Genomic DNA, 72,089 nt, shown 5'->3' on the forward strand with positions numbered 1-72,089 from the left:
TTTGTTGATGAAGTGAGTTGAATCTTTGATGTAAGAAGTGGTTTTTCCAATGTGGTCCTGTAGGAGGGTGGTCAAATATTTAGCTAATTCATATGTTGGGGAACCAATGGCACTCACGATGGGTCGGAGTGGAACAGAATCCTTATGAATTTTAGGTAGTCCATATAATCGTGGTGGTTGTGCTTCAGTCTTGCATAGTTTTCTGTGTGTGTCGGGATGAAGAGTGGAATTCTTGATCAGAATGCTAGTTTTCCTGGTAATTTTGCAAGTTGGATCTCGTTTTAGTTTTTTGTATGTGGCAGGGTCCAGAAGTTCCTCAATCTTCTTTTTGTATTCTTCTGTTTTCATGATCACTGTGGCATTGCCTTTGTCAGCTGGTAGAATAATGATTTCTGGATCTGCATTGAGGGTCTTGATGGCGTTTCTCTCCTTGCGTGTTATATTGCTAGAAGGGGGCTTTGCTTTTCGTAGAATTCTTGCTGTCTCTCCTCTTATTTCCTCAGCATCTTCTTCAGGTAGATTACGAATGGCAGATTCTACATTTGCAATGATGTCTTCCACTGGAATTTGGGTGGGAGTGACTGCAAAGTTTCCTCCCTTAGCTAAGATGGAAGTTTCTTCAGGTGAGAGTTGTCGGTCTGTCAGATTGAAGATAATCCGTTTGTTGTCAAGTTTTGGACTGTTCTGTCTTCTTTCCTGTAATTTGTTAAACTTTTGCTTCTGTCTGGAAGTATGGCTGGTTAACCCCTGTTCCATTTTTCTGTAGGTGAGATTATCAATCTTGTCCCAATCATGGCTTCTCATTTTGTGGCTAGTATTGATATGTAAGGAAAACAACTCCTTGTCTGTGGCAGCAAGTTCTCTGCGGGTAGTGTGAATTCTCTCTCGTAAGAGAGCCCGTTCTAGATGGTCATAAATGCGGTTAGCTCGTGAAGTTTTAAAGATTCTTTTACTTGTGAGAAAAGATGGAATGGTTCCAGTGTCTCTGCATCGCAGTAGAAAAGTTAAAGAACAAAGTAGATGTGCTTTCTTGTTCCGAAGTGTTTCCAATCTCCGGGTCTGTTGAAATATTTCCTCCCCGTAGAGGCGTTCAAAATATTGTCGAAGGCTTTCACGGTCAGAGTTCATTGGTTCTTGTAGGTTATCCGGGCTGTGTAACCGTGGTCTTGGAATTTTCTTTCCTGACGTTTCGCCAGCAACTGTGGCAGGCATCTTCAGAGTAGTAACACTGAAGGACAGTGTCTCTCAGTGTCAAGGGTGTAGGAAGAGTAATATATAGTCAGAAAGGGTTGGGTTTGAGCTGAGTATTGTCCTGCAAAAGTATTGTCCTGTAAGTATCAAGATAATGTGCTAATGAGGGTATGGTATGTTAATATGGAACCATTGTATCCTGAAGTGATCTGTTAATGTGTGTAATCCAAAGCTAATCTGTATGGCTATTGTTGAATGTTGTCTTTGTCTGGAGGTTTTTCAGGGCAGGAAGCCAAGCCTTATTCATTCTTAAACTCTCCTCTTTTCTGTTAAAGTTGTGCTGATGTTTATGAATTTCAATGGCTTCTCTGTGCAATCTGACAAAATAGTTGGTAGAATTGTCCAGTCTTTCAGTGTCTTGGAATAAGACCCTGTGTCCTGTTTGTGTCAGTCCATGTTCAGCCACTGCTGATTTCTCAGGTTGGCCAAGTCTGCAGTATCTTTCATGTTCTTTTATCCTTGTTTGTATGCTGCGTTTTGTGGTCCCGATGTAAACTTCTCCACAGCTGCAAGGTATACGATATACTCCTGCAGAGGTGAGGGGGTCTCTTTTGTCTTTTGCTGATCGTAGCATTTGTTGTATTTTCTTGGTGGGTTTAAACACTGTTTGTAGGTTATGTTTTTTCAAAAGTTTCTCCATCCTATCAGTGACTCCTTTAATAAATGGCAAGAATACCTTTCCTATGGGAGACTGTTTTTCTTGAGTTTTCTGATTTTTGTTTGGTTTAATGGCCCTTCTGATTTCATTCTTGGAGTAGCCGTTTGCTAGCAGTGCGTGATTTAGATGATTAGTTTCTTCCTTGAGAAACTGTGGTTCACAGATCCGTCTTGCACGGTCCATTAATGTTTTGACTGACACAAACAGGACACAGGGTCTTATTCCAAGACACTGAAAGACTGGACAATTCTACCAACTATTTTGTCAGATTGCACAGAGAAGCCATTGAAATTCATAAACATCAGCACAACTTTAACAGAAAAGAGGAGAGTTTAAGAATGAATAAGGCTTGGCTTCCTGCCCTGAAAAACCTCCAGACAAAGACAACATTCAACAATAGCCATACAGATTAGCTTTGGATTACACACATTAACAGATCACTTCAGGATACAATGGTTCCATATTAACATACCATACCCTCATTAGCACATTATCTTGATACTTACAGGACAATACTTTTGCAGGACAATACTCAGCTCAAACCCAACCCTTTCTGACTATATATTACTCTTCCTACACCCTTGACACTGAGAGACACTGTCCTTCAGTGTTACTACTCTGAAGATGCCTGCCACAGTTGCTGGCGAAACGTCAGGAAAGAAAATTCCAAGACCACGGTTACACAGCCCGGATAACCTACAAGAACCAATGAACTCTGACCGTGAAAGCCTTCGACAATATCATAGTGTTAGTTAAGGAATAGCTTTTATTAAACTACCTAGTGTTCCAAGTGCAGTGGGCAACCTTTTGAATTACACAGACTTCCTCAGGCTAAATGATTCAAAACCATTAAAATATTTCTGCGAATGTGTGTTGTGTTCAGCCCAATTTATACTTCTTTAAGATTTTTTTTCAGTCAACTTGGAACAGTATACTCCAAATGGTATACTGTTGTATACTCCAAATGGAATACTTCAAATGGAAACATTGTATACTCCAAATGGAAACATCTTTATTTCATCAGTTCCATTTATTTCAGTGGGGCTTGCTTCCAAGTAGTTGCACATAGGTTTTCAGCCTTAATTAGGGGAATGCTAGGCCACATATTGAAGTTGCCTGGGACAAGGAAGTAATGAAGTATGCTGTCTTTGAAAATATAAACCAGTTGCAAGTCTCTGTTTAGGATTTGCAGATCTCTTGGAAAGCAAAGAGAGGAGAAAAATATAATTGTTCCTTTTTCAGCAAAGCTGAAGATCAGTTTTGAAAAGCATGCTGTGTACAAAGTCAACAGGAGCCAAGGAGGAACTCTTGAGAATGTATGTTTGGAACTTATTCTCTAAGGATTAAATCCATCTCCCACTAGAGGGCAGCCATAGCCCTTTTAAAATTCAGTCATCCAGTTTTGTAACCATGTGGTGTTAAGCAATGAACACTCAACATACTGTCCGTTAAGCTCAGACAGTATACTGTATAGGGCCAACTCACACTTTAAAAAGTCCATGTGGTGGACACATGGATTGTCAACAGACATAGTCTGGGAGATCTGTGTAGGGAACCTAATTGGATCAGGTCCATCCATTTTTTCCTGGCTTTAAACAGCCATAGGAAGCTGTTTGGCCCATGGGGTAACTTAAATGTACAGAGGACTACCGTATATGCAAGATTCCTCAGGGGTTCAAATAGCACCCCCCTCCACGGCTATTTCATGACAGGGAAATGGTGGGTGGAGGTTTAAAGTCCCCTTTCCTCATGTGCCATGGCCCCAGTCCAAATCAGGCCTGTGCGTGCCTAGAAGTTAAGTTCCCAGCACATGTCTAGTTGACAGTCAATGTGTCTACTACATGGAGTTTCACAAATTTCATTTGAAGTGCCCAAGCAGTCCCACTCCCACTGGTTTGCTTTTAACTGCCCCGGCAGACACGGGGGCTGTTAGTGGAACAGCATGGGAGCACAGAAGCCGCAATATTTTTGCAGCAGTAAAATTGACATGGCCTGGAGACACAGCGCAGTTGGTTGGAGACATGCCCAGAGTACAAATCTGACTGTAAAGTTTCCCTATCTAAAAAATGTCTGATGGGTTTTATATCACTAAGAACTCTGGAGCACCAAGAAATACATTTTGAATATGCTTTCATTTTTTGGGGTGATATTTCCAAACTCTAGACTGTGCGGGATTTTTGATGGAAAGTACCATCAAGTTGCAGCCGGCTTATGGCAACCCCATAGGGTTTCAGTGCAAGAAACATTTAGAGGTGGTTTGCCACTGCCCGCCCCTGTGTAGCGATCCTGAACTTCCTTGGTGGCTCCCATCCATCGGGTCCAAACTGCTTAGCCTCTGACAAGATAAGTTCCTTTGACTATAAATGCTGAGAGCAGACCCTGATGAAAGAGGACAACCTTGGTGGTACTTGCTGTCATTAACACCAACTACAGACAGGTTCAGAGGGGTAGCTATGATAGTCTGTTGCTGCAAAAACTTAACGAAATTTATTCCAGCATATGCTTTTCATGTCAGAGCTCAGTTCATCGGATGCAGGGGTGTGATGTACTCTTCAGTGTGAGTTCTGACTCATGAAAGCTTGTGCTGGAATAAAACTTATTAATCTTTCAGGTGCCATTGGACTTCTGAATTATAAACAGGACTCTCATGGCACCTTAAAGACAAATAAGCTTTTATTCCAGCATTAGGCTTCATAGACTAGAGTAGTCATCAGACCCATCTGATATAGGCCCTACTTATGTTGTAGTGAAAATGTTTTGGTCTTTACATTGCCATGTGATTCCTGTTTTTCTTCTTGCTGCAACAGGCAAAACACAACTATTTTTGTACTTTTAGCCACTTTGGGTCCCCATGGGGGAAAATGCAATATACAAACAAAATGACAATTAGAATCCCCACTGTATTCCTGAGTGTGCGTTTAATGAGCTGAAAAACCAGGTCTTTGTGTGACTTCAGAGTGAAAATCTTAAGGGGTAAGTCATCTTCTGGAGGATGAGGCATCAAGGATGAAGATGATTTCTCATAGTAGGGGGTGCTAAATTTAATTTTTAAAAAAGCATATTCCCATGTGTTACCTCTCAGATTCATCTGGTGATCTGACCCCACTCAGACCAGGTGATCTCATATACTTTAATGATATTGTTCATATGGCCAATTTGACCCTGAACAATGTCAGTGATCTCATATAATGTGTCGATAGTCAAGGCTGAGCCCTGACCTGGATGTCCCAGGTTAGCCCAATCTTATCGGAGGCTAAGCTGGGTCAGGCCTGGTTAGTACTTGGATGGGAGACCACCAAGGAAGTCCCGGGTTGCTTTGCAGAAGCACCTGGTAATGGCAAACCACCTCTGAATGTCCCTTGTTTTGAAAACCCTGTGGACTGTCAACTGTAACTTGATGGCGGAAAAAAAAAGTCAAGGTTGCAACCTTACACTTGTGAATAAACCATTGTTGCCATTTCTCAAACGTGTATGTGATTTTGCCAACAAATCACAGCTGATTTATGATGACCCTTTAGGGTTTTCAAGGCAAGAGATGTTCAGAGGTGGTTTTGCCATTGCCTGCCTCTGCATGAGCTGAGAGTTTGGAGAGAACTGTGACTGGCCCAAGGTCACCCAGCAGGCTTCATGTGGAGGAGTCAGGAATTGAACCCAGTTCTCCAGATTAGAATCCACCACTCTTAACCACTACACCACATTGGCTCATACTTATCAATGACCAAGTCATTAAACTTCTGTGGGGCCTCTAGAAATGACTACAATGCTTACCGTATGTTAGCAGAGGGAAATGCTGACTTAACCACAAACAGTTAATAACGCATGGAACCGCTTGAAAAGATTGAGGGGGTGGGGGATAAACATATGTACCGTGGATCTATTGCACAGCTTTCAAGTCGCTCCGAAAAACTGCACATCAAATGTTCAAACAAGGTTCCTGGCATGTCTTTTCGACAAAGTTCTTTAGAACTGGGTCCTCTGGAAGTCACTTGAGTTTATGAGTTGACCCTGTACTGCCTGTATTTTTCCACTGGTTTCCTCGTTGCTTTGGGTGGGTTGTCTCCGGCTGCCAGAACTCTCACCCAGACTCCTTCCCCACCCACCTGCTAGAGTCCCCTGAGTCACTTCCTCTTTCCAGACTCGCTCTCTATTCAGCTGTCTGAAAAGCAATTAAGAGGGCTGTATTTGGAGAAACCATGACTCATTTGCACCTGGATGGAAGCTCTAATGCTAGGCCTTGCAGCCCCGACACAGGGGGGTTGGCTGATGTGTTGTGTCAGTGTCTATGCCAGGCATCTGTGGGGAGCTCCCCAGGAACTGGGCTGACCCTGGGTTATTTATACCCCCTTTTGTCTGAAGAACCTTCCAGTTTCACTGTAAGGGTGGTTTTTGTCTTTGCATTACAGTTGACACCTGCCTGACTAAACCAGACCTAAGGTCTTCAGACAACCTGAAAACTGCTTCACACATTACTGGTTATTTGTGTTAAAAGGACGCATGCAAGCCGCATTATTGTGTGTGACAACTGCATATGAATTTTATTTTTGCAGTGTGCACACATGCTATGAAGTTGTACTGGACTGCGCCTCCCCCACCGCATGCCTGTGCCACAAAGTAGGTCCGTGTATATGATAATCACACACATGCGCCATGTGCAGTTTGTTTTCTCTGTAGGCCATGCGTAATGTTTGAAACTGCCTCAGGCTATTTGAAACTTGCATGTAATACAATGAATTTACACGAGAGGTTCAGAAGGTAGTTTTTTACAAGTTTGGAACTGCAGCAAGGAAAATAATCGGTGGTTTTTGGAATGGCACAAATAGTTGCTTTGCACTGAATCAGACCATTGGTTTATCAAGGCCAGTACTATCTACTCGGACTGGTAGCAGCACTTTGGTAGAAGGAGGTCTTTCACATCAGCCATTTTTTGGTCCTTTTCAGCTGGAGATGCAGGGGATAGAACTTGGGACTGTGCAAAGCAGATGCACTACCATTAATTCAGCCTTTTCATTTTAGCTGGACGTCTATGAACCCGAGTCCTCTGAACATTAAATTGAGAATGAACAGCATAAATACTATGAAAAACACAGCTAAAACAGTTACACATTTTTTTTCGTTATTCTAATGCGACCTTGTACATTGTTTTTCTATCCCCCACCCCGGATGAATTGCTGCATTCTACTGTACATTTCCTCGTCCACCTTAAGAACCCCCGTTTCGGTATTGCAACATATGCCAAGGAGATGCTACAATCAGGTTCATACAAATGATTTTCAACATCTGAGATGAAGAAGTTGCGGCTCCTCCCACCTGTTCCCTCCCACTCCCCCTCCAGTTTTCTGTGGGAAGCAAAACTTTATCCTTGTTGCACAGCTGAAAGAGAAGGAAGCGAACAACCAGATCAGGAAAGAACATGGAGGAGGAATCAGAAATGCTTTGTCTCCCAGGGGCTTTGTAGGTGGCTGGACGGTGTATGGCCGAAGATGGCAACCCTATGACCAAGAAGAGTTTGCGTGACTTCATATGCTCCCGTGGGGTGTTCACTGTCAGTATTAAATAACAATAGGATTTTGTTGTAAAGTGAGAGCTGGATGTGATGATAGATGGTTCAGCAGCGATGGCATCAGTTTCACACATTGAGGCTACTAATGGAAGTATTAGTGAATAGCGAAGGGCACTGTCACACAGCCCAAATAATACACTTTCAATGCACCTTTTGCAAGTGGATTTTGCCAGGTCACATAATGCGTGGATTGAAAGTGCATTATATGGGCTGTGTGAAAGTGCCCTAAGGGTCTAACTATATGACAGTCATCTGGTCTGGCTCTGTGCTAAGGCATGGAACTCAGTCCGCATGCACGAGGGCCCAATTCAGATTGCAAATGCAGCAAAGGAGAAGAGGCTTAAGCATTCCCCCCTGCACCCTTTCCCCAACCCAAAATGACCCTGAAAGAGTACAGTTTGTCCCACTGGAGAAACCACCCCATCAGTGGAGCACCCACTGGGACAAATAGTCCCAAGGGCTGCTTCTGAGCAGTAAAATGATAATGGAGGGGGGAGGCTGAACCCTTTTCTCCTGGAGTGCTATGGTCCCAATCTAAATAGCGTCCCATGCACCTGGTGAATTCTCAGTGGGGAACTTGCACGCACGTTTGGATTGTGTGGACCTGGGGGGGATCCAGGGGAAAATGTAACACACAGGCCTTAACATGTAAAAGTCACTTTGTTTAGACCCTTTTCTGCACCCACTGTTGGGATTCCCCCCACCCATTACGTTTCTGCCTTCCAGGAGCAGTTCCCATGCATGCTTTGCTCCTATTTGTTTGTCTTATGCATTAAGAGTAGAAGAGCTATGATACTGTCTTACACAGAGCTGGACTGTTGGTCCATCTGGTACGTCATCATGTATTCCAACTAGCAGCAGCCCCCAAGGTCTCAGGCAGAGAACTTTCTTTCCTAACACCTGCTATCCTGAGGTTCCCTTAAACTAGAGCTGCCAGGGATTGAACCTGGGACTTCCAGTATGCAAGACATGATGCGCCCTGCCTCTGAGCCATGCCCACTCCTGTTACATGATATCATGGGTGAATATCAGAGTGACCTCAGCTGTGTCTAGAGATCCAAACTGGTGTTAGATACACAAACACACTCACAAAACTCTCAGACCGTTGCTCCAACTAATCCAGTAATGTCTACTCTGACTGGTAGTGGATCTGCAAAGTCATAAGCAGAGGTATTTTCTAGCCCTAGTACTTGAGATCTTTTTGGCTGGCAGTGCCTGGAATCATGCCTGGAACCTTATGCAACCTACCCCTGCGCTATGCAATTCCTGAAAATATGTGGATTTGACATTCCTCAATTGGTGCTGTGCGTTTATCAATGTTCAGGGATAAGAATACTTAGCATTGAGTGTCCAAAGCAACTTGCATACATTGCCTTAGTAATCCGTACAGCATACCTGTAAGTTGGGTCTGCAGAAGAGGGAGGCTGAAGCCAAGAGGGCGGTGGCTTGCCTACAGGCACCTTGTGAGTTCAACTGAACCAGGGACTTTCTGACACTCAGCTCGGTGTTTGTGTCTTTACACCAAGAGACTCTGTTCAGTCACTTAAAAGGTGGCCATTAAAGGTTCAGTTCTTTTGCTTACAAGGTATGAAGTCTAAACCAAGGTTAAGCAACTCTTGAGACCCAGTAAGCTGAATATCATATTGACATATTAGAGCCTTTTTGAGCTCTAATATGTGAATATGAGCTGAATATCATATTCACATATTAGAGCCTTTTCAAGAAGCTTGAGATGACCTACCTGTTTTGGATCCTCTTACAGATGCCCCAAACAGATACAGTTTGCAAGCCCTTGGTGCGGTATCATGCACAGCCAGTGGACTGCATTCACACGAACACATGAAGCTGCCTTATACTGAGTCAGGCACTTGATCCATCGAGGTCAGCATTGTCTACGGAGACAGGCTCCCGCTCTTCGGGGTCTCAGTTCGAGGTCTTTCACGTTATCTACTGATCCCTTTCGACTGGAGATGCCAAGGTGTTGAACCTGGGACCTCATGCATGCCAAACAGATGCCCTACCACTGAGCCACCACCCCTCTGTAATTCAGCTTAGTGGGTGACAAGTTCTGTACGCCTGTCGCAGAAAGATTTCTGATTACAGCCACATCCATTTCCTGAAGCCCAATTTCTTCTTGTGGGCTGCAGCTTCTTGCATTCCAACACATATGTGGAAATACAACATTTGTTGGAAAATCCCAGCCCTGTTGCCAGTAAGGCTTAGTCTTTTTATAGTTCAGCCACTGGCTCGTCATCGTTACTACCCAGAATGCTTCACTGGCCCTTTCCCAATAACACGCGTCATCCCTGTTATTTATTTGAAAGGAATATAATTTCGACTGTTTTATAGTTAAACATTTAGTGTGTGTGTGTGTACTGAGATTAAGGAGACAGCGAATGCTGCATACACCAAGGCCTTGCCTGATATAACTGTGGTTAGTGCCACAAGTAACTCAGGGCGAAGTGAAGCAGGAACGTTAGCAGAAGAAGCCTGAAGAATTAGTTTCTGAAGTTCTACAGCACCCTCACACCTCACCCCAGTTCCCCATCAGCTCCCTTGCTGACCATCTTCCAGGAGGAAGGGCTCTCCGAGTACAATGACTGGCGTGGAGCACCTCTGTGGGGTTTACTCCATGGGAGTCCAAGAGCCAGCCAGTAAAGTCCCTTCATCATCTCATGCTGGAAGGGCCCATGCGGCAGGGTGGATGTGGAGCAAGGCAAACCCACCTCCCCACGCTAACTTCTGGCCTCCTCCTCCTCTTTGGGGCTGTCTTGCTGGAGCTCTTCTTCATCAGACTGCACCACGGGCGTCTCAGGCCCTTCGTCGCTGGTGTCCAGGCTGTTCAGGTCTGTGGAGGCAGAAGAGGTGGACGAGATCCGGGATTTGATCTCGGCTGCGTTGGGCACTTGCAGAGAGATTTCTTCTTGGTAGTCGTTGGAATCTGACCAAAGGGGGGGAAAGAGAAAATGGAACAAGCAGCTGATGAGATGGGATTTGATTGCCCTTACCCCACCCCGTGCTCTGATGGCCCTATCAAGATTTTTGGACAGGTAAACTTGGCTATTCCCTCCCAACATATATACATATGAAACTCCTTCAACGGAGGGCATTTATGCTTGCCAGGCTTAATGCCCTCCCTTTGGAGGTACTAAATGGCAGGTTTAAAAATATCCCCTTTGAGAAAAGACTATGTGTATGTGGCTTGAGTCAACATGATACGCTATAGCATATAATCATAAATTGTCTTCTGCACGACGGCCCTCGTAAGAAAACAATTGTACCCTTGATGGATAAAATGAAATCTAGCCCAGAATCCTCCGTATGGCGGTTTTTAATGAATGGTTCTATTCCTGAAGTCACATTAAAGGTGGCGGAATTTCTGATGGAAGTTGTCAAGACGGACTAAAGTTTAAATTATATTTAAATAAAAAATGTATGGACAGAGAATTTTTGTGCACTGCTTATGCTATGTTTCTGAGTATATGCATATAAAGGTCGATTGATTGATATACATATGAACACAAACAAACACACTACTCTCTACCAGTTGGTTATAATAGGCATAGTTGGTTACGACAACAGAAACACATGTATGTAGCTTTCTTTCAGACAGTCAGACGGACAATTATATTCCTAAATTGTCTGCATGCAACAGACTGAAAACATTTTGTGCAGCTAATTCTAGGCTTTATAATTAAAGCAACAGAAGACAGGTCAGGAGGCAGCAGAGAGAAATTACAAGGCCAATGTAAAGCAAGAACCAATAAAAAAAGTAACCAGTCCATTACCAACTGCTGATAGACAGTGTATGATAAAGTACAATTGAGTCAGGTGCTATGGGTGGACATTTATTGCATCTGACAAAGTGAGCTCTGACTCACAAAATCTTATGATGGAATAAGTTGTTGGAAGATAGAATAGATAGAATCATAGAGTTGGAAGGGACCACCAGGGTCATCTAGTCCAACCCCTTGAACAATGCAGGAAATTCACAACTACCTCCCCCCCCACACCCCCAGTGACCAGAAGATGGCCAAGATGCCCTCCCTCTCTGTTTTAATTTTTAAAGTGCCACTAGAGTTGTGGTTTAATTTTGCTACAGCAGATTATTATGGTTACCCCTCTGGAAGTACATTACAAAGATGCAGGTTGTTGGCAATTTTTGATAGTTGCATTGCACAGAGTTTTGGAAAACAAAAACAAACAGCAAAATGGAAGGATGCTGCCCTGAGAAGGCCTCTGTTCTTCTAATGTGCAGCTGGCCAGGGAGGGGGGGCTCTACCCTTTTCATACGGCAGGGGAGCAGCAGGCTTTCAATTGTAAGGCCCTGTCAAATTAATAATGCCCAGCAGATTGCCTTGTGGTCTTTGTACAGTGGAGTCGGTAGCAGTTGTCTGGGCGCAGGAAAAATAAGGCAAGGGCAGTATTATTCTGTATGGACATATTCTGCATGCCTGTGGGACTGCTGCACAAGCACAGAACCTGGTATCTGTTGCAGAATTCTGGTGCAAGATGAATGGGAGAGGAAACAAGCATCTAGACCAGGGAGTCAAACATGCTGCAGAATTCTGGTGCAAGATGAATGGGAGAGGAAACAAGCATCTAGACCAGGGAGTCAAACATACCGCCCGGGGGCCGGATCCACCCCTTTGAGAGCTCTTATCTGGCCTGCGAGCTAGCTGAGGCAGCCCCCACACACACACACACACACACACTCATCCTGGGCTGGCGAGGCATGGCCCGGCCCAACCAAGTAACATTTATGTCATATCCAGCCTTCATAACAAGTTTGACATCTCTGATCTAGACCTTATGAATGTCCAGAAAAACGTGTGGAAGGTGTTTGGTGAAAATGCAGACACTGGAGCACAGAATCATAGAGTTGGAAGGGACCACCAGGGTCATCCAGTCCAACCCCCTGCACAATACAGGAATTTCTCAACTACCTCCCCACCACACCCAGTGGCCCTTACTCCATGCCCAGAAGATGGCCTGACCGAGCACTGACTGAGCAATCCAGAAATCCGTCTACAATGTCTTTTTTTTTGTTTGCCATCAAGTCACAGCTGACTTATGGTGACCCCATGGGGTTTGCAAGGCAAGAGGCATTCAGAGATGGTTTGCCACTGTCTGACTTCAGTGTCAAGACCCTGGTATTTGTTGGTGGTCTCCCTTCCAAATACTGACCAAGGCCGACCCTGCTTAGCTTCCTAGATCAGATGAGATTGAGCTAGCCCAGGCTATCCAGGTCAAGGCCTACAATAGCTAGCACAACATTTTAACCTTCTTCCAGTGGTTACTATGCCCCATGCCTACCTGCACTCAGACAGCACAAATCCCAGTTCCCTTCCTCGCCAAGAAAAAACAAACACACTTCATTTGAAAGCTTGCATTCTAGACATAGGTCGAATTCTGCAGCATAATATGTGGAACTTTATTTAATGTATTCTGAACCCTGAAGAAGGATTAACTTGGTATACTGGTTGGTTCCCCTGGGGTGTCTGATGGTTCAAGGGCTTCAGTGGCTGTTCATTATTGTTGTGATCCAGCCTGCTAATGAATGACTTTGGGGGAGAGGGAACCCACAGCTGAACCCCTGACACAGTGACCCACTGACAGCGGGGCAGGTTGAGCCAATGACCTTGTAACCCTTCCCTCAAGAGCTTGGCTGCCAATCTTTCATGAATCCCCGGCCTTGTCATTCTAGGTTCACCCGCCTTGCATTCTTTCTCCATGTTTGGCAACAGGAGCTTTTGTTCTCGGCCTGTGAATAACGCAACTTGGAGACCTCATCAGAGAGCCCATTTAACTGGAACGCAGGAGGGTTTGCTGGTAAAATGTTTGAGTCACCCTCGGGATGAATCACTGCAGAATAGCAGGGGCTCGTCTCCTTTCTCTGTGCCTCCTTCTGTACAAAGCCTGAGAGTAAATACAAGGGAGGGGAGGGAGGGATGTGATGGGGGTGAACGGCTTGGAGCTTCTTCCAGGTTTTTTTTAAATCCCACAATCATCACAAACCCAATCCAGTCTGTGTTTGGCTATCTCTGCATATAGTCTGTCATCTTTTTCTTTTTGGGGAAAAAAGAGATGAGCACTGATTTACAGATTAATAAACATTGTTTAGACTTTGGGTGTAGGGGGTTAGAAGAAGAAGTGTTGCTTTTTATATGCCGACTTTCTCTGCCACTTAAGGGAGAATCAAACCGGCTTACAACCACCTTCCCCTCCCCACAACAGACACCCTGTGAGGTAGGTGGGGCTGCGTGTGACTAGCCCAAGGTCACCCAGCTGGCTTCGTGTGTAGAAGTGGGGAAACAAATCCAGTTCACCAGATTAATGTCCGCCACTCATGTGGAGGAGTGGGGAATCAAACCCGGTTCTCTAGATCAGAGTCCACCTCTCCAAACCATCACTCTTAACCACTACACCACGCTGGCTCTCTTACTTCTACAGACAAGGATTTTCTGTGTTTCTGTCATTGCCATTGTGAATTCAGGGGCGTTTTCAGTGGCCACAGATGGCCAAACCTCACGATATGTTTTGACATGTGATGAGTCGGGGCACCCCACACCAGGGAAAAAAGCGTTTCAGGTAGCTGGCTCAAGGTTGACTCAACCTTCCCTCCTTCCGAGGTCAGTAAAACGAGTACCCAGCTTGCTGGGAGTAAAGGGAAATGACTGGGGAAGGCACTGGCAAACCACCCCATAAACAAAGTCTGCCTAGAATATGTCGGGATGTGACATCACCCCATGAGTCAAGAATGACCCGGTGCTTGCACAGGGGACCTTTACCTTTTTAAACAGTGCTGAAGGAAAGGCTGGAGCCCCACCGCCCCCAGCATGAGAATCAGGCCCTGCAGCGCTTGGGTAATTTGACATTTGGCCAAATGTATTGGGTAATTTAGCCCGGAGTGGCCACACAACCGTTTCCCCTGTACTTTCTTTACCTGGGTGCTCCACAGATGCCATTCCCCCTTTCCCACCCCTGAAGGGATTTTTTGGGGGTGGGGGAAATTTTATTAAGAAGCATCAGCTGTGTCTCTAGTTTGCCACAGTGATATAGCAATTACAATTTTTAAAGGCTGAAAAAAGCCTTCCAGTAGTGCCTAGCGGGGAAGGGGAGGATGGCCACAGGGGGCTGAGATAAAGAAAATGGCACAAAGGTAGGTGTGACCTGTAAAATGTGCACCTTCCTGTCCGTAAGGCATGCTAACACACTTTGACTGAGATCTTTCCCAAAAGATTATATCAAACCAGATTTGGGAAAGAACACAGTGCAGCTGGAGAAAACCTTTGGAAATGGATGATTAGGGGATGATTTTGTGTAGATGCCCTGGAAAAACCTGCTCTAGTTGGGTTGCCAAACCGGAGCAATCTCTCTACATGGAAGCAACCTTCATTGTTCAAATAATGCTTTCATTCTATGGGGTAAGATATCCTTCCTTTGGCTTTGTGGGTGTGTGGTCTCTCACTTCAAAGGGTGGGAGCTTTTAGAGGCTGAACAGCCGGCAGCTTTTCCGTGCCATCCTCTCAACGTTTAGCCCAAATTTATGCCACATTCCTGTACTCTGTTGCAGGTACGTATAGCAGAAATGACAGGATGGTGGATAGAAGACATGGTTTGTGTGGCCTGCTTGTCATCACAGAACAAGATTGACCCGAGAGAGTCAGAACTGTCATTCATAAATCTAGAAGACTCGGCAAAGGACAGATTGCACCGAGTGCAAGAATTTTTAGACTTTGCAACCAGGGTTGCCAATTATCCAGAAAAAAAGCCCTCTGCCCATCTCCTGTAGCTTTAACGGCAGCTTGATCTGCAGAAATCAAGAGGGATGCTTTTCAAAGTGCAGAGATTAGAATTATCACCTACTAATTTAGAAGATTACGTTACTGTTAACGGCATGGGATCAGGGAAAAGAAACCATTTGCAACCCTGCTTGCTGTATACCCAGTACAATGACCAGGTTGTTCTGCAATTCTCTACTGGCAAGGGAAACCATCAGAGATGACAATGGGCCATTGTCTGCCTTTCCAAAAGCCCAGGCATTGCTATTTATTTTAAGGGTGGTTGGTGGATTAGTAATAGGGAGAAGGAATGGTCCAGGACTCACAAAACAAGGCCTGGATGTTTGTTTGTGTGCAAAAAACAGCAGGAAGAAAGGAAGGAAACAACAGTTTGTGCAAATAGCTGAGCATGGGGTGGATCATGGGATGGTTCCTGAGTTAAATGGTGGCACGTCATGTGATCTCAGTTGTTTGGATTTCTCAAGCAAAGGGGTGGGAATATATGCACCAAAGAGAAATCAATTAAAATTTCTGGCACACTACTGAACAAGTTTCAGTCTGTTCCTTTGAGTGTCTGATAAGCTGCCTTCGAAATGGAATGATTTTGCCTTTTAGCAAAACCCACCCTACTAAAAATCCATAACTATCTCATTTCAGAGGAAAATGCCTATAAATAGAATATATGTTGTTAAACCTAGTGTGCACCATAATGGAAATTCCTTTGGGGGAGGGTTGGGTACAAATACATATAGCAAAAAGGAAGCCTTTAGCATTCATTGTGACACAGAATATGTATTTTGTGCAGATCTGAAAAGAGACAAGCATTAGACTCCAAATAGGTAAGTGGAAAAACTCTTGGTGTATGCGTTTCCACTAGTGCTTTGGGGACTGCCCCAAGAGAGCACTCCTGCATACCTGAAATCACTCCAAAAAACAAGACCAAGCATATTTGTGAATCTATTCAATACATAGTTAGAGTTCCTAAGGCTGAAGTATTGGATACTGGCAACTAATCAGCAAGTTTTTTGGTTAGTGCTCCAAGGTGATCTGGAAGCTAGGTGAACGTGGGTGGTGGCAGCTTCTGCTCTGAGGTGGAAAGTCTCTGCCCCCCATTCCTAGAAAACATCATTTCCATGTCAGCTTGCACGAGAGTGGCTCACAAAGGACTTCTGGAGACCCTTGTTTGAGAAACGTTGGCCTAGCTCAATCTGTCCCTATAAGAGCGGTTCCTCGGTGAAACAGGCTTCCTCAGGAGGTGGTGGGCTCTCCTTCTTTGGAGGTTTCTAAGCAGAGGCTAGAAGGCCATATGTCAGCAATGCTGGTTCGCTGACCTTAGGCAGATCATGAGAGGAAGGGCAGGAAGGTTTGCATCAGTGTTTGGCTCTCATGACCCTTTCTTGCATGTCCAGGGTAGTGCCAATCACCACTTTAGGGTCAGGAAGCAATTTTCCTCCAGGCCAGCTTAGCCAGAGATACTGGAGGTGTTTTTTTTTGGGGGGGGGGCATCTTCTGGGCATCGAGTAGGGGTCACTGGGAGTGTGGGGGCGGTAGTTGTGAATTTCCTGCATTGTGCAGAGGGTTGGACTAGATGACCCTGGTGGTCCCTTCCAACTCTATGATTCTAAGACCTTTGATTCTCCACCAAACTGTTGCCCAGCAACAAGCTGACATCCATGTGACTACACTATACCCTGTCATGTCAAGCCGTAGCCTAAGGGATGTATGCACCTATCCAGTCGCTGAAGTCATAATTAGAGGCCATACTCTGTTTATCCCCACTCTCAGAGGTGGGACAGGTAGCCTCCCAACCAGAGGCTTTCTCTGTGGTGGTGCCTGGCCTGGAGAATTATCTTCCTACTTCCATTTGACTGACTGCGTTCAGAGTTTTAGCATGTTTGTCATTTTGCATTATCCATTTAATAACATTTTTGTATTCGCAAATTATATAGAGCCTTGTGCTGTTTTTTCTTGCTAAGTACCTGGAGGTTGGCAACCCTACTTAAACTGCATCAGACCATCGGTCTATCAAGGACATTACTGTCTACTGCGACTGGCAGCAGTTCTCCAGGGACTCCAGCTAAGGTGATTTCTGCTGCTTCCCCTTTTCCTACTGTGATTTCTGCTGATTCCCCTTTCCCTACTTTGGCCTTTGAAACAAAATTCTACATGGGCTGCAGCAGGAGGGGAGAATCAGTGGAAATGACCACCCTTAACTAAAAAGTTCCTTTAAGTCTTTGGAACTTTAAGTCTTTGGAGAGGGGCCGTGGCTCAGTGGCAGAGCATCTGCTTGGCATGCAGAAGGTCCCGGGTTCAATCCCCGGCATCTCCAGTTAAAGGGACCAGGCAGGTAGGTGATGTGAAAGACCTCAGCCTGAGACCCTGGAGAGCCGCTGCCGATCTGAGCAGACAATACTAACTTCGATGGACTGAGAGTCTGATTCAGTATAAGGTAGCTTCATGTGTTATGTGTTAACTGCAGTTGGATACAGGCCATTCATATGCACTCTCAAAATCTACCGTGGGCAAAACTAGATGGGACAGTATCCCTAAGTTGGACCTAGGGATGGTGACACCATTTTAGTGCCAAACAGGGGAGATACAAAAAAGCCACGACGGCCTGATCCTAACTGGGCCCACAGCGTGGCAGGACGAAGCACCCTTGTTGCCCCCGAGCCTTCAGGTGCTGAAACCGCTGTGTGAGAGGGATGGCCATTTCGGCTCTTGAAAAGGCATGGGGGAGGGTGGAGAAGAGCGCCTGGTCCTGCCACACTGTTGGGCCCTTGGGCCCTTTTAAAATCTCCCTTTAAGCACTAAAATGGCAGCGGCAGCCCTGGGGACACCCTCACATCTAGTTGGGCCCTAAACTCAGCCCTGAGGTTCCTGGTTCTAGCTCCACGATGCCTGATCATATCTGCTTTCTCCTCGCAACACTCCTTGTTCTCCGTCTTTTGATCTTCATTACCTAGCAAAACACAGTGGGCTTCCCGCTGGCCATACTTTAAAAGGCCCAGATATCACAGCCACAAAAAATCCCCGTGTCTTCTCTTCATAGTAACTTCCTCCGTTGGTGCCAGTGACAGAACATGGGCTAATCAGAACGCTGCGTATCCCCTGGCTTTGGCTGGATTTTTTGGCTCTTTCTTTTTATTAATGCTATAGACCAGGGAATCTTTTCCAAAGATTCTGGTTCCAAAGACATTTCAAAGGAATCAATTTTCTTCCTATCAGCTTTCAGTGAAAAAGGTGATAGGAAGAAAATAGATTCCTTTGAAATGTGGTGTTGGAGAAGAGTGTTATGGATTCCGAGGACTGCCAAAAAAACAGATCAGTGGGTTATAGATCAAATCAAGCCTGAACTGACCCTAGAAGCTAAAATGACTAAACTGAGGCTCTCCTATTTTGGTCACGTCATGAGACGACAAGAGTCACTGGAAAAGACAGTCATGCTAGGAAAAGTTGAGGGCAGCAGGAAAAGAGGAAGACCCAACAAGAGATGGATTGACTCAATAAAAGAAGCCGCAGCCTTCAATTTCAAGATCTGAGCAAGGCTGTCAAGGATAGGACATTTTGGAGGACTTTCATTCAAAGGGTCGCCATGAGTCAGAGGCGACTTGACAGCACTTAACACACACACACACACACACACACACATAGACCAGGGATTCCAAACATAAGGCCCTTGGGCCAGATCTGGCCCCTTGAGAGCTCTTCTGCGGCCTGTGAGTCAGCCAAGGTAGCCACTCCCTCCACTCTCAATCTGAACTGGCGGGGCATGGCTCGGCCCCCACCAAGTGCCATTTAAGAACATAAGAACATAAGAAAGGCCCTGCTGGATCAGACCAAGGTCCATCAAGTCCAGCAGTCTGTTCACACAGTGGCCAACCAGGTGCCTCTAGGAAGCCACAAACAAGACGAGTGCAGCAGCACCATCCTGCCTGTGTTCCACCGCACCCAAAATAATAGGCATGCTCCTCTGATACTAGATATTTATGTCACTAGATATTTATGTCACATCCGGCCCTCGTAACAAATGAGTTCGACACCCTTGCTATAGACACTGATGAGAGGGAAGGTAGCATAGTATAGCCCGATCTCATCAGATCTTAGAAGCTAAGCAGGGTTGGTATGTGAAAGGGCAAGCCCCAAGGAAGACCCTGTAAAGGAAGATAATGGAAAACCATCTCTGCTTTTCACTTGCCTTGAAACCTTGTGACTTGACGGCACTTTACATATACACACGCATACATACACACACAGAGAGTGATGGGCATAGGGATGGAAGTCTGCATGTACCTGGAACAAGAGTGGTAATGTTGTTGTTGTCCTCCGTCCCGCAGCTGAGAAACACATCCACAGTGTCTTGGTCAGAGAGGTCCATCATGTCCATCTGCTCCAGCATGTCCACGTTCACCTCCATGGAGGAAATGCTGCCGAGGGGAGCTTCCAAAAACAAAGGAGCCTCATCATGGATATGCATTACCCAGAGGAATCCGTAACACCAGCCTGATAAATAACTCACACACAGTATACCTTTTTACACCTAGTGGGACCACTGCTGAGTTCTATTCTCAAAATGCAATCCTAAATAGTGTTTCACCCTTCTAAATCCATTGACATCAATGGCCTTGGTGGTGAAAAGTGGCATCAAGTCACAGCTGACTTATGGCAACCCCATAGGGTTTTCAAGGCAAGAGATGTTCGGAGGTGGTTTGCCATTGCCTGACTCCGTGTGGGCTGAGAGAGTTCTGAGAGAACTGTGACTGGCCCAAGGTCACCCTGCAGTCTTCATGGGGAGGAGTGGGGAATCAACCCCAGTTCTCCCAGAGTACAGTCTGCCACTCTGATCCACTAAACCACGCTGGCTCTCTTCAGTGGCCTTAGAAAGGTGTAAATTTGCTTAGGATGAGTCCATTTCCTAAGCCAAAGAAAACAGTGCAAAACCATTTACTTTTCTTATCCAAGTAGTCCCATGATTTTTGTGCTGCTTTGTGCATCATTTATACTGAAAAAGTGGTATAAGATAAATATCTGTGCTACCCCAAGCGGCACTTACGTCTCCTGTGTTCGATCTGCAGATGAGATACAGGGAAGAAGAAATCGACATCATGCTGGAAAACCTCCTCAAAGAATCTCTGCCTTTCGCGTAGCTTGAGCTGCTGTTGCTGCATCTGCTCTGGGTCCAGCCCCCGCTGCCCGTTGTCCATCTCGGCTGCCAAAGGACCAAAGAGAAGAGAAGGTGAGACACAAGAAAGCACAGGTGACATCTTCCTTCTTCCTTTCATCCAGAGCCAAACCACTGTGACATGGGAGACCCAAGATCAGACCTCCCAGCTTCTCCCCCACCCCCAAACTTTAAAGCAGGTGCAGCATCTTTGTTCTAAGAAGAAGAGTTGGTTTTTATACCCCGGTTTTCTCTACCTTTAAGGAGTCTCAAAGCGGCTTACACTCCCCTCCCCCTCCCTACAACACACACCTTGTGAGGTAGATGGGGCTGAGAGAGCTTGGAGAGAACTGTGACTGGCCCAAGGTCACCCAGCAGGCTTCATGTGGAGGAGCGGGGAATCAAACCTGGTTCTCCAAATTAGGGTCCACCGTTCTTAACCACTACACCGGGTTGGCTCTCAGCAGTGCTGGGGGAACAGAGTCTTTAATTCTTTCATGTGCAACACTGAGAACTAGCTGTTCTCAGTTTGGCGAGAGAAAATATGGGTACTGGCAGCAGCTGAGAAGGAATGTTCATTGAAGAAATGGTGTGAAGTTAGACACCCTTCCTTCAGTAATATTTTTCTAATCAAATTTGAAGCTCCCTGCACCTGTTTTTAAAATTTAAAAAGAAATTCTGGGAGATCTAATACCAAATCCTACCTTCACTTCCCAGTCTGATCCAGCAGGGGTCTTCTTATGTGCTTATGCTCTGTTTCCTCTACCTGACCCATAAAGAAAGTAAAGGTAACCCTCACACACACACCAAATCTGTGGTAGAAACGGTAATATTTGCAGAAATGCTGAAATAGTTCCTTTTCAAAGCTGAAGAGAAGGTTTAAATGTTATTCCATTGTGTTTGTAAATCCTGAACTAAGCTTATCTGGCAAGAACTGCTTGAAAGAACTAAGTTATAAACTCAGATTTAGCAAATCCTCATTAATTTGCAACGTTGTTGAGGTCTTTTAAAGGATTCTGCTTGGAATGGAACCAGCAGCTCGGATTTTGTCTGGTTTATTCCGTTCCAGGAAGCAAGCAGACCAAAACAAAGATCTTGGCAGCGTCACTCAGATTCCCTTTTAAGCTAATTGGGCTCGCACAAGAGCCGAGTGCGGTTGCAAAGGGTTTTGCTCTCGTTTAGCACATGGACAATTAATTGCCAGCGATAATAGAGAGGAAACTGATGGACATCAAAGCAAAGTGAAGGCATCTGAATTCAAAGGGGAGGCAGGAGACCAGCACTTGGCTACCTTCTGCTTGCATAGGAAAGATGCCAGGCCTTCTTGTTCTCAAATTCCTTCATGCCACGATGTCTGTTCACATTTCCTCCCTCTCCCAATGTCACCATTCCCCAGCACATCTAAAAACGCACCTTTTTAGAAGAAGAAGAAGAGTTGATTTTTCTATGCCGACTTTCTCCACCACTTAAGGCAGAATGAAACCGGCTTACAATCACCTTCCCTTCCTCTCCCCACAACAGACACCCTGTGAGGTAGGTGGGGCTAAGAGAGTGTGACTAGCCCAAGGGCACCCAGCTGGCTTCATGCGTAGGAGTGGGGAAACAAATCCATTTCACCAGATTAGCCTCCGCCGCTCATGTGGAGGAGTGGGGAATCGAACCCAGTTCTTCAGATCAGAGTCTACCGCTCCAAACCACCGCTCTTAACCACTACATCACGCTGGCACTTACATTTCCATAGATAACCTGATTCCCCACTACACGGCAAAAAACTCCCATTCTTTTCATTTTCCCCATGATGCAAACACAAGGAAGGCAGAAAGAGGGAGAGTACCATATTTTGTCAAGGAGCAAAAACCATGATGGCCTGTTATGAACATCTTAGTTTGGGGACCCAGAGAATCAGCACAGGGGAGCTGTCGGACCTGATCTGCGCGTTTCTCCAAAGCAGATTATTATCAGACGCCTCCAGGGAGGCCTCAATAACCTCTCAGATCCTCTGTTAAATGACTAGATCAGCCAGACTGGTATAAGGAAAGTGTGACTACTGAGCTGGGCAGTGCCATAACCAAGGAAACCAAACATACGGGGGCATTTGTGATTGTTTCCGTCTCAGTCCAAGCAGCCTTGTCAGTTGTTTCAGGAGAAATTTCAGCGAATCAGCAACAACTGATGAACTTCATGCAAGCCAAGGGGGAAAAGGGTTGTAGGCTTGACAGGGTAGTTATGTCTCCACTGGGGCCAAGATACTGAGACCCCAGATTCAAGAACAGAAAAACAGACTTAGGCAATCCAGCTGCAGCTGATGGGAACAGGGCCATTAAATTCACCCATGAGTCTAAAGGTCTCGCACTCCAGTCCCATTCATAACAGTTATGCACATGAAGTTGCTTTGTGCTACAGCAGAAGATCAGTCTATCAAAGTCAGTATTCTCTATGCAAACTGGCAGCAGCTCTCCAGCGTTTTGGACAGAGAGGCCTTTCACGTCACTTGTTACCCGATTCATTTAACTGGAGGTGCTGGGGCATGAACCCGGAACCTTGTGCATGCAAAACAGATGCTCTGCCACCGAGCCACAGCCCCACCCAAAGGAAACTTGGCTGCAGGTGGGGTACTGGAACCCAGATTCTCTGGAATTACATTACTATGCGGCTCCTGCCAGTCACACCATATCAGCTAGCAAACATGCCTTCCTTCATGTGACAGAAGGAAGTAGCGGAGGCAGGAAGAGAGCAGAGTATGATTTAATCCCAAATGCTCTATGAAGCAGGAATAGGTTAGCCCAGGAGAAAAGCAATGCTTTTATCTCCCCCCCCCCCAACCCAATTCCCCGCCCAACAATGCTTACAAATCCTGGCAGTAACAAGAATGTATACGTGTGTATTCAGAGACTATCCCTCGTTTACAGAGTTGGGGCTATTAAATTCTTTTTTAAAAGACAGGGCAGTTTCCTCCTTTTCCATCTAAGACCCAGCTGTGTCACATGTGGAATCCATTACTAACTGGTTAGACCGGTCAGCTGTTTTATTCCAGTTTTCCCAGGGAAAGTGGCCAGCAATTAAAACCAGAGCAAACGAGTGATGAAAGGCCCTGGGAAGAGGATTTATAGATTGCCCTGATAACTCTCCTTGCAAGGCTTAACCCTGGGGTAGAGGGAAATGGGGCTGTTTAATTTTATGAGTCTTTTTTGCCATAGAAAATTAACCCAGTTACCTTCCTAGTCTGCAAAGCAATGACGGGGTTGGAAATAAACCATCTCGGTTGTGGTCAGGGCTCAGTGCAAGCAAAGTGTGGAGTGAGCACAGAATTTGGACTCCTGAGAATATTGGCTTTCATTTCAAGTAAGGTTCTAGTCCTCATGGCAGCAAAAGAGCTACTCAAAAATATGGACAATGCCTGCCAAAGTCTGGTGGCTGAAAATTTCCCAACGATCAGGGGTGAAATCTCATTGTCCTCCCCATGACTGGCCAAACAAGAATAAATTATATAAAATCATATATAAAATGCATAATAAAGTGTGCAAAGATTATGTAAATTGCCTGCTTTATAAAGGTCTCAAAAACTGGCTTTTCCTAGCAAAAATTTTAGATAGCTTGATGCAGAAGTAGAATTGTTTTTATTGCAGAATAGGCAGAGTTCTGGTTTTGCACCTCAAGATAGTATAAGGTAAGCCAGACAATCTCCCCTCTGTTGGGTGTGATGGTGATTCACATTCCTGACGTTTCATTTGTACAAGGTGCTTCTGGCATCCTTGACCATTTTGTTATACTGACTTGTGTCCAAACACTTCAAGCGATGCTAAAATGATGGGGCTATCTCTACTTTTGAATGTTTTGTGAGAATCGCACACAAGAATTACACGATTGCAAATTTCCTGACTGCCCCACTTGATGACTTGGCGAGGGCCAAGTTAGATGTGGCCTGAGAGATCCTCGATCTGATTCCCCCTTTTAAAGAAAGAAAAACTAAATGAAGCTGCTGTGGGTGGGGAATTCAAATCAGAGGGAGGGTACTTCTGGGGGTCAACTAGGGTCGCCAGGTCCCTCTTCCCCACCAGAGGGAGGTTTTTGGGGTGGAGCCTGAGGAAGGCGGGGTTTGGGGAGGGGAGGGACTTCAATGCCATAGAGTCCAATTGCCAACGCAGCCATTTTCTCCAGGGGAACTGATCTCTATCGGCTGGAGATCAGTTGTAAAGCAGGAGATCTCCAGCTAGTACCTGGAGGTTGGCAACCCTAGGGTCAATGCTCCCCTTCCAGCCTGTTTTTGCAGTCATGTTTTTATTGACTTATCTTTATTTTATAGACTCGGTTTGCTTTATTGACTTGTTTTTATTGGCATGATTCGTTTTCATTGACTTGTTTTATTGTTTGGTTAGTTGTTGCTTTTTAAAGTTGTGAGCCAACTTGAGCAGTTCTGTAGAAGTGGCATATCCGTTTCCTAAATAAATACATAGCCATTTCCCCAATCTTATTTTTCTTCACAAGGAAAACATATTAGTTCCAAATGCATAACAGGTACCATACTCAAAAGCAAAAACACAAACCAGATAGAAATGGGCCCGCCTGGATACAAACGTAACCCAGGTGAAATGAACGAAGAAGGAAAGGGAGAAAAATAAACAGTAAACTCCATCTGGAAGCAACGTCGGTGATGTCAAACTTCTTGGTTTTCTGGCTATGTGCTAACTCTTGCAGTGTTTATTGTCACTGAGACTTTAATTCCAAAACTATGTCTAACCAAGACAGAAAGATCCCTTCACTTCCTACAAGAACACAGTTCCAGAGAAGTTTATCCACTTGGATTGAAATAACAGAGAGGATTACAACACAGGTGCTCAGCTAGATGTACCAGGCTCTAAAAAAAAGAGATCAAAATTCCATGCCAAGAACAACTGAATTCAGCAACATGATAATTATGTAAATGTGCATGTTTCTTACTTTATGTAATTGGCTCTGCTTTTTCTCCTCCCCTCAATACACAAGGAACAATTCAGTAAGACACCTAAATTTAGCTCCATCTGCCCCAGCTTGCTATGAGAGCCAACACACTTTTAAGATTACCTTCACAACATGAAAGAGCTGTAAACTTGATCCCCTCCACCACCAAAAAATAATAATAATAATAACAATAAATATTCTCAGGAATTCCAAGCCACATACTTTAAAATATGGGTTTTCTGCATTTACACAGAACTATAGAGGGCAGAAGCCCTTTTCAGACATTACATCCATGTTTACCAGGAACCTGGCAACTGCAGACATTGAGAGGATACACTACCCTCAGTGTTCTCAATACACACGGCTGCAGTGTTGTCTGAAATGGAATGACGTGTATTTTGCATGCATGTGTCGTTTCAGTATGAGTGAAGCAGAACCCCACAAAATCCAGTGATCAGAGCTGAACAAACATGTAAACTATGTGCATCGCCCCTGCTCAGCCAACATGCTGACTGTGCATATCAGGAGGATATACAAGCGATTGCCAGGCTCCTGGTACGTGTGGACGTAATGTCTGAAAAGGGCTATGTAGCCCTGTGTATGTGGAATGCAAGATCTTCATGGAGTATGACAGGACTTTCAATATGTCCAGTGTGTTAAGAGCAGTGGACTCTAATCTGGAGAACCGAGTTTGATCCCCCACTCCTCCACAAGCACCCTGCTGGGTGATCTTGGACCAGTCACCGTTCTCTCTGGACTATCTCTGCCTCACCTACCTCACAAGGTGCCTGTTGTGGGGCGGGGGGGAAAGGGAAGGTGATTGTAAGCGGCTTTGAGACTCCTTTCAGTAGAGAAAAGCGGGGTATAAAAACCAACTCTTCTTCTTCTCTTCTAGCAGTGAGGGCCAAATTTCTGATTTCCATTTCTGATAGGCAACTGCCCCTCTCATTATTGCGACAAGCTCAGGTTTTGCACTTCCAGCCTTAACCCATTCAAAGAATATGCAAATGGATTGCACGCTGGTTGAGAAGGTCAGCAAAAACAAGTCTTTGGCATGGTCACACTTACAGTTTCCCCATCCAGCAGGGCAACAATTAAAGCTGTGTCCATCCCCATACTCCATGAAGGGCGTATTCTATTCTGAAATTAAGTTTTTTGCCAATGGGACACAACAAGAGAATATCATTCTTTGTCCACTTGCGGCCTGCCAGTTGCCACCATGTTTCGACTCCACAGCCACTCTGCCTGCGGTCCCTTGAAGCTTCCTTAATCCAGTAGCTGCCTGGATACCCCTCCATAGTCTCTCCGTGAAAATGTGGACATGTTCATGGAGGATAGGGCTATCCATGGCTACCAGTCAAAATGGATACTAGTCATGATGCATACCTATTCTCTCCAGGATCAGAGGAGCATGCCTATTATATTAGGTGCTTTGGAACACAGGCAGGATGGTGCTGCTGCAGTCGTCTTGTTTGTGGGCTTCCTAGAGGCACCTGGTTGGCCACTGTGTGAACAGACTGCTGGACTTGATGGACCTTGGTCTGATCCAGCACGGCCGTTCTTATTTGAAGCTGAAAGGAGCCCTAGAACATGCTTTGAATGCACGGATTCAACCCTGTACCGGCTTTAGGAACCAGTATGGTTGGAAAAACACAGAGGCAGATGTGCTTTGGGAGGACCTGTTGCCTGCCCCCCAAGATTCACACATTACGGAGACACAGGTTGGACAAATGGGCCAAATAAGGCTGTTGGAACCATTTCTGATCAGGAAAACGACATGGGCAGGAAGGCTGAAGCTCCTTCTCCATGCAAATCACAGTCCTGATTTGAACTGGGCATCATGTATGTGGGAATAGAGAGGAACCTGCAACTTGTGTCTGATGGTTCCAAAGGATGGAGACCAGAGACCAAACCTGTGTAAGAACTGGACCCATGGATCACCTGGAGCAGTGAGCTGTGTTGGCAATTAGAAGTGGTGGAGGAGGAGCTGCTGCCACCCTCTTCCCTGCTCTTTCTCTCTGCCGCTCACTTGTTGGGCAAGCAACAGCCACACCCAGGGCTGGATTAACCATTAAGCAAAATAAGTACGTGCTTAGAGCATCAAGGGAAGGGGGGCACCACAGAAATTTTCCACTGCCAGATTTACCATGGACCATATGGTGCAAACTGCAAATGGTGCAGCTGAACCAGAGTCCGCAAAAAGCCCCCCCCCACAATAGATGGAAAAATTACATACATACAGTGACTCACAAAAACAAACAAACACTGAACATCAGAATTGTTACTCTTAGGCCGTTTATGCTTGGTAATTAGCAGCGCATTCCAGGCTGAAGTGTCCTGCATGTTTTTTTGAGTTCTTCACGCTGAACCGTCATTCCAGAAGTCACTGCGAAGCTGGCGCGTACCTGCTTCGCATTTCTTAAGAGCCCTTTTAACGCAACCATTTTATTTTCTCCGTCCACGCCTCGAAGCATCCACTCAAGGAAGCATGAAGAATCACAGCCCCCCGCCCTGGGTTACTCATGCAAACGGCGATTGCTAATGGCTATGCAAACGAAGGAACGAAGGAGCAAGTGAGTGGGGGAGGTGGTGGAATTTGTTTGACTTTCTCCTCTTGCATCGGGACCGTGAATAGGCATTTTAAAGGTCGGATTTAAAAAAGGAGCTTTGAGCAAGCATCAAAATCAACCCTGCATTAATGGCCTTATCCTTCAAAAAAAGAAAACAACAACAACATAAGGATGAAGAAAAAGTGGTAACAGAGAATAATCACACTAGCCGCAATATATTTTTAAAATTATTTTTAAAATTATTAAATAATTTAATATTTAAATAATTTTATAGATAGATAGATAGATAGATAGATAGATAGATAGATAGGGGCACCAAAATCTTTTAAGTACTTAGGGCCTCTAAAGGTCTTAATTCAGCCCTGGCCACATCAGACAGCAACAGCCGCTGCTGCCTGGAGGAGACACATGTGGTGGGAGAGAGCCAGAGGATGACAGTGGCAGAGCACTTAATGGGAGGGGAGCACTTAAAGACATTTTGCTAAGGCTTTCCAAAGCCTATAGGCAGCCAAGGCTAATCGCTGGAATAATAAAGAAGAGGGTGCTCCATGGCATGTACAGAGTGTTTTTCCTTAATCGCCAAGAATCCACAGCAACAGAATGGAGGCTGGAAGCAGGCTTCTAGTTCAGAAGGTGTGGCTTCCAGGAAGCTCAAGCCCTGTCCCCCCTGAAATCAATTCCTGGTCTGCTTCCATCACTGGGTAACCTTACAGTAGCGCACAGGAGGTCTGCCCTGCAACGGATCTCCTCGTCTTCCTTTTCCCAGCCAGGATAGTTCTCAGAATGGAGGAAACAGCCTGGGGAGCAGAAGGGGAACCAGACAAAGGGAGATGGGACGGGTTAGTACCGTTGTCAGTGGATGCCAGGGCTTTCCTTGCACAGAATGTCTTTATGCTAAAGCCAGGGTCAGAAAAGAAGCGCCAGGATTTATTCCCTGCGTAAATTAACAAACCTGCTGAAAAATGCCCTGATGAGATTTCATTAGCCGTCTGGGCAGCCGGCCACATGCTCTGAACACCCATTATGTAAGTCACATAGCCAGCAGGAGAGAGATGAGAAGCTAGTGATGGATCCTGACTGTCCCATGAGTGTTGTGAGGGTCAAAGACAGTGCCTTCTCCATCTTTTCCTCTACCACGTTAAAAGAAAAAAAAAAGTTCCTTTCATTCATCTTCAGCAGGGTGATCTGTATGGATATTCCCCCTTCTTCTTTGCTAATATAGCAGCAGAAAGAACCATAGAGTTGGAAGGGACCACCAAGGTCATCTAGTCCAACCCCCCTGCACGATGCAGGAAATTCACAACTACCTCCCCACCCCCACACACCCCGTTGACCCCTACATGCCCAGAAGATGGCAAAAATAACCCCTCCAGGATCCCTAGCCAATCTGGCCTGGAGGGAAATTGCTTCCTGACCCCAAAGTGGTGATCAGCATTACCCTAGGCATGTAAGAAAGGGCCACAAGAGCTAGGATTGCCAGGTCCCTCTTCACCACGGGTGGGAGGTTTTTGGGGCGGAGCCTGAGGAGGGTGGGGTTTGGGGAGGGACTTCAATGCCATAGAGTTCAATGGCCAAAGCGGCCATTTTCTCCAGGTGAACTGATCTCTATCGGCTGGAGGTCAGTTGTAACAGCAGGAGATCTCCAGCTACTACCTGGAGGTTAAGCTAAGCAAAAATAACAGCACCAAGGCTCATAAATACTCAATATAATATCACAAATTTACACAATACATATAGACAAATGCCAATACAAACGTGAAAGAACAACACGAGAACAAAACACCCAAGAACCCACAAAATGCAACCATGTAACTGCAAAAGTCCAAAGTCTGCAAGCAAAGCCAGAAAACTGAGGCTGTGGAAGCAACCAAACGAGACCTGTTACAGGGTTGTGTTTTGTGGATTCTTGGGTGTCTTGTTCTCGTGTTGTTCGTTCATGTTTGTATTTACATTTGTCTACATGTACTGTGTAAATTTGTGATATTATATTGACTATTTACGAACCTTGGTGCTGTTATTTTTGCTTAGTGCTTCCCACACAAGCACTTATTTTTCTTTGTTGGTTACTACCTGGAGGTTGGCAACCCTAACAAGAGCTAAACACTGATGCAACCCTTCCTGCACTGTTCTCCTTCTCCGTGTGACTGATGGTCACAGCCTCAAACGCTGCTGGGCATTAAGATTGTCTCAGGTTGTTTATGCACGGGTGCTTTCACTCACATTTGCCCCCGGTCTGTCTTGGTTGTTCCCTGGAGTTATGCATGAATTTTCTGTCCATTAGAGATGACCTCGCTGCCAGCCCTCACAATGTCCAGGTCTTCCCATTCCTCTGTTAACCTGACTCTTCCATCTTTCCTGAGCAAAGCCCGGGTGAAATCCCCATGCATAAGGCAAAGTGCAGGGCATGCAAGCTTGGTTTCTCCCACAGCCAGTTACAAAGCATCATGTAAAGAGGCAGGGATTCAAATGCTTCCTGCTTTCTCAGAGCTCTTTCTGAGCAGAAGAAAGGTTTTTTAAAACCAAGGCTTGGATTTCCCCCCCTCCGCCCTGTCCTTTCAGATTGCTCTGTTTTTTGTTCTTAAAATGCTTTTTTATGCAGCAATTTTTTGGGGGGGGGTTCTCTTATGGTAAGCACTGAGAAGTAAGCCAATTACAAAAGCAGCATTTAAACAAGCAGGACTTGATTTCAGTTTGGAGACTGCTGGTGCATAGATTCCTAACAGGAAAGTGCGGGTCCAGTGAGCAAAAAACTCAGGTAGAACTCCCATGCATAAATGATCTCATTGGGATGGCATGTTCCCCACGACTGTTATGCTCTCGTGCACAGTGCAGGCCCTGTGCGCTAGCAGGCAATTCAATTACCCTTTAAGGGGGGGGGGGGAATACCTGCCGCTGCTGGTGGGTTTTTCTTTCCCATGGCACCCAACCAACGACGGCCTCCGTGCCTTCACAACTGGGGGGACGCGGCTGCGCTGCTTTCCCTTGGAACGCTGACCTCCCAACACGCTGGCTTGCTGGCTTCCAAGAGCATCAGGTGGGACCCCAGGCTCCCCACCGCCTCCCTAATCCTTCCGGCTTATACAGTGGCGCTCATTACGCACTGAAGCCTGGGCCTGATGAATGCAAGTGCGGGGACCGTGAGGAAGGAACAGAGCCAGAAACGGGATCTGGGGATTTCCCCCCCCTTCTCATTTCCCTATTCATGGTGTGAAGGAAAGACTCTGCTAGCAGGAAGACGCTGGAAAGAGGGCTGGCTACAGAAAGGGGCTTCAAGTGCTGGGAGCTCAGCCCTGACCCTATCTCCTGACACTATCGACTCCTGACACTATCTCTGGAGTGCTATCACAGTTGCCAGCTTCCAGGTTGGGCCTGGAGCTAGGGTTGCCAACCTCCAGATAGTGTGTGATGTAATCTACAAGGCATTGATAAAGTTGTATAAATATAAGACCATTGCTTGTAAGTATAGTTATGTGCTGTTATTGTAATATAGCATAGTATGTATATATTACTTGTTAAATTTTGTAAGATATTAGCTGTTTATAATTATGCATATATACTTTGCACTTATGAAGAATTATTTATTAAGAATCTGAAACGGCCGTATCCTCATCAAGACTCTGGCTTCAACAAGACTACATGATATTGTAATTCAAGGATACTTACTATACTCTGTCAAGAGACCATTTTGAAATTTTTATGCACATTAGTCACTTTGTCATATTGTAGGTCATGTCTATGTATGTTCACTTGTCTATGTAATGTATGTAATCAAGCAGCTTATAAAATCACTTTTTGCACCTTTGTTTGTAAGCATCTCGCTCCTGTACTAATTTTCTAATCAATTGATTCTAGTATAGTGGTGCCTATTTTCTCCCCAACCTCCAGATAGTAGCTGGGGATCTCCCGCTATTACAACTGATCTCAAACCAATAGAGATTGCCTGGAGTAAATGGCCGCTTTGGCAAATGGACTCTATGGCATTGAAATCCCTCCCCCCAAAACCCCGCCCTCCTCAGGCTCCGTCCAAAAAATCTCCAGGTATTTCCCTACCCGGAGCTGGCAATCCTACCTGGAGATGTCCCAGAATTACAGATAATCTGCAGACCACAGAGATAAATTCCCCTGGACGAAATGGCTGCTTTGGAGGGTGGACTCTATGGCATTATGCCCCACTGAGGTCCCTCCCCAAACCCCACCATTCCTAGTTTTCACCCCTAAATCTCCAGAAATTTTCTAAACCAGAGTTTGCATCCTTAGGTGCTGTACACTATCTTCCGCCTGGGCTATCCACACTCTGCAGTTGTAGGCAATTAGGCCCACATCCACCAGGGCCTCCTGACCCCCAGACCACCCTTTCAGCAACCCCAATGGGATGGGGACTGACCCTTTGTTAAACCCCCTAAAGCTCAAATGTTTACAGACCTCTTGATAATGACAGTTGTAAACAGCCACACCGGTCTATGCAAAATCCAGAGAAACAAGAACAAAATCTGTGTCATACCTTTTCTTAGGACCAGTTCGGTTGGTAGGGTTGCCAGGTCCCTCTTCGCCCCCGGCAGAAGGTTTTTGGGGCAGAGCCTGAGGAGGGCAGGGTTTGGGGAGGGACTTCAATGCCATAGAGTGCAATGGCCAAAGCGGCCATTTTCTCCAGGGGAACTGACCTCTATCAGCTGGAGATCAGTTGTCATAGCAGGAGATCTCCAGCTACTACCTGGAGGTTGGCAACCCTATCAGTTGGCCTTAATGAAAGGTATGACACAGATTTTGCTGTTGCTAGTAGGACATCCCAAACCGTCCCTTCTTTCCATATTTGGTATGCTTCCCAGTTTGACATAAACAGGCGTAGGTAATTGCCGGCTGTTTGGAAATGCAAGGGTGAAAAAAATGTGGCCAGTAAGCAGTTCTACTGCAACCTGTGTGGTCTGATGGAAAGATAGCTAAATGTTGGTGTTCATTTAGTCATTTAAGCCATGACTTCACTGTGCAGCACCGGACAAGCAACGGAAGTTGAAACAGCATGTGTGTGCGTGTAAAGTGCAGACAAGTTGCAGCCCAATTATGGCAACCCCGTAGGGTTTTCAAGGCAAGAGTCTAACAGAGGTGGTTTGCCATTGCCTTCCTCTGCACAACAACCCTGGCTTTCCTTGGTGGTCTCCCATCCAAGGAATCACCAGGGTTGGCCTTAGGGTTGCCAACTGCCAGGTACTAGCTGGAGATCTCCTGCTATTACAACGGATCTCCAGCTAAAAGAGATCAGTTCACCTGGAGAAAATGGCCGCTTTGGCGATTGGACTCTATGGCATTTAAGTCCCTCCCCTTCCCAAACCCCGCCTTCCTCAGGCTCCGCCCAAAAAATCTCCCGCCAGTGGCGAAGTGGGATCTGGCAACCCGAGCTGACCCAGCACAGGAGTCACCAGATTCCTTGTTCAAGAAACACACTCGGCAGTCCTGGGAAAACTGCTGTCCTAGTCTCAGCTCCCCAGTTCTATCTTGTTTCTGAAAGGAATGATTGCAAAAAATACTACCAAACACACTCAGCAGAATTTGTGCAGAAATGTTGGCCATTTCCGCATGGGTTATTTGCCTGTGGTTTGATACGGCTGGGAAGTAGGGTTCTTGCTTGCTTCCCCATAGCATGATGCCACACCTGGGCACCTCCAGGGCTTCCCCGCCTTTTCTCTGACCTTTGTCAAACCTGCTTTGTTGAAAGGTTTTGGGAAAAATCACAGCATAGCCTGGCCATGTCTGTGGGAAAGTTTGGATTTTCCTGCCACTGGGGAGCTTTTTTATATTGGCAACTGAACATTATTCTCAGCTTTCTTTTTTTAAGTAAGTCTCTAGCCCAGGGGTGTCAAACATAAGGCCCAAGGGCTGGATCCGGCCCCTTGAGAGCTCTTATCTGGCCTTCAAGTCAGCTGAGACAGCCACCCCCCACCCCATGCACACACACTTGATCTGTGCTGATGAGGCACGGGCTGGCCTGGCCAAGTGACATTGATATCATATCCGACCCTCGTAACTATTGAGTTTGACACCCCTGCTCTAGCTCCTTTCATTGCAGAGATATAAGGGGAAAGGCATGTCTCCACAATGAAGGAAAAGATAGCTAGGAATTCAGAGAACCTGTCAAGTATATTACTATACCATTATATATCAATGTGATTATATTAAATAACCCATTTAAAAATAATGGGAAAAGCCCAGTGGCTCAGAGGAGGGGAGAACAGCTGGTGCCTGAGTATCGGCAGAGGAAATTATAGGGAAACCTGCCAAGTGGAAGCCCCACTGCAATGGGGAAACTACACATGCCTGTTTCTGTGTGGAAAACAATATTTGAATGGAAAATCAGATTAATACAAGAGCTCTGAAGGCTACTTGGATCTTTTGCAAAGACAAGTAAACAATGCCTTACTCTGGCCAAGAGCTGACAGGATTGTCTGGTTGAATTTCCATTGGGAGTGGTGACATTTGTCACCATTCCTGGTCCTGTTGGGTCTCTAAAACAAATGTTCTTTGTGTGCCAAGCAGAATGAATGAATAAATGCATCAATGAATGAATAGGTGGGGGAGGAGACTTGTTAATGTTGGCATCAATCCAGGAGAAGATGTGGGGAATGCTTTTATTCATTTCATGGTTCTTTAAAGCCCTTGAAAACACCCAACTGCTGGGATAACAACTCTAATGGAGGCGGGGCTTAGGAAAGAGTCACAAGTGCTTGTAGGGTTGCCAGGTCCCTCTTTGCCACCGATGGGAGGTTTTTGGGGTGGAGCCTGAGGAGGGCGGGGTTTGGGGAGGGGAGGGACTTCAATGCCATAGAGCCCAATTGTCAAAGCGGCCATTTTCTCCAGGTGAACTGATCTCTATCGGCTGGCGATCACTTGTAATAGCAGGAAATCTCCAGCTAGTACCTGGAGGTTGGCAACCCTAAGTGTTTGCAAGATACATATCACTTTGAGTGCCACCAGGGTTGTAGGATTTAGGCTTGAGATGGGAAGTAACAGACATTTTGGATTTCCAGGCTAGGGTTCATTGGCTGGTTGCTGTATCTCAACAAAGATACTGCAGAGGTGGGGTTGGAATACTTTTCATATGAGGAAAGGCTAAAGAGCGGAGCTTTTCCGTTTCGGACAAATATGACTGAGAGGAGATTTATGAAATTATGCATGGGGTGAAGGAGGGCAGGGAGAGTTCTCCCTCTCCCATAATACCAGAATTTGTGGCAACCAATCAATTTGAAAGACAACAGAGTCAGGACAGATAAAAGGGACTACTTATTCATTCAATGTAATCAAAGTAATGGAATTCATTGCTAGTGGATGTAGCGAAGGATATGAGCATCAATGCCTTTGAAAGGAGATGAGGCAGATTCACCTGTGACAGGTCCATCAGTGGCTACCGGTCATCGTGACTAAAAGGAAGCCTCATGCCCGGAGGCAGCAAATCTCTGGAATTCGGGATGAATAAGGCCAGCTCTGCCCGGCCAGTGACATGAGGTTTAGAAAAGGAGTACTGGGCTGGCCTGCCTCCAAGGCAAAGACGGAGAGCCAGAAGAAGAGAAAGAGAGCAGGATCAGGCGTCACCAAAAACCTTGGTCTTATCATGCTCACTGGGGGCAAGTGCTAAAAGCCTCTCCTTGCGGCTCGGCCTCAGACTATTAATCAGGACCTCTTCGCATTTAATCAGCAGTACTTTAGTGCAAAGTAGCTACCCACTTGAGCAATCAAGCATCAGAAAGAAATAAAGCACAAATTAACGTTCCCTATTAAAAGGTTCTTAGTCCAGAGTAATCTAACTTGGATTCTAGAATGTCCTGTCAACCCCCGCCCCAAGCTCAACTAAGGGCCAAACTAGACTTTACGGTAGCCATTGGTTTGACGTGTAGCCACCGCTGCGATATCTTGTTTCTCCCCTTCCCAGTGCGTCTTTCCAGGTACCGCAACAGCTAAGAGGGGGCTATTTTCAATTCTTGGAAAGGCAGGAGATGGGCCCATTCAGGATTGGGTCCTCACAGCATTTTTAAATTGGTCAAAGTCTTTCCTAAAGTGGTGGTAGCAGCCAAGGGTCAAACCCACGGCTGCAGTAACATCTAGCTTGGCCCTAGGACAGTCTTCACCATCTTTCCTCGCCACTCAGAGTTCCTCTCTCTTTCCTTATTTGGACATGTCCCCAGGACCTCTTAACTTCCCCAACCAATCAGGCTGGACACACCTCTTGGCTCACCTGGCCACCACATTCCAAGCTGAGAGGGAGAAGCACCTTCGTGTTGAACTCAAGCTTCTGGCCCTGTCGCTGGAACCAGATGCCAACTCCAAACCACTTTGCCAACTCCAAAGTCACTTTGGATCTCCTTAAAACCACCAGTGTGCATGCAGCATCTTATGCTCCTATCTGCCATGTCATCCCATATTATCCCAAGGATCTTACCCCTTGCTGTTGGGTTCACCTTTTGGGTTGTGTGCTCTCTGGATGTTTAGACCCCTGCTTTGGGAACTAAATATTTGGCTTGGATAGGTAGCTATTGCATCTTTCCTTACTCACTGACTCTTCCTCTTTGGCTTCTTGCCAGTGACAGCCAGGGTGGTGTAGTGGTTAAGAGCGGTGGTTTGGAGCAGTGGGCTCTAGTCTGGAGAACCGGGTTTGATTCCCCACTCCTCCACATGAGTGGCAGACTCTCATCTGGTGAACTGAGTTGGTTTCCCCACTCCGACACATGAAGCCGGCTGGGTGACCTTGGTCTAGTCACAGCTGTCTTAGAGCTCTCTCAGCCCCACCTACCTCACAGGGTGTCTCTCGTGGGGAGCGGAAGGGAAGGTGATTGCAAGGAGGTTTGATTCTTCCTTAAGTGGTAGAGAAAGTGGGCATATAAAAGCCAACTCTTCTTCCGCTTCTAAAGTGATACATCATACGCAGTGTGTATGTGGGCATTAGGAATATCTGTAAGTCAACATGGGCATTCTAGTGTTGAAATAAGGTTAGTGTATGCCTGATAGTATTGTGACTGCGTGGGGGTGCTAATTGTTTACATCAGTCTCTGATTTTACCTTAGTCAAGGTCTCATTGCACTAACAGCCTTATTTCGTTCTCAGCATTCCTTTATTACCGCTTGCCATTGCCAGACTGTGAAGGGCAGGGGTCTCGAAGCTGGGTATAGAATGTAAGTCAACAGCCCCTATTGTCTCAGAGTGAGACACCATGGAAGTAAAGTTTGCTTCCTTATTCTCATAGAATCATAGAGTTGGAAGGGACTACCAGGGTCATCTAGTCCAACCCCTGCACAATGCAGGAAATTCACAACTACCTCCCCCACACACACACCCAGTGACCAGAAGATGGCCAAGATGCCCTCCCTCTCATCATCTGCCTAAGGTCACAGAATCAGCTGCTCTAGTATGAATTTGGGCCGAACAGGAAACTGTGCCCCGTTTAAATGGATATGTGTCAAGAGTACACATCCCTACAATCACACATCCCTACAATCACACAGCTCCCAGTGTAACCTAGGACCCCCAAATTTTGTATCCCTGGTCTTCCTCCTCTCAGTGGTCCTGACCATCAGTGGACACACGAACCTGCCTTATACTGAGTCAGACCATTGGTCTATGAAGGTCATATTGCTCTGACTGGAAGTAGCTCTACAGGATCTTGAGGCTCTCAGGTGGAGATCCTCAGGTGAAGTAGGTGCATCACCTACTACTTCCTCCATTTTTTCGCTGGAGATGCTGGAGTCGGGGCTTGAACCTGGGACCTTACGTGTGCAAAGCCAATGCTGTCACTGAGCCACAGCCCCACCCCAATTATTTATCAGCAAGATGAGTGCTTTACCTAGGTTGGCCTGGCATCAGTGGTCTAGCATCTCTTGTGGACCAAGCGTGCAGCCTTCTTCCTAAAGAATGGGCTGAAAAGAGCAGTTCAGCAGCACTGGCTCAAGGGAAGCCACTGTAGTTCCCAGGGTGGAAAAAAGGCTACAGCCTCCCTAAAACCCTTCTTCTCCCTGGGGATAACTTGGGAACAACCTAGATTGAAGTCTCCTTTCAAGGATGACTTGGGCTGAAAGCCACAGCTCAGATTCCATCAAATATTCCCATACAAGCGCTGCCCACACCCTTCCCATTGGGATATGATACTGCAGCAAAAGCATAAACCCATCTAAGTGGCTGTGAAAGGATGCATGGGGGGGAGGTGAAAGGCAAGAGAGGCCGTGGTTTTGGCAGAGAGGCAGATGGTGAGAGAAAGAGGTGAGGAAGAAGTGGTCCCCTGTGACTCTTCTCTCTGACACCAAATCATAACAAAAGCCAGACTAGCCAATCTCCAAATCCTTTGAGTCTCGGAGCTAAAAATATCCCTCCCCTCCACAGCTCTCTGAGACGGCATCATAAGACCCTGCTATTTACAGGCCCAGGAATAGCTTTATATAGAATGGCGAGCAGGATAAAACCATGGAGTGTGTTAAAGAGGATGACGGGCTCTTGACACACCAAGGACAGCAAATTATGGCCACCTCGGGGGCTGTGTTTTATACACACACAGTAAAGTCATCCCCTGCCTTGGTCAGGGCTGTTTTCTTTACCCGGAACTATTTATAGGGAACATTGTGTGCTTGGCTCCGGAGCAGCAAGGTTTCAGATGAGTTCCTCTTCTGGGGACGTTTTCAGTTCCCCTCCTCTCCTGACTCCTGGCTGTGCTCTTAAAGGTCCCTCAGATGCTAGGCATAGCGTTAATGTGGATTAGACCAGTGGCCCACATACGGCGCTTAAACAAAATGAACACATGAAGCTGCCTTATACTGAATCAGACCCTCAGTCCATCAAAGTCAGCATTGTCTACTAAGACCAGCAGAAGCTCTCCAGGGTCTCAGGCAGAGGTCTTTCATGTCATAGAATCATAGAGTTGGAAGGGACCACCAGGTTCATCTAGTCCAACCCCCTGCACAATGCAGGAAATTCACAACCACCTCTCCCCACACCCCCAATGACCCCCACTACATGCCCAGAAGATGACCAAGATGTCACCTACTTGCCTAGTCCCTTTAACTGGAGATGCCGGGGATTGAACCTGGGACCTTCTGCATGCCAAGCAGAGGCGCTACCACCGAGCCACAGCATCTGAGCTTAAGCTCAGAATGAAAGCTGTGCCCTTTAACAATGAAACCCATCACTTCATTCCCAGGCACAGGTTCATATATCTTATTTGTAGAGAGTGCACAACATTCTGCACATCCTCAGAGGAACTATCCTCTCCAGCTGCCAAACACAGAATAAAACAAGGCCATGATCCAGTGAAACTACAGTGAAAGTAACTACAGCAGGTGGATCTCTTACAGTTCTAGTGAGAAAAATGAACGGGTTAAAACAATTTTGCTGGAATATTATGACACAGTGTTTCTAGGTAATGATCAATCCCTGGACAATATCAATCCTGGAATGTTTTCCAGTCTAGTTCTACGTAACACAGGAAATGAAACAGCAATATTTGGGGAAAGGATAACCAGGAACTGAAAGTTGGGTGTCACCATTTATACACATCTGGACTGTCTTCATTTGACAATTCAATTCCATGATAATACTATGTCAGAGTGGTAAAGGGGGCAGAGTCTTCAAGATGTCAATAATCACAGTGCTCAGTTTCAAAAAAGAACCACATTTCTAGCTCCTAAGACTTCAAATGTAAGCTTGGAAATGTGTATCAGGTTTGGGGCAATCTCAGAAGCCCTGGGTAAGCCTGAGCAGGATCTGTAATGATCATGTGGACATGCAGTCATATGGATTAGCAGAAGTACATCACACAAAATGCCAGTTTTGACCTACAGGACCTAGGGCCCACCTGTATGAGTGGGGCCACCACACAAAAGGCCTTCACAGGCCCTTAAAGGTGTTCAGCTCGTTCCAACAGGTCTTATGAGCTGTTCCTTCAGTGAGGCAGGTGAGATCTGTGGCAGCTCAAATGAAGGCCATTTCGGTGGTGGCCCCACTCCTATAAAACAGACTGTCAATGAAGCAATAGCTATGACAACTCTGCCCCTCTTTAGGAAAAAGATGCAAAGCATAACTTTTTAAAAAGAACACCTTTGACTTAATTTATAAGATTTTATTCTTATTTGTGATATGGTTTTTATTCTTCTGCTTAAATTATTGCTCTTTGTTGGAAACACAAGAAAAGAGGTATACACATATCTTACTTAAACAACAAATGTACACAATTCCTATGTTGCAGAATCCAGCTTTTCTTGGTGCAGAATCTGAGTTATCAAATCTACTAAAAACAATGGAGCCTGCAGAGTTATGGATCTGCCCCACAACTCTGGAAATCTCCTAGCCTGATCTCAGGCTGCCTGGAAAGGAATAAGAGTTTTTGCCAGAAAATCCGAAGATCAAATCTCTACTTACCCATGAAAAAGTCAACAAAAAGTGACCGTAGGGCAAGCCACAGTGGTCAAACCTCCATCCTCATATGCAAAATGAGGATACCAGTACCTTACACTTGTCATAAGGATTACTGTGATAATATGCATGAAGCGCTTTGAGACGCATTCCAGATAATACATGATTAGACCTATGTTTGCCATTTCAGATGGAACCTAGCTATGATATTTCTGTGCGGCAGGAAAAAAAGGCCGATGGTCACCTTTGGTTTCGGAGAGAGGTGCTTTGCCTATCAAATTAGGTCGGGAGTCTGTGCGTGAGAGCCGCAAATTAAAACTTGGGATTGGTTGCCATGGCGAGGCTGAATTCACAGTTAGCAGATGACTTGGGTGCGGGACCTGCTATATCGAGATTACAAAGTGGGGCAGAAGGGATGGCGTGTGTGTGTGGGAGGGATGATTTTGCAGAGAGTGGGAAGGAAGGGAGCACAGCATGCCTGTGTGGGATCAGTTGTGAAGGGATGTGACAATGGGCGTGACTTTTGCTCCTGGGGTGGCAAGGGAAGGTGGTCACATGCAATGTGGGGGAGTTGTGGGGAGGCAGGCGAAGACTCATCCACTCAGTGGATGAGTGGGCTATGCATAGAGCCCACATGGTGATGGTGGGCAATGCATATCACCAGAGGCACATGCAGGAGGAGACCTCTGCCTGGTTTCTCTTCATAGGAGTAGCAATGAAGAAGAAGAGTTGGTTTTAATATGCCAACTTTCTCTACCACTTAAGGGAGAATCAAACCGGCTTACAATCACCTTCCCTTCCCCTCCCCACAAAAGACACCCACTGAGATAGGTGGGGCTGAGAGTGTGTGACCAGCCCAAGGTCACCCAGCTGGCTTCATGTGTAGGATTGGGGAAACAAATCCAGTTCACCAGATTAGTGTCCACCACTCATGCGGAGGAGCAGGGAATCAAACCCGATTCTCCAGGTCAGAGTCCACCGCTCTTAACCACTACACCATCCTGGCTCAATCAATAGTTTGATTGGTGAACCTCTAAATCAGAACCTAGCAGCAGCCCCTAGGTGGTTTGCCACTGCCTGGCTCTGTGTAGCAACCCTTCTCTTCCTCGGTGGTCTCCCATCCAAGTCCTAACCAGGGCTAACCCTGCTTAGCTTCTGAGATCTGACAAGATCAGGTTAGCCTGGGCTATCCAGGTCAGGGTGCCCCAACTATAGACCATCCTAAAGAAAAATGCTCAGGGGCTTGTCTCAATGGACAGGAAGATGATCTTGGAGGGCTGTATAGTCTGCCGTTTATGTCCACGGGGATGAAGCCGTGCTCCCTGTTCTCATCACAAGCGCGAGCTCTCCCTCTTGGAACAAAATCCTTTCCAGCTCATCCTTTTCCTGCTCACCGTACAGAAAGGAGAAGGGACAGACTGTGTGTGTGTGTGTGTGTGTGAAAAGGCTGACCAAACGCACCCATTTTATCCCTAAATGCAGAGCAAACGGAGGTTCATGGATGCACACAGGTACTCTAATCTGTCCGTGTGCATTTACAGATTGCCAACAAGGAAAAGGGTGGGACGGAGGTGCAAAGTCCAAGGCGGAAAGGTGTGTGTGTTTGGAAGATAAAGCCAGAGGAAACACTCTCTCTGTGTGTGTGTGTGTGTGTGTGAGAGAGAGAGAGAGAGAGAGAGAGAGAGAGAGAGAGAAAGAGAGAGAGAGAGAGAGCAAGCTATAAAAGAGCCAATGGAAGAGAGTGAGTCAACTCCACTGGAGAAGGGAATGCAGTGAGAGGCTGTTTGCATGTCATATAATACTAATGGGGCCCTGCCATCATAATACAGTGGTTGGGAGGGTTCCCAGCTGCTGAGCATTACCAAGAGGTGTGAAGCCTCAGAGCTGGTGCCCAGAACACACTCACAGGGTTTGGAATGATATCTATTCACGCCATATACAGTTGGGTTTCTCAAAGCAAAAGGAGCAAGATTTGTCAGCTTCAGGTTTTGGAGCAGCTCCTGTCGGGAATGCATTTATTTAGCTGTTTATGCCCCCATTTTTAGTCCCAACGGCAACCCAAAGTGGCGGACAGCGCCACTCTCCCGCGCCCCGTTTTATCCTCACAACAACCCTGGGAGGCAGGTTAGGCTGACACAAAGTAACAACCTGGCCCAATATTAAGCAGCTTCCACGGCAGAGCAGGGATTCCAACCCGGGTCTTCCAAATCCTAGCCCGACGCTCTAACCACTACGGCATACTGTCTTTGGAAGCACAGCCTTCTGGCTCCCGGGCCGATGGCGACTGGCGGACACTGAACTCCGGGGAGGAGGCCATCAGGAGCGCTCCAGGTAAACCCTTCAGGCATTTGGGGAGGGGGGTGCCCTCCCGTCCTTCTGGTCCACAGATGTGGAAAATCCTGAGTTGGGGCGGCATCCCCTCCTTCCCCCGGGGATGCGCATGCCCTTCCGCGACCCCCAACGGCACTGCAGGAGGTCCCACCCATCAGAAGTTTTGGGCAGGGGATCTGGGGGTCCCTGGCTCGCCCTCCCCCCATACACCCCGGCCCCCACCCTCGCCTCCCCCGATGCCCAGACCAGACTTACAGGGCAGCCTCCTGTTCTGGCCGGGAGCGTCAGACATCGCCTCCCGACGACCGGCGGCTCAGCATCCAGCGCCCCGGACCAGCTCCTCTCCTCCGCAGGGAGCGCTCCGGCGCAGAGCGCAACCCGGGCTGCCCGGCGCGGGCGGAGCGTACCGAGGGGCGGCTCGGCAGAGGGGCTGGGAGGGGCAGATGAAGGGAGGGCGGAGGCGGTGGGCGGAGCCGGCCGCAGAAACCCCCGAAGAAATCCCCGCCCCCCCCCAAAGGCTCAGTTTCGGAGCGGGAAGGCAGGCATCAAAGACAAAACTCTGATTGATGGACAGGCGGGCGTGGGGGGGGGGGAGGCGGAACCAGAGGCTTCGGGGAATTGGGACCGGGGGTGCGGGGGAGGTTTCTGTTCACTTGCAGCCCCTGCTTTCCATACCCCGGGGGGCATCCGCTGCAGCGGTGGGTTTGGCAAAGCGAGGGGGCGTGCAGGGGCATCCCATGCCAATAATAATAATAATAATAATAATAATAATAATAATAATAATAATAATAATAATAATAATAATAAATAAACAGCTTGGCTGTTTATAATAAATAATAAAGGCTTGGTTCTCGTCGGTTATCCGGGCTGTGTAACCGTGGTCTTGGTCTTTTCTTTCCTGACGTTTCGCCAGCAGCTGTGGCCGGCATCTTCAGAGCAGTAACTGACCACGGTTACAAGACCACGGTTACACAGCCCGGATAACCGACGAGAACCAATGAACTCTGACCGCGAAAGCCTTCGACAATATAATAAAGGCTTGGCTTCCTGTCCTGAAAACCTCCAGACTAACAAAGACTACAGTCCACAATAGCCATGCGGATTAGCTTTGGGTTTCACGCGTTAACAGTCTCCCATAGGAAGACAGCCTCCCGTAGGAAAGGTATTAACAGTCTCCCATAGGAAAGGTATTCTTGCCATTTATTAAAGGAGTCACTGATAGGGTGGAGAAACTTTTGAAAAAACATAACCTACAAACGGTGTTTAAACCCACTGAGAAAATGCAACAGATGCTACGATCAGCAAAAGACAAAAGAGACCCCCTCACCTCTGCAGGAGTATACCGTATACCTTGCAGCTGTGGACAAGGTTACATCGGGACCACACAACGCAGCATACAAACAAGAATAAAAGAACATGAAAGATACTGCAGGCTTGGCCAACCCGAGAAATCAGCAGTGGCTGAACATGGACTGACACAAACAGGACACAGGGTCTTATTCCAAGACACTGAAAGACTGGACAATTCTACCAACTATTTTGTCAGATTGCACAGAGAAGCCATTGAAATTCATAAACATCAGCACAACTTTAACAGAAAAGAAGAGAGTTTAAGAATGAATAAGGCTTGGCTTCCTGTCCTGAAAACTTCCAGACTAACAAAGACTACAGTCCACAATAGCCATGCGGATTAGCTTTGGATTTCACACATTAACAGACCACTTCAGGATACAATGGTTCCATATTAACATACCACACCCTCATTAGCACATTATCTTGATACTTACAGGACAATGATTAGCACATTACCTTTGATACTTTTTGCAGGACAATGACTCAGCTCAAACCCAACCCCCTTCTGACCATATATTACTCTTCCTACACACTTGACACTGAGAGACACTGTCCTTCAGTGTTACTCCTCTGAAGATGCCGGCCACAGCTGCTGGCGAAACGTCAGGAAAGAAAATACCAAGACCACGGTTACACAGCCCGGATAACCTACAAGAACCAATACCACACCCTCATTAGCACATTATCTTGATACTTACAGGACAATGATTAGCACATTACATTGTCGAAGGCTTTCACGGTCAGAGTTCATTGGTTCTTGTAGGTTTTCCGGGCTGTGTAACCGTGGTCTTGGTATTTTCTAGGAAAGAAAATAGGAAAGAAAATACCAAGACCACGGTTACACAGCCCGGATAACCTACAAGAACCAATTAGCACATTACCTTTGATACTTTTTGCAGGACGATGATTCAGCTCAAACCCAATCCCTTCTGACTATATATTACTCATATATTACTCTTATATATATTATTATATTATATAATATTATATATTATTATAGTATATATATTATATATTACTCTTCCTACACACTTGACACTGAGAGACACTGTCCTTCAGTGTTACTCCTCTGAAGATGCCTGCCACAGCTGCTGGCGAAACGTCAGGAAAGAAAATACCAAGACCACGGTCACACAGCCCGGATAACCTACAAGAACCAATGAACTCTGACCATGAAAGCCTTCAACAATATAATAATAAACAGGTTTCATTTTTGTTGTTGATATGGTTGTATTCTGCTTTTCTCCCCGACAGGGACGCAAAACGGCTTACGAGGCCATTCCCTCTGCCTTTTGTTTTTATCTTCACAACAACCCTCTGAGGTGGGCTAGGCTGGGAAAGAGTGTGGCTGCTCCAAGGATAGGGTTGCCAACCTTCAGGTGGTGGCAGGAGAGGTCCTGCTTTTACAACTAATCTCCGGCCAATAGAAATCAGTTCCCCTGGAGAAAATGGCAGCTTTGGCAATTAGACTCTATGGCATTGAAGTCCCTCCCCTCTCCAAACCCCACCCTCCTTAGACTCCACCCCAAAAACCTCCCGCCGGTGGCGAAGAGGGACCTGGCAACCCTATCCAAGGACACTCACCCAGTCGTAAGGGTTGCCAGGTCCCTCTTCACCACCGGCAGGAAGTTTTTGGGGTGGAGCCAGAGGAGGGCGGGGTTGGGGGAGGGACTCCAATGCCATGGAGTCCAATTGCCAAAGCGGCCATTTCCTCCAGGGGAACTGATCTCTATCTGCTGGAGATCAGTTGTAATAGCAGGAGATCTCCAGCTACTACCTGGAGGTTGGCAACCCTATGCAGTTGAGATTCCGTCCTGGGTCTCCCAGATCCTACTCAGCCATTCTAGATATTATTCCACTCTGCCTGGCTGCATTCCGTTCTAGATGTGCCATAGTACTTGTTGGGGGGAGTCCCGTGGGAGCTGTCCCCTAGGAAGATGGCTGAGAGGGTAGTCACTCTGTTCACCTGTTTTCTCTCACCTGCTTCCTGCTTTTCTGCAAAGGAGAAGGGACACCAAATGGAGAAAAGCTGTGCTCCTGGTCTTGGGCTGTCCTGCCTTTATTTATGGGGTGGCCGTTCCTCTTCATACCTCACTGCGGAGGGCGTTCGGGCGTGTAGGGCATGCGTTTCAGTAGGTATGGAAAATCAAGGTCTCCCTGCCTGCATGAGGATGATATCGATGATCAATGCCCGGTGATCCTTAGAACGTGAGAAGATACGGTTATGGATATTTTAAGACTGATTCTAAACAGTTAATAGCTAAAAGGAGACGTGGAAGTTTCTGGTTATATAACTCCTAACCGAATGTCTGATGCTAGAAATCCTGTTCCCAATTTGCATTTACCATTAACAAATCTGATTCCTCTTTAAGACTTTCAAGGTGGGTCCTCTGCCTGACACCCCATCCCCAAAGCACATGAACACACATGAAGCTGCCTTAGACGAGTGTTATCAAGGTCAGTATTGTCTACTCCGACTGGTAGCAACTCCCTAGGGTTTCAGGCAGAGGATCCCCCCGCACACACACAGCATCTACTTCTAACTGTACATGGTGGGGATTGATCCTGGAATCTTCTACATACAGGGCTCTGCCACTCAGCCACAGTGTCTCATCTAAAGTCTATTGTGGCTTCGTGGACAGAGACCGGGATTTCAGAATACCTACCAGATGTCATGTGGCTTAAAACTTCTACTCAACTTACTACATATGGGAGGGGAATCACTTATTTTATCGACCTAACCTATCTCATCAGACTGCTGTGAAGATGAAATCAGATGCCCACTATCCTGAGCTCCGTAGAAAAAGAATTAAATTCAAATGTATAATAAATAAATGACACCAAGACCTTCTAATGGAATAAAGCACCTTTCCCTCTCTCCTCCTTTCTCATTTACCAGATGCATATCTCTCGGTGACCCACTTCCAGGTGTGTGGAATCAGTACCCATCACAGCTACTTTAGGAAAAAAGGGGCAGGACAAGACAAGAGTACACACTGGAGAGCCAGCGTGGTGTAATGGTTAAAAGCAGTGGTTTGGAGTGGGGGACTCTGATCTGGAGAACTGGGTTTGATTCCTCAAGACTCCACGTGAGTGGCGGAGGCTAGTCTGGTGAACTGGGTTGGTTTCCCCACTCCTACACATGAAGCCAGCTGGGTGACCTTGGGCTAGTCACAGCTCTTTTAGAGCTCTCTCAGCCCCACCTACCTCACAGGGTGTCTGTTGTGGGGAGGGGAAGGTGATCGTAGGCCGGTTTGATTCTTCCTTAAGTGGTAGAGAAAGTCGGCATATAAAAACCAACTCTTCTTCTCTTCATCATCTCTATTGTTTGTTCCTGTTTTCCTTTGGTGAGGCAGGCAGACCTGGACTTTTAGGTGCCCCACCCTCTGCCCCACTCCTGCCTCCATCTCAAAGACTGCCATTCCATTCCCAGCCAAGCACAGATACATTCCTCTCTTGGCATTTCAGCGGTTCCCCTCTGACATGATCAGGCAAGCCCTGTTGCTGTCCTAGGTCCTCCGGGTTTTATTGTTGGGGAATGACAGAGAGCCAGTGTAGTGGTTAGCGAAGGGTTCCCCAACATGGTGCCCATAGGCACTGTGGTGACTGCCAGTATTTCCCTTGGTGCCGCCAAGCTTCTTGGGAAGTGGATGAGGCCATTGTAAGGCAGGGCTTGTTGCTGGCTGCCTTCATTCAAATGAAACATTTTTCACTGGGGGATTGGGAGGACTGGTAAGCAGCTGGGCTTTCCTTAGTCAGTGTGTGGCTCCATGAAGGATCAGCCTAGAGCATCCCTGAGAAGTGCTTGTTCAGCCTCTGCTTAAAGACTGCCAGTGTAGGGGGAGCTCACCACCTCCCTAGCTAGCTGATTCCACTGTCAAACAACTCTTACTGTAAAAAATTGTTTCCTAATATCCCATTCCTAATTTAAACCCATCATTGCGAGACCTATCCTCTGCTGCCAACAGGAACAGCTCTCTACCCTCCTCTAAGTGACAGCCCTTCAGATACTTAAAGAGGGCAATCATGTTCCCCCTCAACCTCCTCTTCTCCAGACTAAACATTCCCAAGTCCCTCAGCCTTTCGTCGTAGGGCTTGGTCTCCAGGCCCCCGATCACCCTCGTCTCTCGCCTCTGCACCAGCTCCATTCTGTCCACAACCTTTTTGAAGTGGGGCCTCCAGAATTCTCCAGCACACAATACTCCGGGTGTGGCCTGACCAATGCAGTGTACAGTGCTTCCTTCTTCCCTGACGGGGTGAGGAGGGAAGTATTCTAGATATTATTCTAGATATTTGGCTCTGCCTCCTTTGTTTCAAGTCACCTCTCTACCATGAACACACTGAGTAACTGTGGGTCAGCAATTCTCTCTCTCTCTCTGCCTAACCTACCATACAGGATTATTGTAGATAAAATGGAGAATGACATGCACCTCAATGAACTCACCGAAGGAAGGGCAGGATAAATTGTGATAAATGGACAGATTGTGGCTATTGTCTACTAGCTGATGTGGGTAATAACACAGACCATGCACATCTTTTTGTACCCACCCTGTGGCCACCGGCTTTGGATAGTATAATAGTTCCTGGCACTTGTATATCACCTGGAGTGTTGTGAGCACTTCACATAATACCATCTCAGTCATCTTTACAACAATCATGTAAGGCAGGTCAACGTTACGACCACCATATATGTCGGGCTGAGGCTAAGAAAGACTGGCCTAATGCCATCTGGCGGGTTGCGGCGGAGAGGAGATTGGAAACCTCGTTGTTTCCAGCTGTTACATTCCAAGAGCTTCGCTGTGCTAAATGAAAGGAAGCTAGAGGCTTTCTCTCAAGCCAGCTGAATCTTCATGCAACTAGTATGGGAAATCCTTACCATTCTGCCGGCCACCTCCCTCACTTCCTTAGCCTCGGATTAGAGAGGTGGGAGTGGCCGAGGGTCCCTGCTCCCCTGATGCGATCCCCCAGTACAGACAGAGCTGCTTCTCCAACAGGAAAAGCCCATCTGTATCCCTCCCACCCCTGCTGTTCATGTCAGTCGTTTGCTGCCCTTCGCTGGGGAAGTGAGGATGAAAGTCACTGTCACCAAGCAACCCCCAATGCTTTTTCAGTGCCTTCTCTTTCTGACCTCCAAAGCTGCCTGGAGTGAATGGTCTGGGAAGAGGAAAGACGGAAAAGAAACACATGCTGAGGTTTCCCCCACGCCCCTGGTGGCGCTTCTCCCTTGACGAGATGAAGAACCCACTGTAGCTAGTAAACGGGAATGAAAAATGATTTGCATGGCTGATTTTAATATCTAAGGTGACCACAAAATGTAATGTCCTTTGGGAGCAGTTAGTGCTCTCTGTCTGCCTAAAAAGCTATCCCATTTGTCTTCTGGTAGCGGGCGAATGGCTTTGGCAGGCTTTTCATGCAGTGTTGCCCAATTGCCTCCTCCCCATCATTTTATGATGGAGTAGCTGATCAAGCCCTGGAGCAAGCAGAATGAATAGCTTTGGGATACCGCCTCTAGGATCCAACAGCCACCTTATGGAAGTGGAGTGGCTCTGAGTCTGGTCAGTGCCTTGACAGGAGACCTCCTGCAAATGCAAATGGAGTTCTGGGTTTGAGGAAAGCTGGCCTTGCCGCTTCTCTGTCTGCTTTCCTGCACCTTTTTGCTCTTTCTCTTATTTATCTATTTGGAATATTTCTATGCTGCCTCTTCAGAGTCCTGAAGAAGTCTATAAAATTATGCATGGTATGGCAGTGGAATGGGAGAAGCTTTTCTCCTTCTCTCATAATAATAGAACGTGGGGTCATCTGCTGAAGCTGGAGGGTGAGAGATTTAAAACAGACAAAAGGAAGTCTTTCTTCACACAATACATAGTTAAATTGTGGAACTCCCTGCCCCAGGATGTGGTGATGGCTGCCGTCTTGGAAGGCTTTAAGAGGGGAGTGGACATATTCATGGAGGATAGGGCTATCCATGGCTACTAGTCAAAATGGATACTAGTCATGATGCATACCTATTCTTTCTAGTATCAGAGGGGCATGCCTGTTATATTGGGTGCGGTGGAACACAGGCAGGATGGTGTTGCTGCAGTCGTCTTGTTTGTGGCTTCCTAGAGGCACCTGGTTGGCCGCTGTGTGAACAGACTGCTGGATGATGGGTCTTGGTCTGATCCAGCATGGTTTTTCTCATGTTCATGCTCATGGTGGCTTACAATAAAAAAAAAATCAGATTATAAAACACAAGCCATTAAAAAACAGAAGCCACTGGACATAAAGCAGCATAGAAAGTATCCTTAAAACAGATTTATGCCATTTAAAAGTTGATAAAAACACCTAATTACAAGCCTGAGTAAGAAGATAGATTTTTGTCTGGTGCGTAAAAGAAAAAGTAGGTGCCAGGTGAACTTCAAGAGGGAGGGCATTTCAGATTAAAGGTGCCACAGAAAATGCCCTGTCTCGAATTGCCACCTGCCTCACCTCTCAAGGGTTTTTTTGTTTTGCCGTCAAGTCACAGCTGACTTATGGCAACCCCATTGGGTTTTCAAGGCAAGAGATGTTCAGAGGTGGTTTGCCATTGTCTGCCTCTACATCATAACCCTGGTTTTCCATGGAGGTCTCCCATCCAAATACTAGCCAGGGTGAGGGCTGAGAGTGTGTGACTGGCCTAAGGTCACCCAGGAAGCTTCCATGGCATGCGTGGGGATTCAAACCTGGGTCCTAGTCTGACACCTTAACCATTTACACCACACTGGCTCTCATCCTCTCAAGGTGGGGGCACAGAAATGGAAGTGGTTAACAGCACCGTTCCTGCTTTATGACTCACAAATTCCCCTCGCTACTCCATCAAGCCCCAAGCTTCTGGCTGCTTCTTTTACGGCTTACCTGAACATGCCTGGGGCTTTCCTTTCCTTTCCTTTCACTTCCAGCAGTGCCTCAGGGCTTTCCTTATGCACTGTATCTCCTGGCTTCAGGTAAGTGGGTTCCCTCACCGGCCTGCCCCTGTCACTGTTGGCACTTTTACACATGCTGAATAATGCATTTTCAATCCACTTTCAATGCAATTTGCAGCTGAATTTTACTGTGTGAAATGGCAAAATCCACTTGCAAACGATCCTTAAAGTGTATTAAAAGTGGATTGAAAGTGCATTATTCAGTATGTATGAAAGTACCCACAGTGTAATACATCTAACAAAATGGGTTTCACAATTTGAGAACAATGATATAAAGACTGTATAAAAAGGTAAAGGTCCCCTGTGCAAGCATCGGGTCATTCCTGACCCATGGGGTGACGTCACATCCTGAAGTTTACTAGGCAAACTTTGTTTACGGGGTGGTTTGCCATTGCCTTCCCTGTCATCTACACTTTACCCACAGCAAGATGGGTACTTATTTTACTGACCTTGGAAGGATGGAAGGCTGAGTCAACCTTGAGCCGGCTACCAGAAACCAACTTCTGTCGGGATTGAACTCAGGTCGTGAGCAGAGCTTGGTCTGCAGTACTGTAGCTTACCACTCTGCGCCACGGGGCTCCTAAAGACCATATAGTACATGCAATAAACTATGCAGTATGAAGAGGGAAGAAAAAAAGAAAACAGCCTAAAATTTTCATGGGCAATTAAAATTACAACTATGTCCTCTTTATAAACTGAAACACTTTGGTAAGAAGATGCCTTCAGTAAAGGCAAAGGTAGCAGAAACTCCCTGTAGTGGCCAGGCTTTAGAGAGGGCCTGGGATGGGAAGAGAATATCCAGATTGGGCCTGTTCCATTCTTGTTGAATCTGCTTGCGTTGCTGACTAATGACCACTTTGGAAATCCTGCCTACAGTATAAAAGTGATAATCAGCAGTAATTGATTCACCGCATGTTTGAAAAGCGCATTTAAAATGGGGTTTAAATGTAGCTATAAAAGAAAGTTCTGTGCTGACATAAACATTTTTGCAAACAACCTATTTGCATCTTTTTATTTAGGCAGTTGCTTGGATCTCTTGGATGATTTCCATGGGTAGAAGGGAATGCAATTCACACATACACACACAAAAACACTGCCGCAGACCTCTAACTTCCTCCCCCTTATGCTGTTCCTGGGTGTTCCTTGTCCTGCAGGGCATTTTTGGGCTGCAGCCTCAGGGTATAGTAGGGTTGCCAGGTCCCTCTTCACCACCGGCGGGATGTTTTGAGGACGGAGCCTAAGGAGGGTAGGGTTTGGGGCAGGGAGGGTCACATGAACACATGAAGCTGCCTTCTACTGAATCAGACCCTTGGTCCATCAAAGTCAGTATTGTCTACTCAGACCGGCAGCGGCTCTCCAGGGTCTCAGGCAGAGGTCTTTCACATCTCCTACTTGCCTAGTCCCTTTAACTGGAGATGCCGGGGATTGAACCTGGGACCTTCTGCATGCCAAGCAGATGCTCTACCACTGACCCACAGCCCCTCCCCATAGTGGCCATTTTCTCCAGGTGAACTGATCTTTATCGCCTAGAGATCAGTTGTAATATCAGGAGATCACCAGCTAGTACCTGGAGGTTGGCAACCCTAGGGTATAGTGAAGAAGTTATGCTGGATAGATGGAAATCCATTCCATCCACAGAAATTCCTGAGAGATCCAAGCCAGTGTATAGTTTGCTGAACAAATAGTTTTAGTCCTTCAGTTTGCTATGACTGGTGCAAGGAAGAAGAGTTGTCCAGGAAAGCAACCCCAGCTGTCTGAGGCCTTATCGGCAGACCACTAGGGCTGCCAGCTCCTACTTCTCTTACACTTCAGGGCAGTATAACGGAATAAAACTATTCTCTCCCCCCGCACCATTTTTATTCATCTATTTTGTTCTTGTGTTCCATCTTTGGTGTGGCCCTCTTCTCCTATCTTTAGCAACTGGACCAATTTAAACCTCTTAAAAATTGGGGCGGGGGGAAAGAGCCCTTATCCATACTGAATGAAATGTTGGATTAATGCATACATTAATACACAGATATTGTACATTTGTCATGACTGTTATGTTTGTTATAAAAAATCCCACCCAAACTGGGAGGGAAAAGCCACCCAAAAGCAAAACACCCACATGGATAGGATTAGATTTTCCTCGCTGCTAATGTAAGATTTGCACGCTTTCCTTCAATGCTGTCATAGGGAAGAGCGAGCTCAGGCGCTGAAGCAGCCTGGCTTGCCTCCTCCACTAGCCCAGTGCTGTTCGTGCAATTGCCAGCTCCTCCCATAGGGTTGCCAACCTCCAGGTACTCAATCAATTGAACAGCACACTCGATATTTTAAAGCAAACACACAGTGTATTTATATAAAAGTGACAAGAATAAAGGGTTATCTCTCTGGAAAAAGTTCTCTGTGTGATAATCACACACAGAGAACTTTTTCCTTTAAAATTTCCTGACCTTTATTCAAGGCGGTTGTGAATTATCTAGAGACATGCAAGGCTGATGAAGCCTCGTTTGGTGAAACGCAAATGAATACCTGGGATTTGCGTCCTTTTATGCGGTCCTGAACAACATTTCGTCTGTGGGTTCCACTAGATGCTCGGCATTACCCTCTTAAGGGATCCATATTGGCTCCAATACTATGAGTGAAACTAAAGTTATTTACCGTGCTTTTGAGGCTTGTTAAGTCCGTACACGGCTTATCACCCTTTGTACCTATAGGATCCATAAGATATACTATTGTATATAAGCGTGCTGTGGGACAACATTGTTCATTGTATATATTGTAAATAATTGTTTTGTTTAGTACCACTGTGTGTTTGTACACTATTTGCATGTTTATAGTTAGTTAGGTAGTTCCTTTATTCTTGTCACTTTTATATAAATACACTGTGTGTTTGCTTTAAAATATTGAGTGTGCTGTTCAGTTGATTGAGTATCTCTCAGTACAGCACCGGGTGATTATTATTTTGCTTTGTAACCTCCAGGTACTAGCAGGAGATATAGATTAGTCCACCTGGAGAAAATGGTCGCTTTGGCAATTGGACTCTATGGCATTGAAGTCCCTCCCCTCCCCAAACCTTGCCTTCCTCAGGCTCCGCCCAAAAAATCTCCTGTCGGTGGCGAAGAGGGACCTGGCAACGCTAGCCAGGCCATGTCTTGCCAGCTCAGATTTACAGTGGGGCTGGCTTGCAGGCCAGATAAGAGCTCTCAAGGGGCCAGATCCGTCACGTGGGCCTTATGTTTGACACCCCTGCACTAGGTGATTTATGCTGACAACTTGCCATTACTTTTGTTCTCCTTTCATTGATCAAAGTGGGCACTCTGAAACCTCATTGCTTTGAGAATACACAAGGGATTTTCACCAAGCACATGAGCACAGAACCTTGGAATATTTTGGAAGGTTTGACTGAATCTAAACCCAGCAAAAGAAGAAATGTTTTGGGTGAGCCGGAAAATTCAGTCAAAAATATAGGAATAGGCCGCAAAACAAATATTTCAAATTGTTACAACTCAGCCATCCTTCAACAATTGTTTTGAACTCGGGCCAGATCATATCCCTTCCCAGATTTTTCATTTGAAATGTTATATCCCTGGGACAAACCTTGATTTTATGAACAGGATTTTCAGACTGCATAAAGATGAATGGCTGAAAAAAATACTCTGAAGATGGGGATGATCTTCCTTGTTACAGACCCCTTTCTTTAAACTGAGGGGACCCACACAGCCTCTTATGATTCCGGGGAACCCGGATTATCTAGAACTGGAAAGATCCCCCTTAGTTACAAGATGTTCTTAGAGTAGCAAGTGTAAAGGCTTTGGGTTCATTGTCATGAAGTAAGTTTTGCGGTGAGCAAGTAGAACAAAGGTCATTGAGGCAGGAGTTGCAGGTAAATAAAGATTTATTTATTTACAGGTTGGTTTTAAAGAACGGATCAGCAGCACAGGTCTCCAGATTGTCAAAGGAGAAACCCGGCTGAGGCTAGTTTTTGCTTCAGGGCATGGTCTGAATTCTCTTGAATGCTTTCAGGTACAAAAAGGCTTTCACTGACTAGCCACTAGGCTGGATCCTTTCACCTGCCCTTCCCCAAGCGTCAGACTAAACGGTACAAGTTCTGCTCATCACCAGAAACAGGCCTTACAACTGGGTACTCTATCCCAGTGGTCCTCAGCCTTTTTCCGGCCGTGGCCCCCTTCCGACCTTGTTTCCCTCCTGTGGCCCCCCTGTCCTACCGGTAAAAAGGTAGCAATTTAAATGTTTTGTTTGTAAATAGCCAAGGAACAAAGAAGCGATACAGCCACACAAAATGCACACATGCAGTTCTTATTGGGAAACTGAAATTTACAACAACAACAAAAAACCCACAAAAAGGAAATACAACACGCTAATAAGCAACAATGTTCACATGCAAGGGAGAACAAAGCCTCTACCACTGTTTTCTATTTTCTTCACTTCTCTGTTTTCTTTTTTCTTTTCCGTTTTCTTTTCTCGGTCACTTCTCTGTTTTCTTCCCTTCTCACTTCCCTCTAGGGTTGCCAACTGCCAGGTAGTCGCAGGAGATCTCCTGCTAAGTCAACTGATCTCCAGCCGATAGAGATCAGATCACCTGGAGAAAATGGCCACTTTGGCAATTGGACTCTATGGCATTGAAGTCCCTCCCCTCCCCAATCCCCACCCTCTTCAGGCTCTGTCCGAAAAACCTCCCGTTGGTGGCAAAGAGGGACCTGGCAACCCTACTTCCCTCTGTGGCCCCCTAGTCTCGTGCCGTGGCCCCCCATTTATGCAATTTTCACCTGTGGCCCCCTGGAATATCCTGGGGGGGCCCTGGGGGCCATATGGCCCCAGGTTGAGATCCCAGAGGTAGAGTCAAATCACTCCGCCGTACTATCAGGCAGAGCTACCTTCCATCCCCCTTCCCAAAGGTGACTAGATGCTGGAACAGCACTCCCATAGACTCAGAGGTGAAACAGCGGTGTTTTGGGGGATGCATAATTAATGGCTTCCAAACAGTGGTGTTTTGGGGGATGCATAATTAATGGCATGGCTCAGACACCAATGGTCAGAACAATGATGTTTGGGTGACAGCGCACAGAATGGCATGTGATATGATGCTTCTGCATACCACATTAGTGGAAGACGCATGCCAAGTCACCCCATGTCTCTGTATGATTTTTTTTTTTAAAAATGAAGGCGATATCACTATCATCATTAAATGTTATCGTTATTAAATTCAGTTTCATATAAAAACTATCAGAAATATCTAAGGATGAATTCTTTGGGAACGTTAGCTCAACTAAAATGTTAGTTTAGTGTCTAAGGGCAATGAAAAAGGCAGTTTCATTTTAGGGAATGCGAGGAATGACAATAAATCAGCCCTTATCATCAAATCTTTGTAGAAATTTATGCGGTGTGGCCATATTTGAAATATTATGTACCGCTCTAGTTACCAGTGTGTATTGTAGCTAGAGAAAGGCCAGTCAAAATGATCAAAGGGTTGGGAGTATCCTTATGAGGAAAGGCTAAAGCATTTAGGTTGTTCACATTTTGAAAAAACAAGACAATCGTGAAAGAAGTTTATACAATTATGAATGGTATACCTATTTCACCCTCTGTTTTAATACTAGAACTGGGATCCTCCAATAAAAATGATTGAGTATAAATGATAGAGGAAAAAATGCTCGTCATTCAACAGCATCTGGAATTTGTTCCCACAATACATTTGATGATATCCCCTACCTTAGATGACTTTAAAAGGAGACATTAATAGAGAATACAGTTCTGCTAGCTAAAACGGAGCCTCCATCAGCGGAGAAAGTATACCTCCTCATAGGAACAGGTGAGAGCTGATGCCTTTATATCCTGCTTATGTGCTTCCTAAAGCATCTGTCTGGCCACAGACCAAAACAAGATGCTACAAGAAGAGCTGGGCCCTTGGTCCAGTCCATCCGAGTTCTTCTTATGTCCTTAAATGGCTTCCAAACAGCAGCTGTAACAGCAGCATTTATTTCAACTGAATAGTGAATTAATTAATCAGTTGAAAGCGAGACAGCAGACTGAGAATTTTTCAATGGTTGGCAGCTCTGTTAAAAACAAGGGATCCCTTGTTTCCATGGTGATTTTACTCTGGAGTAGGACTGAACAACAGTGCCCCCTTCTGATGAAACACAAGGCAGTATTCTGTGGTCGAACTGAGGTCTGATCCCTTTCTATTTTTCTGCGTGACGCCCAATCCCTTCCTCGTTCTGGATTGTCCTTCTTATTTAGATGGAACAATTGGACTGAGTGGCAATAGGTATACAGAGAATTTTTTTTTTTGCAAATCTGCGGGAAATATTGTACACCGGCACAGCGCAGCTCTTAGCCACATATCGCCCCGCAGTAGCTGGCTGCCTCTGGCTCTGATCCTGAGAATGAAATGTGATCTGACGCACTTGGTTTTTGTAGGTTTCTCATTCAGTTCGTTCCTTTCTCTCCCCTTCCCTGAACATTAAGTGTATCTGGAGGTGATCCAGCAAGAACCCGGAGAAGAGGCAAAAGCAAAGAGCAGTAAAGTGAAACGAAACTCAGTAAAAGCTTCCTTAAAACTACCACAACTGAAAATGTTCTTCATAATTTGAGACAACTAGGGTTTTACTGGAAAAACTTGTTTTGAACACAAGCACTCACTCCTGAAACACAGGAAGCAGTAATGATAAAAGAGGCTCTGAGCAGGTGCAGAGTGTTTCCCTCACTACACACGTTATGTGTAATTTATCAAGGGACATATGTGTTCTTGGTAGGGTTGCCAACGTCCAAGTACTGAAGAAAAGTGCAGGAATTGCTAGAATTACTGAAATATAACGGACAACACACAAGTGTGACAAAGTGTATCAAAGTGTATCAAGTGTACAAATTAACATATAACAAACACACAATATAATACAAAACTCTTTCAAAGTCCAAGGTACAAAATGCTAGTTTAAGAGCCAAGCATCAAGGAATTCTTCATATAGAAGTTGCTAGGAAGACAATCGTTTCTGTATTCTTCATCAGTTCCATTTAGTTCAAGTTTCTTTTATATGCACATAAGGTTATCCAATTTAAATACAGTCTCTTTCTCAAACTGATAGGAGATCAAGCTGTGTATGGTCTATCAAATTAAGGTTCCAATACAGGATACAACATTGTCAATACACAGATTGTACAGACAAATTCAACATTTCAACTTTTCCCACCGGGATACTCCAAACTTGTGACTCGGAGCATGATTAAAGCCATGCTAATGCATTCTATACATTAAAACTGCCATAGAAATTAGATTGTTCCCAGAACATTTCTTAAAGTGAAATTTATAACTTCTTCTGCATGCACTGGCACATGTCACATCATCAGCTAATTACCCAATCCTGTGAGCTGTTGCTGCCACACAGCATAAAGTGAGATTCAGCTGTGTCCCAAATAATGGTGTTGTGCTTGTGACCAAGCCCAATGGGTGCTGCCAATCATGGGGCCACTCTTCTGAGTTCATGGAAAGAGGTCTTAACGCACCAGAGCTGTACTCTTGTATATGACTCTGCTCAAGTTAAACTGAATACAGTTTGTCCATAATGGGTATATATAATGGGTTGTATTGCTATCCTCTGCATAGTGCAATGACAAAACAAGGAAGAGGAGCAATCATGCCTGATTAGGGTGGCTAACCTCCAGGTACTAGCTGGAGATCTCTTGCTATTACAACTGATCTCCAGCCGATAGAGTTCACCTGGAGAAAATGGCCACTTTGGCAATTGGACTCTTTGGCATTGAAGACCCTCCCCTCCCCAAACCCCTCCTCAGGCTCCACCCCCAAAACTTCCCACTGGCCAACCCTATGCCTGATTCCTCTCCTCACTGCAGCATTCTGGCCTGCAAGGCTTTTTGACTGTGAGGGTCCCCAGTCCCTGGGTGGGTGGGAAGAAGACAGGGAAAGATCTGCTTCTGCTGGCATAACATCCATAGGACACAACCTAATTCGTTCCAGATACACATTGAACTGCAGCATAACGTCCTGCTACCCAAAAAGGCACCTCATGAGAAAATAATCAATAATGAACATCAACCAACGTCTTCCTGTTGCATACTGATCAAGGTATTTTGCTCAATCTAAAATTCTGAGCATTGTTTTGCAAATACATAATACACAGATTTTCAGAGTGAGTGGGATTCAAATTCTGAAGGAAGCGATCCTGAACTTTCACAACAGTTAGATTTCATTATGTGTCTGGATCTTTTTTAAAAACCCAGTATCCACAACAATCTAGAGACTGTGGTGTCTTCCAGTCAGCCTTACTAGTCAGATGGCATTTCCCTTTATTACCTATTTTTTTGGCTCATTTCCACACAGCTTCGTTGCATATCCCATGGTCTCCTAGGTTTTCTCCATTTTTCTCTGGCTTGTGATGCAGATGGCAATTTAGCACATTGGACTTGCCCAAGGTCACCCAGCTGGCTTCATGTGTAGGAGAGGGAAAACAAATCTAGTTCACCAGATTAGCCTCCACCGCTCCAAACCACCGCTCTTAACTACTCCACCACGCTAGCTCTCAATGGGCTGGACCTAGTCAACTTTTTCGGTCAGTCTCGCATAATTTCCCTTCTTACTATGACCCCTGTCTCACATAGCTTCTGTCCAGGCTGGTCCCATGATCTCAGCATAGCTTTCCTTTTTCACCGGTAGAAAAAACTGGTTGGGGCCAACCCAATACCATGCATAAGCAGTACAATGCAAATTAATACAATTTAACTCCAGTGCAATTAAACCTTCACCTTTGAAAACTCTCTCTTCTAGGAGCTGCTGCATTTCTTCTGGTATTCAGTGCCACGGTTGTGGAACTCCCATAGAAAATGCCCTTTTCCCCCCTGGCATCAATCATGCTGGATCAATAACCACTTCACGAGGCGCAGCTGTTACAAATGCCTTTCTTGCTAACCCACATACCTGAGATTCAAAGAACTTTTGGGTTTAATGCCTTCCCAGACATTTTTCCTGATCCAATAACAGTAGCTTTAAGCTGTCAAGAAATGGTCAGTCTGGACTGAGTTTTGGTTTGTTTTTGATGTCACAAAAATATGATGTCATAGCTCCCCTGTGTCTTACCATCACTCATGTTTTCCCAAGGCCTGAAAGGCTTTTCAGAGCCCAAGGGAGGAAGCCACCTATCTCTCAGTTCCCTCGCCTGTGTGCTACAGACTCTCTTGTTGAAGCTCTTCTAGAACCACCTGAGTGAATATGAAGGCCTTAGTGAAAAAGAAAGTCCTCGTCATGGTATTTCGTCCTTTTAAGAAATTTATATCTGCTCTGGATAATTGGCAGAAAGCATAATATTGAGAGTTTGCCTCTGGACTGAAGTTCTCAGAAGGATGCTTAGGGATAGCTAACAGAACTCTTTTGCGCAGGACCAAATATTGTAACGAGTCCTCCATCTTTCCCTCACCAAATAATTTGTGTTTGGTATTCATACAGCTCAGTCGCTAGTCATGGATCTCATGGAGTAAAGTTGTGCGTGCGAGATTCTTTGAAGCGATGCTTCTCGTACTGGGAGATGGGTTGCCTAAAGAGGATTATTGGGAGAACCCTGTGCTTTCTTTAGACCCTTCTAAGCTCAGCTTTTGTGAGGGTCTTCTGCAGACCATGAGATGCAGCATTAGCTGATGCAAACTCTGGTAAACGCAGCCCACCGGTGAAGATCCTCTCCTGTCCCTGGCTGCAGCAGGGCTCAGGAAGGAGCTCTGTGTGTCCTTGAGGTGTCGGGCAAAAATAATTTTTTTACCGTAACCCAAGTTTTTTTAAAAAACAGTTTTATGGTCTTCTAGCCCGAGGACTGTTTTGTGAGTTTTATTTGAAGTTGCTGAATGTTGTTTTATGCTGCGTTGTGCCCCTGGCTTGTTTTTGTGGCTTTAAAAAAATGTTGATAATTCTGATGTTGCTGTTTTAATTATTTTATTGCTTTGTTTAAAATTTGTGAGCCACTCTGAGCAGGTCTCTGGAGAGATGGCATATCAATTTCCCTAATAAGTAAATAAATCCAAGTGATTGTGCCTACCTTCATTTTTTGTAGGGTTTTTATTTCCCTGGAATTACTTTATTGGGAAATGTATAGTCTGACCTTGTGTGAGTTCACTGGGACTTAGTCCCAAATACTGCTTTAAAATATTCAACAAACCCAGGTAAACATAAACATTCTCTTTGATACCCTAAACAGAGCAAAAATTGTGGTTTGTCACATGTACTTTTATTTATAGCCCCCCCTATACTAAGGGATTGGGACAAGTTCGAGTAATCAAATGCATAGACTCCTGTTTCTCCTGTAATCTAAATAATTTATTCACTCAAAAGAAAGGTGGTCCTGAATGTAAAATGACCCTCCTAAAAAGGAGCTATACAAAAAAAATTTTTTTACTGGACATAACTGTAACTTGTATGTGAATGTAAGACGATCCCTCTTTTTTTTATGGCTTGCTTGGGGAAAATAAAACCTAGTCTTGCTTTGGAATAAACTGTAATGCTCCTGACTTACGGAGGTTTCTGAGGATAAAGTTTCAAAACTTTGGCTGCTGTTCAGGCAGTGGGCTCTGTTAGTGACTAGGATGCTGTTGACCAACTGAATCACAAACAGGTAAGAAAAGGCCTGTGACATGTCACCTGGCTGGTTTACCAGTTGGCAGCTTTCCATCATAATGCAATGCATTTTGAAGGTTTTGCTCAGCCCAATTTCAGATTGATTAGAATTAATTCCAAAGAGGAGCGCAGCAACAATTTATATTCCGCTCCTCTGATGTAGGCTGCAATCCTAAGAACACTTTCCTGGGAGTAAGCCCCATTGAATAATATGAGACTTACTTCTGAGTAGATGTTCTTAGGAATGCTCCCTTAATTAGTTGAGGGTCATCCCATTACTGGTGGGCCAAATAAACCAGATTTCAAGGATGAGACTTGTCACACTAACAAGAGTCGCTCATGGAACTCACGAAGCTGCCTTATACTGTCTTTGAATCAGGATCATGGTTGACTTTGGCAGCAGTTCTCCAGGGTCTCACATCCCCTCATACCTGATCCTTTTAATTGGAATGTCAGGGATTGAACCTAGGACCTTCTGCTCTACTGGTGCCACAGCCGAATCCCAATGAATGAATGTTTAAAAATGCTTTCCATCTGCATCTTTCTCAGACCATTGCTGTGAATAGAGGAGCATCTCAGACCAACACGATGATACACGTCAAAAGCAACCTGAACAGAGTAAGATGCCAGGTTTTTTTCCTTCCCTCATCCCCAAATGCTTTAAAACCACTCATGATTCTTAAATTAGCTAGAACTAATTTTGGGAGATTCAATTTCATTTTCAATCACTGTGTGGAGTTAGATCCAAAAGCGACATTCCAGTAAATAGCCTGGTAAAAGGTAAAGGTCCCCTGTGCTGTCATTCCTGACCCATGGGGTGACATCACATCCCGATGTTTCCTAGGCAGACTTTGTTTACGGGGTGGTTTGCCAGTGCCTTCCCCAGTCATCTTCCCTTTACCCCCAGCAAACTGGTACTCGTTTTACTGACCTGGATGGAAGGCTGAGTCAACCTTGAGCCGGCTACCTGAACCCGACTTCCGTCGGGATCAAACTCAGGTCGTGAGCAGAGCTTGGACTGCAGCTTACCACTCTGCACCACGGGGCTCCTAAATGGCTTGACCCATCATAAAAAACAAGAGAACAGTGTGTGTGTGTGTGTGTGTGTGTGCATGAATTAACTCTCCTTTTCTGTTCTTGGGCAGATAATCAAGCAGTTGGTTATTCTCAAGCTACTCAAAGGCCCAAATCGCAGAATCCAATTGCTTTGCGAACTAGCCTACAAGTACCAGAAGACACTTGCATCCAGGGGTGCTCTGGACTCTTTGGCTGGCCCATCTGTGTCAGGGTGAGTTGCCATAGATGGGAATCTGTTTCTGTGTGAGTGTTGGAATGCAAACTGGGGTCCCTCAAGGCAGGATGACTATGAAGATGGAGCCCCATTTTTCTTTATACATGTGAGGCCAAACGACATACCTTTAAGGCCTGGCTGCTGGTGCCACATCAGTGGCCTGAAAGAAAAGAAGAACCTACACTCTTTCAATTGGGAAGAGTTGCTTGGCTGCCTGGAGGTGAACCTTATTCTCCACAGGTAACAGGGCAAGTGGCTATTTTCAAGCCTGAATATGAACAGGTATAGTAAGGTGCCTTTACTATGCCTGTTTGCAGGCAGGAAAGGTACCATCTGAAAAATGAGATGGAAGGGTAACTGCCTACAGACAGGGAACCTGTGATCTTTCCACTGGGAAAGAGACCCCCCTCCCAATACCCCTTCCCCACACAGCAGCAGTAATGAAAAGGGGCAGAGTTAAGGGTTGCTGTGACATCAGCAGTGCCTAGGCCAATCCTTTCCCTTTGCCTCCTCCCCTATTTGCATGTTTAAAATTCTGAGCTCACAATGGCAAGCTGAGCCAGGCTGCAGATTTCAAATCTGCATTTTGGTGGACATCTCCCTAGGAAAGATGATGGTCTTGTTTCACCTACCACGACAGTAGGGTGGTTTAACTTAACAGTCGCCTCAGGCTGCAAGTCACCCACACGTGTTTGAACTTTACACAATGGAGTTTGCTAGAACACAGCTACTTTGCTCTGGGTAGCTTTGTCAGACTAAAGCCCTCTCCAGTAATGGATCATCCATAGGGCTTTTGCCCCTTGGGTCTCTATCACATTACCCTTTGCTGCTTCCCTCAGTCTTATGATATTTCTGTTTTTGCAATGAGCCAATGGAGTAGCCTTAATAGGCCAGTTTGGCCTGAGCTTATCAGGGCTTGAACATAAGAATAAAAGAACATAAGGCAGGCCCTGCTGGATCAGACCAAGGCCCATCAGGTCCAGCAGTCTGTTCACACAATGGCCAACCAGGTGCCACTAGGAAGCCCCCAAACAAGACGACTGCAGCAGCAGCATCCTGCCTGTGTTCCACAGCACCTAATATAATAGGCATGCTCCTCTGATCCTGGAGAGAATAGGGATGCATCATGATCAGTATTCATTTTAACTAGTAGCCATGAATACCCCTTTCCTCCATGAATATGTCCACTCCCCTCTTAAAGGCTTGGGAACTAAGCATGGTCTGCCATGGTGAATATGTGGTTGTGAGACCACCAAAGAAGACTAGGGTTGCTGTGCAGAGGAAGACAATGGCAAACCACCTCTACTCATCTCTTGCCTAGAAGATGCACGGCTGAGGTTGCCATGAGTCAGTTGTGACTCAACGGCACTTCTTCTTCTTCTGTTCCACGGGCAATTCCAGGAGACTAGCACTCACAGTGGCCTCATTTCACATCTCATAGGGCAATAAGATGCAGCGAACGTAATGCTGATGCATAGTAACACTTCCCCCCTGCTCAATGTATTAGGATAAGTATGACCTCTGGGAACGCTCTAATGCCTAATGCAGAAGAGGTCGGTGAGCCTGTTGTGGAGCCTGGTGAGAATGCTGTAGATCCGAAGAGCGAGGCTGGTCCCTCCTCAGAGACATTCATAGAGCCCCAGTTTCTGGATTTCTTCTCTGAGGACACTCTACTAGCTGATGGAGAAGAGGTTGGTGAGCCTGTTGCAGAGCCCGGCGAGAATGCTGCAGATCCGAGGAGCGAGGCTGATCCCTCATCAGAGACGTACATAGAGCCCCAGTTTCTGGATCTCTCCTCTGAGGACACTCTAATGCCTATTGCAGAAGAGGTCGGTGAGCCTGTTGCAGAGCCTGGGGAGAATGCTGCAGATCCGAGGAGCGAGGCTGATCCCTCATCAGAGTCATACATAGAGCCCCAGTTTCTGGATCTCTTCTCTGAGGACACTCGAATGGCTGATGGAGAAGAGGTCGGTGAGCCTGTTGCGGAGCCTGACAAGAACGCTGTAGACCAGAAGAGCGAGGCTGATCCTTCATCAGAGATGTTCATAGATCCCCAGTCTCTGGAATTCTATCAGGCGCTCTGCTTGAAAGGCCTGCCTCAGCGGCTTCGCATGCCTGCACCAAAGGTGCTCTGCAGACCATCGGTTCTGAGATGGACCAAACCTCGCTGCACCCGATCATGTTATGAGTCACTGGATAACATCGTCACCTTTCGTTACTCAACATTCTAGAACTCATATTCTGTAAGCATCCAAATTTTCTAACTCACTTATTCTTGCCTGGGGCAGAGAGAATTTGGGCTTTTTGCGGGGGAGGGGGAGGGTATTCCTGGATGGATGGAGCCATCCTCACCAGCTTTCCCCTTAAACACAAAGCCAAAGTCTGGTTGATAGCTGGAGCGCAAAACCACAAAGCAGCGTGAGAACGTCTCCCAACTACAACGAAATCGGTATAGCGCTTGCAGTCCTTATAGTATAGTTACAGAACTTTTGGACTGCAGCTCAAGCCTCTGTGGATGGGAATTAGATGAATTAAGCATGGGTTCTGTTAACCAAGGCCGGGCAAGCAGCGAACCATTGGGTGTCTCCTTGTATACTGTTCTTGTTCCTCTTAAACACACAGTGCAACAACTAAGCAGAGTGACACCCTTCTAAATGCTCTGTGGTGAATGGGCTTAGAATAAGGTTGCCAACCTCCAGGTGGTAGCTGGAGATCTCCCGCTATTACAACTGATCTCCAGCCGATAGAGATCAGTTCCCCTGGAGAAAATGGCCGCTTTGGCAATTGGAGTCTATGGCATTGAAGTCCCTCCCCTCTCCATACCCTACACTCCTCATGCTCTGCCCCCGAAATATCTAGTTATTTCCCAACCCAGAGGTGGCAACCCTAGCTTAGAAGGGTGTGATGCCGCTTCAGAGCACATGGGCAGCTCCCCAATGAAGCTGGCAGCAGAGAATAAGGGGCTTCTTGCAAGACCAGCCCATCTGGGCCTCATCTGCATCTTCGTTTGTACACAATTCTCTCGCAAGTCCCCTTTTCTTGCAAAAGCTGGGCTAGAAAGGCTTACTGGGGAAGGGGTGGGGGAGATAGTAATTTAGTAGATTCCAACTGGGGGGGGGGATTCCATTGAATAGACCTGAGTAGGATTCTGAGTAGACCTGCTTAAGATATAGGGTTACCAGCCTCCAGGTACTAGCTGTAGATCTCCTGCTATTACAACTGATCTCCAGCCGACAGAGATCAGTTCACCTGGAGAAAATGGCTGCTTTGGCAATTGGACTCTATGGTATTGAAGCCCCTCCCCAAACCCTGCCCTCCTCAGGCTCCGCCCCCAAAACATCCCCCCTAGTGGCGAAGAGGGACCTGGCAACCCTATTAAGATAGCACTAGAGGTCTGTTACAGTGCAATCCTATGGTGAGTTACTCCAGCCTAAGCTCGTTGACTTCAATGTTAGGCAGACATAATAGTAACAACAACTTTTTAGAAAGTCTTGCACTGGAGATTCCTTGCTTGTTGTAATGTCATCTCTTAAGAAATTGAAACGATGCTTGCTATGTCCCCTTTATTCGTTTCAGATGTTCTGATTTCGAGAAAAAGCTTGAAGACATAGATCTACCGAGTGTCACACTGACTCATATGCTGTTATTAAATCGGATATTAAGCCTCCTTGTCCTGTCTGTGGGTTGCAAGAAAGCATGTGTGCTCATGGAGGTGGACGTGTGGGGGGCAGAGAGATTAATTTATTTTGCAAACATGAACACTGCAGATTGACTGTTTCCCCTTTTCACATAGAAACATAGCAGTGCAGTTTCTGGGAGACTTGTTGGAACAGTTGCCCATGGTTACTACTTGGAAGGAAAGGAATTGCCTTTGATCTTCATTAAAACATCACCACGTATATAGACTATTTTCAAGCCAGTTAAAACCAGAACTGTAACTGGACAAATTAATCTCTGCTGTTGTTTCAATGGGCTCAATAATGTTCCAGGGGAGACTTTTGGTGAGTTCTTAAACATATACTGGATCTGAACCTGAGTAGCAACATTTGTTCTGCTAAATCTAAGATAAATGCTTTACAGATTCCCAGGAAGGGTAATCCATAAAATCAGGGAAACATATCTTCAAGCAGTCATGAAGAGAAGATTTTTTGTCACTGTCTCTAGTTTTAAGACTAAGGAAGAAACACGGTGGGGAGAAAGAACCCCTATTAGATCACATGTGAAATTATAGCTGCTAGTAAACCCATTTTGTGTTCACCCTAAGTTATGACATCACTAAGTTTCATACATGTAAAGCAATCATACCAGTTTCCACTTGCATAAAGGCCTGATTTCTTTGTTATTGGTACCCCGACTGGAGAACACTGCTTATCTGAATATCTGAAAGGCAGAATAAAAGTGTAATTTAACCAGAATTCAACTTAATGTAACTTTTTGGTGTTATCAAACTTTTCTGAAGATGACAGTGTGCCACCAACTACAATACAGTAGGGAAACTATCTGCTGAATCTCCCCTTCTCCTTTTCCTGTCTCTTGCATCAAGTTCCCTCTCAAGTTCTGTTGTCGAATTTTCTTTTCAATTCCACCTTGAAGATCTCATCTCAGTCTTTCTTTGAGCTTGCTTTCAAAACTCTCTTCCCAAACGCATCTTGGTATGCTTTCATATCCCGTCTCCAGATCTCCCCGCCCCCACATCATTGTTTTGTCTCTGTAATTCTTCTATTTTTACATAGAAAAGGATTAAGAAATGAAGACTGTAAAAAAGACAGATGACAAAACAATACAGAACAATGCCAACCCTGGGGTTTGCTGTCAGAATGAGGGAAGCTTTGCCAAAAGTGAGCTGTAGATGGAACATTAATTGAAACTGCATTTTAATTAGAAATAAACCTGAAAATGCAAAAAAAGAAAAGAAAAGATAAAAATCTGGGTCTAAAACATAATTTGCCCTGACCTGGATGGCCCAGGCTAGCCTGATCTCATCAGATCTCAGAAGCTAAGCAGGGTCAGCCCTGGTTAGTATTTGGATGGGAATCCAAGGAATACCAGGGTTGCTGTGCAGAGGAAGGCACTGGCAAACCACCTCTGTTAGTCTCTTGCCATGAAAACCCCAAAAACGGGTCGCCATAAGTCGGCTGTGACTTGATGGCACTTTACACACACACAAAACATAATTTATTGAGATATGTTAATACCCCTCTTTTCTCCTAAATGAAGACCCAAAGCAACTGGAAGTATTGTTCTCTACACCTCCATTTTATCTTCACAACAATGACCTTATGAAATAGGCTAGGCTGAGACAGAGTGACCAACCCAAGGTCACCCAACAAATTTCCATGACAGAGAGGGGATCGGATCCTGGGTCCTAACAGCTTTGTTTAGAGATTGAAAAACATGAGGGATAGAATTGCGCCCTGTGGAACCCTAAAAAGATAGGTCCCACACTGATGAAAACGGGTTTCCAATAGCAACCCTTTGAGTTGGATCCATGAGGAATTACTTGAAACAGTTGGATGCACATTCCCTAACACCCACTTCTGCCTCCAGGTGCCTCAACAAGATGGCATAATCTACTGTATCAAAGGCTGTAGATACATCCAATAAGACCAACAGAGAAGCTTGGCTTTGGCTACATTCAGAAGGAGATCATAGGCTCGCAGAGCCGTCTCGATCCCTGAAGCCAGACTGAAAAGCGTCTAGGGAGGATGAGTTATCCAAGAAGACTTGGAGTTGGTTTGCTACTGCTCTTTCAATCACTTTGCCCAGAAAGGTAGATTAGAGATGAAGCGATACTTGGCCACATCATTTTTCTGTAGGGATAGTTTTTAAAGTAGCAGACAAATAACCGCCTCTTTGAGTGGCCAAGGGAAGGTACTCTGGGTTAGTGACTGATTTATAATAGATGCTATGGGTTTATCGATGTGGTCCTTACATGATTTTATCAGCCAGGATGGGCAAGGATCAAGGGTACAAGTAGTGTCCTTCACAGATCTCAGGATCTTGTCCACATACATAACGGAAACTGTTATGTATTAGGCTGTGCATTACGTCTTTCTTCTGGTGTACCAGCATGGTGTAGTGGTTAGGAGCCGTGGACTCTAATCTGGAGAACTGGGTTTGGTTCCCCACTCCTCCACATGAGCAGCAGACTCTAATCTGATGATCTGGATTGGTTTCCCCACTTCTACACATAAAGCCAGCTGGGAGACATTGGGCTTGTCACAGTTCCCTCAGAACTCTCTCAGCCTCCCCTACCTCACAAGGTGTCTGTTGTGGGGAGAGGAAGGGAAGGAGATTGTAAACAGGTTTGATTCTCCTTAAAAGGTAGAGAAAATTGGCATATAAAAACCAACTCCTCCTCCTCCTCCTCCTCCTCTTCTTCCTCTTCTTCTTCTTCTTCCTGACATCCAGATCAGAGCGTATTCTCAATATTTTATCAGCAAAAAACTTGACCAAAAAAATCACATTGTCTGTTTCTGGGACATTAGTGGCTGAGATTTAGGCATCAGCAGTTGCTGAGCTACTTTGAGCAATTGGGACGAGCGTGAACTATCTGATGCTATAACAAATCTGATGCTACAAAAGATTAAGTCCAGGGTGTGGTTCACGTGTTGGGCCAGTCACAATTTGGGAGAGACCCAAGGCAGTCAAAGAAGCTATAAATTAAATCTTGAGCCAATCTCAGTGAGGTATCCTCAGCATGAATGTTGAGGTCCCCCAGAATTATCAGGAGTTTCCAGCACCGCATCATACAATACTTCAGCCAACTCAGCCCACTGAGGAACTAGGTGGTCGGGAGACAAGATGAATGCCTAATTTAATGTAGGGAGCATAGAATCAGTGCCAGTGATAGTTTGTACTGGAAGTCTATAGAAAGCAAAGGATTCACGAAGGATAATAGCCATGCCTCCACCCTGGCCGGTTGTACAGGGTTGGTAGAGGACTACCTAACTAGGGGTCATTCGTTGGGACAAACGCACCACATCATTTTCTTCCAACTTTGTTTCTCTTGTGCAAGCTAAGTCAGTTTCTTCTTCCTGCAACTCCCATGCATATGTTATCCAGTCCCTAGTAGCATACGGCCAAGACAAAAATTACTTTCTGTCCTGTTTCTTAGGATATGTCAAAATGAGAATTTCCAGTACTCCTGGTTAAATGCTGCAGTGTGCAACAACAAAGAGGAGAGGGACCATGGCTCAGCGGTAGAACATCTGATTTTCACACAGGGGGTCCTATGTTCAATCCTCGGCATTTCCTGTTAAGAAGATCAAGTCATAGGTGATGAGAAAGACCTCTGCCTAAAAACCCAGAGAGCTGCTTTCAGTCTGAGTAGACATTAATGACTCTGATAGAACAGTGGTCGATCCAGCTTCATGTGGGGATTGACCCTGGTAAGGCAAGTAAGGTCATTTCTGCATGGGCGTTTTACCTGAGGTTCGTTGCTTGCTGGACTCACACTTTCCTATTGGGAATTTCTGCACCGGCAGCCTGAGATTTGAGCCAGGCTGAGCTCACGTTAGAGGGGAAAGTCGGATTAGCAGAGGAATGGGAAGAGCCGGACATTGGCTGTTACCGCACTTGTATTCCCAGCGATGTATTAAGAGTTTGAAAATGTTATAAAAAATACTGATCGCACTTTGTTTGGTCCCTTTAGCTGTGAAGACGTCTTCCAACCATTTATAAGCCGTGGTATCCAAAAACCCTTTTAAAGAGATGTTTTTTACAACATTTTCAAACTCTTAATACATCGCTGGGAATACAAAGTGCGGTAACCCCCATTGTTAGGGCTGGCAGCGAGTTCATGTCTCATGGAAGGAAAACAAGTGCATAATTCCAAGGAATATCTGAGTCAGACAGGGAGCGAATGTGAGTCCAAGTACCCATGCATAATAGGCCTAAGTCTGCTTGTCCTGAATACATCTGCATGGCCACTGCTAGCTAATCATTCCACAAGGCACATCCTAAGCTCTTGTAGTAATGCATGACTTATGTGAGGTGGATGGGGGGGGAAGGCTGATGCTTTTTCTGATAAATTCTTAACATTTTCTAAGTGATGACATTCTCTGGCTCAGGGCTGAAAAGAAATGCACCTCTTAAATTTATGGTATTATTATACCATTATACAGGCTTTCAAATAAAATGCCCATGCGCTTTTTTAAAATGCACCTTTTATTTACAGAATGTCAGATAATATATGTTCAGTTATGTAAATGGCGTTGTAAGCAAGTGGGAAAATGCTGAGCTGCTGCAAACATTTAGAAATTAAAAAATGTTATATTGCTTGGCCTGCTGTAAAAAAAAAATTGGCTTGTTAGTTATTTTTATTCACCCGATATTGATATTCTTCATTGCTGATATCCTTGTCACTCTGAATTGCTTTCCCTTAAAGCAGTGAATTACCAACTAAGTATTGCTGTCTTGTATCCAGCAATAATGACAAGTTGACATAGATATTGATTGGCTCTTGGCTGTATTTTCCCACATCATTCTTTGGCTTCTTTTGAAGTCTTCTATGGATATCCTCCTAAGCCATCCAACAGTAGCCCTCTCCCCAAGCTAAGCATCACGGAATATGCTTACAGAAGAACATAAAAGTGTTGCCAGTTCTAGATTGGTAAATACCTGGAGATTTAAAGGATGAAGGTTGGGGAGTGTGGGGTTTATGAAGAGGAGGGATCTCAGCAGGGTATAACACCACCCTCCAAAGCAACCATTTTCTCCAGGGAACTGATCTTGGTCATTTGGAGATCAATTGTAATAGCAGGAGATCTCCAGGTGCCACCCAGAGGTTGACAACGCTAATAACCACACCAGGGTCAGGACTAATGAACAGGAAGAAAGAATCCAGTTTCTGTTGGATTGAACCAATTAATTTGGGGTTAGCTCAAGGGCCAATTGATAAATTATGAAGTCCACATGTCTGCTACAATCCTTTGACCAGGGGATGGTCTGGGGATTCTGTGCTTGAAACCTTGTTCCCAGGCATTCAAGGACCTGATTTGGATCAGGGTCATGGTATGTGGTAACAGATGCTTAAGCATGTCTATCATATACACACGAACACACGAAGCTGCCTTATACTGAATCAGACCCTTGGTCCATCAAAGTCAGTACTGTCTACTCAGACCGGCAGCGGCTCTCCAGGGTCTTAGGCAGAGGTCTTTCACATCACCTAGTGCCTGGTTCTTTCAACTGGAGATGCCGGGGATTGAACCTGGAACCTTCTGCATGCCAAGCAGATGCTCTACTCATGGATTCTCT

General features: G+C 45.7%; 1 protein-coding gene across 1 annotated transcript; it reads right to left on the reverse strand.

Annotated features, from left to right (window-relative positions):
* Window positions 1–10,204: 10,204 nt before the first annotated feature.
* On the reverse strand, window positions 10,205–42,931 carry DBNDD2 (dysbindin domain containing 2). Its single transcript, XM_056844873.1, has 4 exons — window positions 42,887–42,931; window positions 20,307–20,462; window positions 19,547–19,693; window positions 10,205–10,410 (listed from the first exon to the last, which is right to left on the reverse strand). The coding sequence occupies exons 1-4, from the start codon at window positions 42,921–42,923 to the stop codon at window positions 10,205–10,207; spliced, it is 546 nt and encodes a 181-aa protein (XP_056700851.1). The 5' UTR covers window positions 42,924–42,931.
* Window positions 42,932–72,089: the final 29,158 nt, after the last annotated feature.

Source organism: Euleptes europaea, chromosome 2, assembly GCF_029931775.1.
Source record: "Euleptes europaea isolate rEulEur1 chromosome 2, rEulEur1.hap1, whole genome shotgun sequence".
NCBI classification, from domain to species: Eukaryota; Metazoa; Chordata; class Lepidosauria; order Squamata; family Sphaerodactylidae; genus Euleptes; species Euleptes europaea.

Coding starts and splice junctions, on each gene's coding strand:
- DBNDD2 (XM_056844873.1), bottom strand. CDS start 42,923: ATGTCTGACGCTCCCGGCCAGAACAGGAGGCTGCCCT. Junction 20,463..42,886: donor CCAGAACAGGAGGCTGCCCT/GTAAGTCTGGTC, acceptor GTCCTTTGGCAG/CCGAGATGGACAACGGGCAG. Junction 10,411..19,546: donor CATTACCACTCTTGTTCCAG/GTACATGCAGAC, acceptor CCCTTTGGTCAG/ATTCCAACGACTACCAAGAA.